Genomic DNA, 72089 nt, shown 5'->3' on the forward strand with positions numbered 1-72089 from the left:
CTGAAATAGTATCTCTATTAGCAAGTTTAATTGTGACATCAATATCTTCTAACTCAGCAGGTGCAATTTCATGCTTGATTTCTTTATACAAGTCATAAGGTATAACACTAGCACTAGCACCCATATCACATAAGCCATGATAACAATGTTCTCCTATTTTAACAGAAATAACAGGCACGCCTACCACAGGTCTATGTTTATATTTAGCACAAGGTTTAGCAATTCTAGTAGTTTCACCGCAGAACTGAATAACATGCCCATCAACATTATCAGACAAGAGATCTTTAACAATAGCAACATTAGGTTCAACTTTAACTTGTTCAGGAGGTATATAAGTTCTAATATTGCTTTTACGTACCATAGTTGAAACTTTAGCATGATCCTTTATTCTAACAGGGAAAGGTGGTTTCTCAACATAAGAAGTAGGAATAATAGGATCATTATAAGTGACAGTCTTTTATTCAACTTTAATAGGTGCAGCTACTTTTACTTCTATGGGAGGATGATATTTAAACCACTTCTCCTTAGGGAGATCAACATAAGTAGCAAAAGATTCACAGAAAGAAGCTACTATCTCAGAATCAAGTCCATATTTAGTGCTAAACTTACGGAAAATATCGGTATCCATAAAAGATTTAACACAATCAAACTTAGGTGTCATACCTGACTCCTTACCTTTGTCGAGATGCCAATATTCAGATTTGCGTTTAATTCTATCCAATAAATCCCATCTAAATCCAATAGCCTAAAAGAGCCAGCACAAGAAGTATCGAGCATGGTGCGATTGTTTTCAGAAAGCCGAGCATAATTTTTTTAAAGAATTGTTTCTCTTGGGAGCTCATGATTGGGGCATGAATATAACATTTATTTAAGCCTCCCCCAAGCTTAAGCGATGCTTTCTCCTTCGCGAGGCAAAAATTATATATATAATTGCGATCACGATGAACAAGATGCATAGGGTAATACTTTTGATGAAATTCCAATTTCAATCTTCTGTAGTTCCATGATCTCGTAGCATCGCATAGCCTATACCATATCAATGCGTCTCCCTTCAAAGATAAAGGGAATACCTTCTTCTTAGCAACATCATCGGGTATACCTGCAAGCTTAAATAATCCACAAACTTCATCCACATATATTAGGTGTTCATCAGGATGCTTTGTTCCATCTCCTGTAAAAGGATTAGCTAGCAGTTTTTCTATCATACCCGAAGGATACTCATAAGGAATTTCATTTTCAATAGGTTCAGTAGGTTGAGGAGCAAGTCTTTGCTCTACTGGTCGGGGTGAAGATACCCCAAACAAGCCCCTCAGAGGATTACTTTCCATAGTAACAAGTGACAGTAAATTTCAGCACACTGTATAAATTTTTCCTTACCAAATTCCACCTACCAAAGGCGCTTCACTCCCCGGCAACGGCGCCAGAAAAGAGTCTTGATGACCCACAAGTATAGGGGATCTATCGTAGTCCTTTCGATAAGTAAGAGTGGCAAACCCAACGAGGAGCAGAAGGAAATGACAAGCGGTTTTCAGCAAGGTATTCTCTGCAAGTACTGAAATAAGTGGTAACAGATAGTTTTGTGATAAGATAATTTGTAACGAGCAACAAGTAATAAAAGTAAATAAAGTGCAGCAAGGTGGCCCAATCCTTTTTGTAGCAAAGGACAAGCCTGGACAAACTCTTATATAAGGAAAAGCGCTCCCAAGGACACATGGGAATATCGTCAAGCTAGTTTTCATCACGTTCATATGATTCGCGTTCGGTACTTTGATAATTTGACATGTGGGTGGACCGGTGCTTGGGTGTTGTTCTTACTTGAACAAGCATCCCACTTATGATTAACCTCTATTGCAAGCATCCGCAACTACAACAAAAGTATTAAGGTAAACCTAACCATAGCATGAAACATATGGATCCAAATCAGCCCCTTACGAAGCAATGCATAAACTAGGGTTTAAGCTTCTGTCACTCTAGCAACCCATCATCTACTTTTTTTGACATAAAGACTGTAAGGGACCCCCCTAAAGTATAATTGGTGCAACAAACCCAAATTGCAAGTACCATGCCTTGAACCTGGGTGGGTGGGAAGGCATCAGCCCCTTCCCACCACTAGGCTATGCCTTAGTCTGCAACCCATCATCTACTTATTACTTCCCAATGCCTTCCTCTAGGCCCAAATAATGGTGAAGTGTTATGTAGTCGACGTTCACATAACACCACTAGAGGCTAGACAACATACATCTCATCAAAATATCAAACGAATACCAAATTCACATGACTACTAATGGCAAGACTTCTCCCTTGTCCTCAGGAACAAACGTAACTACTCACAAAGCATATTCATGTTCATAATCAGAGGGGTAATAATATGCATAAAGGATCTGCACATATGATCTTCCACCAATTAAACCAACTAGCATTAACTACAAGGAGTAATTAACACTACTAGCAACCTACTAGCACCAATCCCGGACTTGGAGACAAGAATTGGATACAAGAGATGAACTAGGGTTTTGAGATGAGATGGTGCTGATGAAGATGTTGATGGAGATTGCCCTCTCCCGATGAGAGGAGCGTTGGTGATGACGATGGCGATGATTTCCCCCTCCGGGAGGGAAGTTTCCCTGGCAGAACAGCTCTGCCGGAGCCCTAGATTGGTTCCGCCAAGGTTCCGCCTCGTGGCGGCGGAGTTTCATCCCGAAAGGTTGCTTCTGGTTTTTTTTCTCGGCGAAAGACTTCATATAGCAGAAGATGGTCATCGGAGAGCCACCAGGGGGCCCACGAGGTAGGGGGCGCGCCCCCCACCCTCTTGGACAGGGTGTGGGCCCCCTGGTCTTCATCTTTGGCGAGGATTTTTCATTATTTATTATAAGGTATTCTGTGGAGTTTCAGGACTTTTGAAGTTGTGCAGAATAGGTCTCTAATATTTGCTGCTTTTCCAGCCCAGAATTCCAGCTGCCGGTATTCTCCCTCCTTATGTAAACCTTGTAAAATAAGAGAGAATAGCCATAATTATTGTGACATAATGTGAAATAACAGCCCATAGTGCAATAAATATCGATACAAAAGTATGATGCAAAATGGACGTATCATATGTCAAATTGGAAAAGCATATCTACATCTAATTATCTATATGCCTAATTAATTATTGCATTAATGACTCGGTGTACAAATTGATTCTTTGCGAAAAAATCCTTACTGAAGTGGACCAAATTATATACGAGTTGGTACAGACCTAACCTTTCGCTCCTGCCCACGTGCCAACTCCTATCTAGGGTTTCCTTGTCTCTCACCGGTGCCGCCAGTCCGCCTCATCTCCTATGGTCCTTGGACCATGGAGGCACGGTGGATCTCGGCTCTTGCGGCGGGAAGGCTTCGCTTTTAGATGGTTTTCTGAGTTTAGTTAGGGTTTGTGCCATGCTCAAGAAGATGAGGCGGCGACGACTTTTTGAAGATGGAATAAGGTCCTCCCCGCCTAGCTCCCATCCCGGTGATGTTTCAAGCATCATCGGAAGGCGTGTGGAGGTTTGTCTCCGGCGGATCTCGTGGGATCCGGTTGGCGTTTGTCTTCGGTGGATCCAACTGGATCCGGTCTTCGTTCGTCTACGTCTGTGTGTCTGCAGGTTGGATCCTTCCGGTCTATACTTCTCTTCATCGGCGGCGGTTGTTGTTTTGGTGCGCTGGTCCTATGGGGCCTTAACACGACGACCTCCCGACTGTCTACTACAACAATATTTGCCCGGCTCCGATGAGGAAGGGGCGATGACGGCGGCGCGTCTTAGGCTCGCTCCAGTGCTTGTAGTCGTCGCTAGGTGGTCTATGGACCTGGATGTAAATTTTACTTCTAGTGTTCTTTGTACTACCTTGACAGTTGATGAATAGATCGAAAGTTTTCTCGCAAAAAAAAAAGAAATGGACCAAATTAATTGCACAGATAATTAGCAAGTACTATCTAAGTAATAATGAAATTAATGACTTGATATCAAAATTAATTCGGCGCTCGGTTTTGAAATTGTTTTCCAGTAATGACTACGTGCAAACGGCGACGACCTACGGATTCTTCTTTTAGAGATTTGCTTGCCCTCTTGAGCCTGTACAGTAATGATTTACTTGATTACTTACTTACAATCAAGCAAACACTAATTTACTTGATATACTTGTTACATAGAATCATACTATTTTCTCTTGATTTTCTCCTGTTGCCTAATTTGCAAGCATTGGAAGTTGATTTTCTTCTGAAATCACAGAACCATACTACTTCTTTCGTCTCATAATGTAAGACGTTTTTTAACACTAGTATTTACTTGATTACCCTAATTAAGTGACATAATGTAACATTTATGTGCAAATTACCCTAATTAAGCACATAGCATTATTTTGGCAAGTCATCGTCCGGTTGCCTAATTCGCAGATACTGTCCTCTGAGGCTCTCACTGACACACCGCTCGTGGGTACATGATTAACGGGTCGAGCCGAATCGGGCAAGAAATGATTCTCGACCCGCAATCGCAGCGATCGCCAACGAAGCAAGCACCCAGCGCAATCAACCGCGTTATATCCGTCCATGTCTGGAGAGCGCAGGCGACTTTTATAAAAGCCGCCTCCCCTCGCCGTTGCCGGACACTGCCAAAAAGCAGGGGCCGCCAAGCTCCGCTCCGCTCGCCATTGTCGTCCGGTGAAGCTGCCAAGGAGGAAGAAGCAATGGCCCGTTGTGGGGTCGCCGTTCTCGTGCTGATCCTGCTCGTCTGTGTCGCTGCGGCGGCCGCTGGCGGTAGGGATCACCACCACCGGCGGGGCAGCAGGGCGTCGGCGCGGCTGCAGCTGGTGCCCGCCGCCCCGGGCGCGTCGCTGGCCGAGCGCGCGCGGGACGACCGGCACCGGCACGCCTACATCTCCCGGAGGCTGGCGTCGTCGGCGTCGTCTAGCCGGCGGCGCGCGGCCGAGACGTCGACGGCCCCGGGGCCGGAGGCGTCGGCGTTCGCGATGCCGCTGACGTCGGGCGCGTACACGGGCACGGGGCAGTACTTCGTGAAGTTCCGCGTGGGCACCCCCGCGCAGCCCTTCGTGCTCGTCGCCGACACCGGCAGCGACCTCACCTGGGTCAAGTGCCGCGGCGCGTCCTCGCCGTCGGCCGCGTCCCCGTCGGGCTCGCCGCGCGTGTTCCGGCCCGCCGACTCCAAGTCTTGGGCGCCCTTCCCGTGCTCCTCCGACACGTGCAAGTCCTACGTCCCCTTCTCCCTCGCCAACTGCTCCGCCGGCACCGCCCCCTGCGCCTACGACTACAGGTCAGTACCACCACCATTGCCAAGTTGTCGCTTCTCCATTCTAGCTCGCTCTGGATCGTGCGACACGGTGGTTCGGTTCGGGGTGGCGCGGCAGCAGGTGCGCAGTAAGTGCGCGCCGTGGCCGGCCTAGTGGCCTGGGTGCGTGCTGGGTGGGTGTGGCGCGCGGGCAGGGGCCATAAAGTTGCCGCGGCCGTGGTGACTGTGGCCGCCTCGCCGTAGCAGAGCAGGGCGTGGCATTCATTCACTCACGAAGCCCCGAGCTTCGCCTGCCTGCTTCGGCTTTTGCGGCGTTCGTTACGGCCATTGATTGCGCGCGCCCGCGTAGGTGGATGAGCGATCATGAGCATGTCCGAACGAGGTACGAATCAGAGCCCGTCGCGCCGATCGGCCCCCGTCCGACCCGCTCGCTCTTCACTCCGCATTCACTGGGTTTCCACCAACTCCACTGTGGAGTCCAGCAGTATCTATGTATAGAGTATACATTTTTCCTGCCAATTTTTCTACTATCTGGTTTCGATCGTGATGATGCAGTCTCCAAGCTCGGACAGGGGGATTGAGGCGGTCTCCCTATTTAATCGTTGGCGTCAGACGGCCGCGTCACCTTGTCGCGCGCGCCAGATTTGGACGCACGCCGCGTGGGTGTGCGCGCGCCCGGGCGCGCTCTGGGCTTGCTCCGCTGGTGGCACGCCGCGCGCACGTTGCCGTCTAGGCTAGGCGGCGGCGCGCGCATGCGGCCAGCGACGATGCGCTGTCGTCGTTGCTATAAAAAACGGAGCAGCTTGGCAATGGTAGATGGCGCCCAACGGTGGGTCGGGCTGGCCGGGGCGACCGAGGAACGCGCCATGTGCGGCTGCGCGTACGTACGTACGTACGCGTATGATTAAAATTCAGAGAAACGCACGCAGTGTTTGCTTGCTCTGTCCTCAACTACTCCTGTTGCTGGCAACTCTGTCTTTTGCCAAGACTGTTGATTTGTTCTCCCTGTCGTTCATACTTAGCACAGCTTGCTCCTTCGTAGTACAGTGCTAACCGCAGTCGTGAAACTCGTGACACTATTACCACAAGCGGTAGCACCCTCAGACTGCGTCTGAACCTTTGCCACGTTCGGCCGCAAGCTTTTGGCCAACATGTCGATCCATCTGTCACCGATCGCTTTAGCACCTGCTTTACAGTTAACGGCTAGGTTTTCAGAAAAGGCGATTAGGAAATGTACCATTCCGCAGCTCGTTTATTGGGCATGTACGTGCGATGCAAGTTGGGATCGACGCGCGCGCAGTATCTGAATCTTGCCATGTTCGCCCTTATCCAGCCCAGCATATGATCTGTCACCGATCTCGATCTTCAGCACCTGCTTTGCAGGCAATTAACTCAAGTAGGTCCGATGCGCTGCTGTACTAATCCTACTAAAAAATGATTAGCTAGACAAATGTACTCTGTTCTTTTTCTTTTCGAGACCGGAGGGGAAGAATCCCTCGGTTTACTTTTATAGAAGAATTAGGTGAGTACGCGCTGGTATTGCGAGCACGGAGGCTCGAATCCAGGCGGGCAGGCATGCATCAGCCCATGCCTACCATCCCGGCTATGCCGTGGTTCTCAATCAAGGGGCAATGGGGGTGCCACTGCGTAGCTCCTTCGGTCTGCCAGCTAGCTTGATGAGGCTGATTGACATTCATATTGGTGCGTCACTGTTCTTTGCCGAAAACAGACTGGGTCACCTGGCTACAAAACTGTGTTGAGCTACGCTGGATTATTATGCCCTCCCTCCACTGTACTTAGGTCCACCTCTAGGAACAATGCTCCCTCCTTTTGCTTTACAGTTCATGAACAAGACGTGTGATCTTTTCAAATGATGATTCCGTTATGGAGCATATGGAAGATGAGTAGTAGTAGTATCTTGCAAGCTGGCTCTGTCTGTTGTTTACCTTGTGCATGCTGCCTTACGAAAAGACACGGTCCCCATGGCACACCACCATCACTTTGTAGTAGTAACTTGCAAGTACGATTTCATCAGATGAACACATTAGGCCCAGGATCACCAACAGACACCGTGCGCGCTCTAGCTGGAGTGGGTCAACTCGGCTCCATCATAATGCGTTGCAAATTTTCTTCCCGGCTGCGCTGTGTTCTGCTACCCTGTCAGAATCTCTGGCTGCATGTGCCATCCAACCGCTAGCCCACCCAACTGATGATCCTAACGACCTGATCGTGCGTGTGGCTGGCAGGTACAAGGACAACTCGTCGGCCCGCGGCGTGGTGGGCACGGACGCGGCCACCGTCGCGCTGTCCGGCTCCAGCGGCGGCGGCGCGGACAGGAAGGCCAAGCTGCAGCAGGTGGTGCTGGGCTGCACCACCTCCTACGACGGCCAGAGCTTCCAGGCCTCCGACGGCGTCCTCAGCCTCGGCAACAGCAACATCTCCTTCGCCGCCCGCGCCGCCGCGCGCTTCGGCGGCCGCTTCTCCTACTGCCTCGTCGACCACCTCGCCCCGCGCAACACCTCCAGCTACCTCACCTTCGGCCCCGACGCCAACGGCGCCGCTTCATCGTCGAGGACGCCGCTGCTGCTCGACGCCCAGGTGGCCCCGTTCTACGCCGTCACGGTCGACGCCGTCTCCGTCGCCGGGGAGGCCCTCGACATCCCCGCCGAGGTGTGGGACGTCAAAAAGAGCGGCGGCGCCATCCTCGACTCCGGCACCAGCCTGACCATCCTCGCCACCCCGGCGTACAAGGCCGTCGTGGCCGCGCTGAGCAAGCAGCTCGCGGGAGTGCCGCGGGTGACCATGGACCCGTTCGAGTACTGCTACAACTGGACGGCCACGAGCACGCCGCCGGCCGTCCCGAAGCTGGAGGTGCGGTTCGCCGGGTCGGCGCGGCTCCAGCCGCCGACCAAGAGCTACGTCATCGACGCGGCGCCCGGCGTCAAGTGCATCGGGCTGCAGGAGGGCGTGTGGCCCGGGGTGTCCGTCATCGGCAACATCCTGCAGCAGGAGCACCTCTGGGAGTTCGACCTCGCCAACCGCTGGCTTAGGTTTAAGGAGAGCCGTTGTGCACAGTAATTAATTGTTAGGCAGCAAAGTAGTCATTTCTTCTGATTCCGTTCTCGTTCTTTCCCGTAAGGGTCTCGCTGATTCTGTAAGGCTCTTTCATAAGCAAGTGTTAATGAAAATGGGATGAAGATATCTGAAGTTGAAACAGGATAATGCAAGTTTCTGACACGGATCTTTTACAAAGATTCACTAAAATACGTAAAAGGCTATCTAAGAGCATCTTCAACGGCCGCACAAAAGTCTTGCGCCCAATAAAAATTATAGCGCGTCACTGTAACACTTTTAATGCGTCTGGACCAACATTACTTTAGTAGACGCTTCAAAACACGTGTCCAAAAAGCACACAGTGTAAATTGTGAAGCACGCGTAACTCGGAATCCAAAATATGTTGCGCGTGATAGTGTTTTTCAGCGCACGCCCAAAAACTTTTAGCGCTACAGCATCTACTGGAGCTGCTCGGCGCCAAAAAAATAAAATTTTAGTGCGTGAAGCTCTTTGTGGGCGCCTATTGAAGATGCTCTAATGGTCATTCTACCCTTGTTTGATTCTGAAGGTTGAGTATTACTATATTATGCTACCGTATCATAATAAATAATATGACACTACAATGTCTTATACATGAGATTTTCTAAGATATTCCTTCGGTCCCATAATATAAAAGACCTTTTGACACTTTTCATAATATAAGAGCGCTTTCCACACTATTATATTATAGTGTCAAAAAAACTCTCATATTATGGGAAGAAGGGAGTACTAATTTATGTATACTATGGATATAGTAATACTAGCATATGATACTTCCACTACGACCAGCCTTAGCTATACAAATCCCATAAAGAATAAACATTAAAGAACCATTGATTCATGTGATGGGTTAAGATATTTAAATTGATCAATGTAATTTACTCGCATAGAGTTGCTAGCTAGCTATAACCTGAAGTCCCTTGGTGATTAGTGATTACACACTCTGGATCTTAGTTGGCACTTGGTAGGTGCCTAGTACAGACTACAGACAGAGCAAAAAGTAGAGACCAGAGACAATATTACCTTTGTGGAATATATGTGACCTAAGATCCAAGAGAAAGCAGACAAAGACAACTCCATACGTATATGAATATCTTATCATGATACATTATGGTACTCAAGTACAGTATGTACAATCAGCCGGCGAGATTGTTCGCTTGGCTGTATTCTTTCAGAGTCCCACACCAAATGCAGCATGTGCAAGCTCGGGAGTGGAAATGACGACTCCTCCACCTGCAATGTGGGCTTCGACATTGAAGCACGCATAAAAGTTGGCCATCCGTCAAGAATGGACAACTACATGCTCATTAGTTAGTTAGGGCATATCTAACGCCGACCCTTAAACTGTCTGCATCCGTTCGGACCGTCGAGAAATTCAACCCCGGACTGTATCGATCCGCATAGCGGTCTGGACGTGTTTTCTTTCGCAAATCGGAATCAAACATGGAGAGGGTTTTGCAGGAGTCCGGACACATGAAACGTCACACTCTGACCCCCACCCCCCTCCCGCCCCACGCGAAAGGAAGACGGAGCCCGCGCTTTTATAGCAACTCATAGTTTCTGCGCCAAAATCCTCCACTCCCCTTTTTCTTCCTCCGCCGCTCTTCGTCCAATTCCCGCTTTTTTCTCCCACCCTCTCTTTCCTTCCGCCGACGACGCATGGAATCGCGGAGAACCTGTCGAAGATGGAGGTGGCGAAGGTGCCGAAGGATTCGAGCATCACACTCGCACGGAAGATTGGCTCGGCTACGCGGCAAACTCGGTGTGTCAAAGCGAAGGCCGCAAAGGAGGAGAAGCTCAAGAACAGGGTGCTCGCAGGCTGTTCGCTATAATGCCTAGAGCGGGGAGCCGACGTACGACGACAACGACAGGCAGATGCTCGACATCATCCATGACGAAGACGAAAGAGGAGGAGGTGGCTATGAGGACGGGTAGGTGAAAGACTCGGATCCCATCCAATCCGGCAATTACCACCAGCAGCAGTCCAACACCCAGACGGCCACGCAGCAGTCTCATCGTCGTCTGCATAAGGTCGTCACCGACATCATCAACAACAACATCGCACCAGCAACAGCTACGACTACCAATGAACATGTGTTCGTGTCTTCTATTTGTAGTTGATGTTACATGTACGATGCTACTGTGCATTGCATGCGGTTGTTGCATAGTACTAATTACTGTTAAGGCCAAGGTCGCGCGCTCGAGGACGACCAAGCGATAACGGTCGAGGGCTCCGACCATGCCTTCGAGAACAACAGTATAGGACAAACAGTCATACATCATCACTCTTTAAATATTGTTTCACCTCGTAGCAACGCATGGATATTTTAGCTAGTTCGTCTTCAAGATGCAAGATTTGATTGATTGAGTTGGTACGGGCACCATATATGCCCGCGGCGCCGATTTCAGCAGAGATACGCGAGTATAGAGCGACGCACCTTTGGCCGATGATTCCAAACCCAATCAGGGCGAACAGCTCCGATTCTGGCCGGTAAACACATACGCCGGTGCATCTACACCGAAGCAGCACATTTCCACGTGCGCCCCTGATTACGCGCCAGTGATTGATTTTTGTTGCCATATGCGCGCGAACATTGATCTGTTGAACCTGCTAATCATACGGTCACACGTACCATAACAAAATCGCCCAACTATCGCCTATGATAGCAATGCGCGCATTGCACACGAACTGGCCCTGCTGCTCGCCACGTACGTGGCAGCTCGATGGCACACCCGTTTCCCTTGTGCTGATGCATGCATTGCAGAGACTAGCTACGTAGGAGCTTGTAGAACAGGTGGCCGGCGCGTCACACCACCGGATGACACGTCTGCGTACCGATCATGTAACGTTATTTTCACTGCCTCAGGCAAAGGCCGGCTCGCATGCCGGCCTGGCATGGCCCACACAAACCATGTCGGCCGTAACTTGGCCGTACACGTAACAGTTGCTTCTCCACATACGTGAGAAAAGAGAGATTGAGATTTGGTAACTCGTTGCTGGTCGTCGCTTTCACCTGCCCCCCATTGACAAACACATGCAATCAACCATGCGCACGTCAACTGGACGGCGAGCGTGCACCAATCTGCCAAATCGCGCGCTAACCACAACACGGCCACGTTGTCACACAGGTGTTAGATTACGTGGGGCATGCACGCATGGTATTCCCCCGTTCCTAAATACTTGTCTTTCTAGGCATTTCAACAAATGACTACATACGGAGCAAAATAAGTGAATCTATACTTTAAAATATGTCTACATACATCCATATATAGTAGTCATTTGAAATGTCTAGAAAAACAAATATTTAGGAACGGAGGGAGTACAAGTTAGTACCAAGATGATGCAACCATACTTTTTAACTTGTTACGGCAGCTGGTAGCTATGTGTTCTAAAATATCAGTAGGTGTGTGTGCAGTACGTGATCGGTGGACAAAACTCACAAAAGGGTAGGCGAATACGGCCAGCTAGACGGCGAGCAACTTATTGTTACCGCACGCTAGATTAGGTGGTGTTTGGTTATTTAGTCCTAAAATTTTTTCTAGTTTCAACTAAAAAGTTTCTAGTCCCTAAAAAGTTTCTCATTGTTTGTTTTTAGAGACTAAAAAGTCACTAGTCCCTTTCTAGAGATTATTAAATGACCATGTTGTTTCTAGTATATAGAAAAATAACAATCAAACAACACAATAAGATGGCGGGTCAATGGATGCATGGAGAGGCATTGTTGAAAAAGTCTCAAAAAGACTCTTCTTAAGATTCTTCTTCATTTAGTACAAATGCCTAGTTTAATCACTAAAAAATCCCTTCCGTTTGATAAAAAAGTTTTAAGAGAGACTTTTTCTAGTCCTTATAAAAAAAGTCCATAAAAACAAACACACTTAGCTGTGTTGAGTTGAGCCCGCCGAGTCCGGGTCGAATCGATCCGTCACGCTGTGTGATCGGGTGGTTGAACTGCACCCGCTTCGTTTTGAGAGGTTTTTTTCGGGTAAAGAGGGCTTTGGAGTGGGAGACGACGGTCACACACATACATGGCGGGCGGTCCGAAACTCCGAATGCCCGCAAACATTCTTTAATTTATATATCCAGTCTGCAGGATTTTAAAAAAGAGAAGACGGTGTGAATCGATGAGGTACCTTGTTGGGATTGTTGGGATGACCTCGGTTTGAACATTTTTTTAATAAAGTACAGACGCAATACATATGCGCATATACTCACCTTTATGAATATATACAAGTATACCTTATCCTATGAGCATCTTTGAGAGACTGAGCCGGCACATTATCTTGAGATTTACGAAGTCATCATAAGAGCATCTACAACCGGATCCCTCATGTCCATCTCAAATGTCCGAGTAGGCCGTCTGGTCAGTGACCTGTCACAAAAATGCGACCCAATCAGACCCTTCATATCCGCCTCAAATGCCCGGACTGATCGATACCCCTCATATCCATCTCAAATATGAGGACGATATGAGGGCTCGCGGACACGCCCGGAGGCACCCGGTCGGTCCACCACATATGACGCGACCCCATCCAGACCACATTTTCTCTTTCTTTATTCATTTTTTCTTTCTCTTTTTTCCATCAATCACACGCAAGTGACCAGATATATGAGAAGTGTGGTTGCGCGGACGAAAAAGTAGGGGCTCAAAATGGGCGCGTCCCGGTCACTGACCGGACGCGTCCGCGGGCATTTGAGGGATCGAATTAGGGGTGCGTGGCTGAAGTTGCTCTAAGCGCCTCGTCGTCGACGGGAATCTCCTCCTACTGAAAACGTATCGCCGAAAATTCCGAAATAAATACAGAAATAATCCGAGCACCAAAACTTAAATCATGGTGGGCTGAGTATATCATTGTCCCTCTAACTATCCAACCACATGATTCACCTCGGTTCGAATATTTAGAGTCCGTGCATTGGAGATGAGCTGGCAGCGTCCCGTCGAATCGATCCATCCCGCCGTGTGATCGGGTGGTCGAACTGCACATAGTGTCCCAGGTGCATTTGTCATTACTACCGATCGGGGCCGGGTTCTTGTTACTCGTGGCCATGGACACAATCATATATGGTCCGGTCAAAATATCTACACTTTCTTTCCACGAACCTGAATGCAGGGAGACGCCCAGACCGCCGTGCACCGGTGCGCACTGGTGCAGTGGGCGCGCTCGTGCACTTGCAGACCCACGATCACACTCTTGCTGCTCGATCGGTCGTGGTGGCCGGCAGCACCGAGGCCACAGCTGTGCCGATTTCTGATGGCATACGGCCAGGCTTGATAGACTCGGTTTATTTCACCGCAGATGACAGAGCCGCCAACGACGAGCATCCACGGACATGAGGAAATTATTGTAAGACAGAGCTCTGCTTACCTGTTAGTACTGCACAATATATATAGATTTTCCCCAACAGATTGCATGCCTGTCTGGCCGGGGGCCCGTGTATGCATTTTGCCCCATGCTTTTTGGTACGTCCCTCGCTGCATCTGCATGCGCTCATCATCTGTGTGGCTAATATGATGATGATGATCACTCTTTCATCATTGACTCAGTCCCCTGCATCGACAGCCATAATTCGTCGTAGGTGTTCCACCCACTAAGCTTTGGTTCCATGCGGCGCAGGTCATGAGCGTAGCATCGATGCGCGTCATGCTGGAATGAATTCCAACTGTTAAATCTGCTTTGTTCTACCCCGTGGACTGTACTGTACGTGTTCTCCGTGTGAGAGTTAAACACGATCGTGCAGAGTCCGACTAGTACTTGTACTTAGCGTCCGAATAGTACTCCAGGTAGTAGGCGACTAGGTTTGCTCGTTGGCTACGCTCAGTATATATATATATATATATATATATATATATATATATATATATGCATGTACCCCAGGCCGTGTAATCTGTATCAAGAAAAGAAGAAAAGCAATAAAGAAAAGCCAGGTGCGACAGGCACCTGTGGCTATCACCAAAATCTTCCAATCAGTTTCTTCGTCTACGTTCGCAAGTTCTGCCGAGACGATCGATCGGTCAAGCTAGCTAGCTCAGGTCCAGTTCACGTATACGTCTACGTGTACGTGCTTGTGTGTTCAGCTTGAGAATCAATCAAGCCACATCTAGCTAGCTTTACACTTTGTGTGCATACTTCCTGGATGGATTTGATCTAGCAAGATCAAAAGCCAACACTCCGTGTGACTGAACCAATCGAGTAGGGAACACTGTACTTAGCTAGCAGTCGTATCTCTTAGCCTCTTAACTAGAGCATCTAACAGCCGGGTTCCCTGAACCCCTGTACGCCGGGCAGACGGTACCGTCACTAACCGGCCATATAATCTCGACCAAGATAGACTCCTCAAATCAGCTCTATACGTCTGGGCTCATCCACATTTCTTATATTCAGTTCAAATTTAGGGCGAATATATGAAGGCCCGAACGTGTCCGGCATGTCAGATCTGGCTCACACTGGTCCAACCCAATCCCACATATATTCGTCCTCATCTGTATCATGGCCCGAACTATAACCACTCCACCCAATCTTTCTTCTGATGATCTTTAGCATGGCGGACAGCGGATCCGACTCCGACCACTTCCGGGTCCATCTAGGGCATCGTCCCATGCAAGGAAGAGGATGCTATGGCCGTCTGCATGGCCCTCTATCGCTCCCAGGAGGAGTGCGCCTAAACGTCCTTCGGCTCAGACTGGTCTACCCCAACCACACATATATTCGGCCCCATCTGTATCATGGCTAAAACTATAACCATTTCACCCAATTTTCCTTCTGATGATATTCGGCATGGCGGGCAGCGGATCCGACTACGACCACTCCCGGGTCCGTCTAGGGCATTGTCCCATGCACGGACGAGCAGGCTATGGCCGCCCGCATGGCCCTCCGCCGCTCCCAGGAGGAGTGCGCCTGACCGAGTTCGGATTCAATCTGACGGGAATCCATTGCGTCAGTGCCATTGACGCTTGGTTCCGCTAGAGCTGGGGGCTCAAGATCTGTCTTCGGCCCCATCATCCATGCGGAGGTGTATGAGTGTTACAGGGACCGGTGTGGCCATGAGAAGCAAAATGAGCAGGAGGGCAAGGCCCGTTTCGTTGCCGACACGGTGGATGCAGCGTCGCCCGCTGTCTTGGAAGAGGAAGCCGTCTGTGCCCACATCCTCCAGACACGGCATAGGGGAACACGTGTGCCCTCGTCCGAGAGCAAAGCCATGTTGTCCCTTCCATGGCCATGGACTACCCTCCAAAGAGGAGATGGATGACCCGCTAAAAAAAGAGAGAAGAAGGAGGACAGTGACCGGTCGGACAACTCCGATGATGAACATATCCGACTTGATTCATTTTGCGTCTCCGAGCGCTACTTACTTAGCAAAGACGACAAGGGTTTCGCCAACCGTGGATTATATTTGTACACAGCTTACTATGTATGTAGAATATGCCATTTTTAATAGTCCGATGTCATGTATTAATGTAGTAGCCGGACGCTTAGGGCATCTACAATGGGGGCCGCTAGGGGTAGGCGCTAGGATTAATATCCTTTCCGATCAGCAGTTAAGCTAATAAATCCTGGCGCTTACCACGGCATCGACGCAAACTCAGGAGGCGGCCCCTTAGCTTTTTTTTCTTCCCGTATGAGTAGGAACGGTGAGTCCAGCGATCGACTTCTGGCCGGTTTCACGATAAATTAGCGCCTACCACTAGCGCCCAGCGTTGGGTTAGAAAGCGCGTGGCTGATTTTTTATTTCAGAAAATTACTTTTTCTCTTCTTAAGCGTCTACGGAAGCGTCTTGCAATGGAGATGCCCTTAGTGTCACATCGTAGAGGTAGTTTAAGATACATGTGATTATCTGGATTTAGGGTTTGCTAAATGAGATACCGGTTGCGGAAATGAAAAATTCAGGACTGTCCGCGGACGCAGTTGGGAGGCGGGATTAGCCATAGGCGTGTCAGCGGACGTTTAATGGGCGGGATTACCTATAGACACGTCCACGGACGTTGGAGGGATGAGATTAGTGGATACTTTTACTGTTAGTAGTTATGCCTACCTATGTTAGACACGTTCTCCTACATATTGTCTTGTCTCCGTAGGCCTGCATGCTGATCGAACGAAGCTGTACCGCAATTTGCGAAATTAGTCAGGTAGCAGGTCTTATCCCTAGCTGCACTTTCATGCATATATATATATACATACATATATATATGCACTTCGCTACAAGTTCCGGAAAGGGCAACGCCACGTACGTACGGTTGGCAAGCTGGAGATGACTCAAATGAGATAGTGGATTGGAACTTGGAAGGGACGCACGTGGCGCATGATGAACAGAGGAGGAGAAGTAGTAGGAGCGGGCCACTAGCTGGATGGATCATTTGTCTTCATCTTTTCCAGCGAATCATCCATTGACTGCAGCGCAGACCGGCCACACCGCCACATGTTTGGTACCTACAGTGTCGACCCTAGAATAAAAGGGATATGGTCGCGACTTACAAAGGTCACGAGACCTCGAGTCACAAACTTATTAGCTGGCGAATCCCATGAAGAATATCTATTTATTATGATTTACGTACGGAGTTAAGTTAATGATTCCTTGGTTAGAGTCAGAAGTATCTTTGCCTGAAGGATGTACACGCTCTGGGTGGTTGTTTTTTTCTTTTCATTTTTGACATTACACACTATGGAATCTGGTTCTTAGTTGTCACTTATAATTGGTAGGTGAATAGTACAGAAGTACATGCTGAGTAAAGCAGAGACACAATCTTATCTTTGTGGAATATATCACCTAATTAAGAGCATCTACACCCGGGTCTCTTATACCCGTCTCAAACACCCGGTTAGTGATCGGTCACAAAAATTCGACTCAACCGGACCTCTCAAACGGGCCTCAAACGTCCGGGTTGACCGGCACCCTTCATATCCTAGCCCAAATATAGGGCGGATATGGGGCGGCCCGGGTACAACCAAGCGCAACCGCCTGACAGGTCCGGCCCATCATAGACCCCATCAAAAAACCCAATACAGGTGGCGAGCTCAAACCCTAGCTCACTCTCTCCCTCTCTCGCTCTGTCCGTCCACTCCTCTCCCATTCCGGTTCTGATCCCATCCACCACCATGAGCAGCTTCGGCAGTGACTCTGGCTCGGAGCTCGACTACGAGGAGGAGATGGCCCTCTGCGTTGCAATGGAGCGGTCCAAAGTAGAGACCGCCGACAGCTCCGGATCTGGAGCGTCGTCGCACCCTCCCGCCCACGCGCAGCGACTCCCGATCAGCACAGTCAGCGCCGACCCCGCGTCGTCTCCTTCCCCTGTCGGCCTCTCCTCCACGCGGGCAACGCTGGGTGCTTGTGCCCGCGCCTCCGTCCCGCACGCGCACTCCGGAGTCGGAGGCGCGCATCGTGCGCCGTGAGAGGCAGCGGGCACGGGAGAGGAAGGCGGCGGTGCAGTCCGCACGCCGCCGCCATGGGACAGAGCCGGACGCCGACGAGGACGCGCGTCTCCTCGCCTGGGTGTACTGCCGCTCCCTCACGACGGCGGGGACGGACGGCAGGACAGGGCAGTCCATTGGATGAAGGGGCTGATTGTCCTCACCGACTCTGACTCTGACGGCGGCGACAGCTGCACCTCATCGTCCGACGACCAAAACCCTCCACCAGCCGCGGACGCCTACAGCTGCACCGACGACCGGAAGGGCAAAGGCCCGGCGAGGAAGTGGTTATTCCGGCCTCCCTCCTCCTCAATGTTTATATCGTTTTAGTTGTAGAAGTTTATGAACTTGTCCGTGGACGAACTGTGATTTTTTTGGATGTGGTGAAGTATGTTTGTGTCAGCCGATCTTGTGTTCCGTTACAGCTTAATTTTGTTGTCCGCCGTCTAATTACGTAGGATAGATCAACATGTACATGGGTAGTATGGATATAAGACGCCGGATATGAGATACGCAGATGTAGAACGACAAATACGAGAGGTGCCCGGTCAGTGTCCGCGGACGTTTGCGATGCCCGATTTTGTCAAGTCCAACTATAGATGCTCTAAGATTCAATAGAAATCACGCAACGAGTTCATATATCCATGTACACAGAAGTACCGAGGATTATTCTAACTCTGAGACACTATGAACATGACAGTAGTCGATAGATATTAGAAGTACGACGGCCGGTGAGACTGTTGGCTTGGTTGTGTTCTTTCAGAGCTCCAAACCAGGTGCAGCACATGCAGACCCTGAAGTGGAAACGGCCACTGCTCCACCTGCGATGGGGGCTTCGACATTGAATCTATAGTTCATCCCCACTATCATATTTCTCTACACATGCAGCCTATCCACATCAGCATCCATTCCCATGCTGCCTCGTCAGCACTAATCTTGCTCCCGCACGGTTTTCCATAGCTCTCTTTTTTCATGGCAGCGCCGCCTCTGCTTCCCAATCGCTAGCCCTCCCGGCCTCCTCCCTTCATCTTCTCTAGAGTCCATTAAATCGGGTAGTGTTGAAATCACGGAAGTGGAAAGGATCCAGCTCTATATTTACATGGGGGCATCGATCGATAACATCAGAGCCAACAAGATGAGACGTCAAGGTCGAGATTCAAGTCAAGAATCAGACAGACGGTGGAGGCGGAGCGACGGCTCCCCGGCGCGGCGGCCTCCTTCCTCGGCGGTCGTGGTTCAGGTAAAGGTTCATACATGCGGCAGAGGTGGAGCGACGGCTCTCCGGCATGGCGGCCTCCTCGGCGGTCGTGGTTCAGGTAAAGGGTCGGACCGGCGGTAGACACAGAGCGATGGCTCGCCGACGAGGCGGCTTTCTTGGTGGTCGTGCTCCAGCCGTTGGCGTTGCTGCTCGCAGCCGTGGCCTCTTAATCCCACCGGCCGGTCAACCACGTCAGTTCACAACCGGCTGCTGCCTGCTTCTGATGGATGCTTACCATTTCCTGCACATTTGACGCGCGCTTAACTCAAGCATGCATCCATCCTCTTATTCTCCTTTGATGCAGGGCTCCGCGGCGCTCTGTCCCATGTACTACCATCACCATCCACAGATTCACCTAATCGACTAGAGTGCACTGCAACAAGCAGTAGCATCAGCCGATGGAATTCTTGGCTTGGTCAAAAGGAGGAGAGCTGCTGCCTTTAGATACTTTTTTGGGACAACTGCATCATGATACGTTGCGATGTGAAGAGACACTAGCAGTCAAGAGCCAAGGGCATATGTACAGTTGTACACCCAAGATACCAGTTAACACTTCCAAGTTTCAGATTTGTTATTGACCTGATATTTGCTCTAACAGGATGCATCACTCATGTTAACTAAATTTCTTTGTGATATAGTACGATGCTACCACCCACTAGAGGTAACTCTTGCTGCACCATTTTGTTGGTATGGTTGCCTTAATTTGCAGACTGTATTGGCCATCGCTAAATGAGAGATCTGAAGAAATTACCCTACAAAAAAGGCACAATTCTCTTTTGATTGCCATCGCTAGATAAGAGATCTGAAGAAATTACCCTACAAAAAATGCACAATTCTCTTTTGATCGTATGACGTCCATGATCTGTTTTGTGTTTTCAACACATCTTCTATTTTTGTAATTACTGATGTGTTCTGAACTTATTTCTAAATAATCAAAATATCTTGGTGTTTGCAGGTTACTTTTGTCTGGGTTACAGGGGGGAAAAGTTTTTGTCCGGATTAGTACTCTTCCGATCTTGCTCTCGGCGTCATCAACTCTTCTTGCACACCATTCCTTTTCCACTTTTCAAGTGTCACCGTTCTATTCCTATTAATATAGAAGATTGTTTGTTGTCTTTGCCAGATGAAATAATCAGTGAGCTATGATGCGAGCAACTAAGAATCATTACCACCTTCCAAGAAAATCATTAATGCCTATTTGATTTGTGGTCTATTTATTTGTTCTTTGTGGGCGAGAAGTTTCTAATGCACGAATGGGAACTGAAACCACTAATGTTCATATGTTTTCGAAAGGAAATGTTATGTATATTGTTCAATCTCATGAAATAGTTATATTTTAGATGAGAGATGACAAGGTTATCAAGAATATTTCATTTGCGGATTTGCCTAATATACCTATTTTTCTTGCTACAGTTCCCGCAACAACGTGCGGGGTATCATCTAGTTGTGCATAAGAGTTGGTTGTCCAGTCCACCATCAATGCAACTGTTAAAAATCTCTAGCAGATTCCTGTCTAAAAGTTCAAAATCTCCTCCATGTCTTAAAAAGTGAAATTTCTCACATATCAGAGTCCCTAAAATTTGATCTCTTTAAAATTCATTCGAAATACATATTTAGACTACTTTATTTCATAATTAAACAATTGTACTACGTTAACATGATGTAGCACACTAGAACGGCCCATTCCCATCCTGATTAACATCAAATCTAGCATACTAGAACGGCTCATTGCCTAGTACCCCCTTTGTAAAGAAATACAAGACATTTTATATCGGAAATTCAGAAAAAGCGAGTGAGTAGCGCTTCTATTAAACTCCTAGTCAATGCTCTTAGCGCCAGGTAACAAAAACAGCGCCCGCGCTTCCCCTCGGGTGGCCTGTCCCAGCTGCGCGAGCGAGTAGCTTGCTCACTCGTTCTTAAAAAAAACATGTCACTCGCTCGTCCAAAAAAAAAACCCTATCACTCGCTCATGAAAAGCACCAACAATCGCTCGTCAGAAAAGTTCGTGAAATCAAAAAAGTTCATATATTAAAAAATCATGAATTCAAAAAACTTCATGGATTAAAAAAATGTTCACCGGTTTCAAAAGAATTCATTGGTTTTGATATTTTTTTTGCCAAATTTAAAAAAAAACATGAATTTTCAAAAAAAATCACCGATTTGGAAACAAATCATGAATTTGAAAAAAGCTCACGAATTAGGAAAAAGTTTTCGAATTTAAAGAAAACTTCTTCAATTTTTTTTAAGAAATTCATGGATTGAAAAATATTTGACGGTTAAAAAAAGGAATTTGGGAAAAGTTCACCAGTTTTGAAACAAAGTTCATGGAATTGGAAAAAAGTTCACGGATTTAAAAAAAGTTCACCGGTATGAAAAAATGTTCACAAATTTGGAAAAAGGTTCATCGATTTTGTAAGAAAAACGTTTACGAAATTGGAAATGGTTAATGGATTTGAAAATAAAAGTTCATGGATTAGAAAATAGGTCACGGGTTTTGGTAAAATATCATTAATTTGGAAAATGTTCATAGTTTCTAAAGAATCTCAAATTTGAAAAAAGATTTGCGGATTCGCAAAAAGTACACTAATTTGAAAAAATATGTGTTTTTAAAAAGGTTCATGAATATGAAAAAAGTTTATGTGTTCTGAAAAGAAGTTCACGAACATGAAGAAAGTTTTCAAAATTTTAAAAAGTTTGCTCACATAAAAAACGAAAAAAAGAAAAAAATGAAATATAACAAAGGAGAAGTAGTAGCAGCAGCAGCAGCAGATGAAATACCAATTCTAAAGAGAACTGAATAAATTAATAGTACTAAAGAAATATTCCGAATCCCCCCCCCCCCCCCCCCCGCGCTCAAAAAATAAAAATAAAAAATACTCCAATCTGATGATCTACCAAAAAGCATCATCCATCTAGTATTTCTTGAACGAAATCGTCAATTACATCTTCATAATATGTTCACCAAACAATTCGACTGCATCACAAAAGACGAAAGAACAAAATTAATAAACATGCGCACATGCACACAAACGATGGAAATGATAAAATTACATAATGATTTGATATAATATCTACCAAGATGAGTTGATAAGAAAAACATAATTATTCAATATTGTGTATACGTCATAACATAATTATCCATCAGAAAAAATAGTCTAAATTATTAAAAAAGCTGGGATTTCTAAATTAGTAAATTAAGCAGGCCGTGCACCCAAAGAAAGACGGAGCGCGCTAGAGGGGCGTGCAATTGCCTGCAAGCCTAGTGTGTTGTTGTCACAATGAGGAAATAGCTTACCCGCATTAAGGCAAAAAAAAAATGAGGAAATAGTTTTTTAAAAAAGAAGGAAATAGCTGCGGCCTGTCGTACTTACGAGAGGCCCGTATACGTGCAGCAAGCCCATGAGGCCCATTGGGGAGGGAGCGCGCGGTCGAAACCTGACCGTTGGGGAGGGAACGGGACGCTTCTCACGCCCACGCTTCAACTAGGAAAGTGTGATATCCAAAATAAAAATAAAAATAAAAATAGGAAAGTGTGCAGCCTCTCTCTCGCCCGACCCGGACCACCTCGTCTCCGGTCCGGATCTCCGCCTCACCGCCGCCACCCGTCTCCCTCCCCTTCAGATCGCCGCCGGCCCCTGCCCCTCCCCTCCCCTAACAAATCAAGCCGCCGCCGCCACCCCATTGCCACCTCCCCCACCCACGCGGCCGCCACCGTCAATCCCGACACGCGCCGCTGCCACCCCTCCTGTCGACGCGCGCTGCATCTCTCCTCTCTTCGCGGCGGGAGATTGGATCATATGCCCCAGTTTACTTGGGCATTTGATAATTTGCCCCACTTTACATATGATTAGATGATTTGCCCTGCTTTTCTTTTCTCTTTAGATAATATGCCCTTTTTATTTACTGTAATCATTTTTGACTTTTTATCCCTATTTTCACGACATGAAATGACTCTACTGCCCCTGTGGCAAATTTGCAATTCTTTCCTTTCTTCTCTCCCTACGTTGCTATACCCAACCAAAAAAACAAATCAAGAAATCATAGATTGATTCTGTTATTAATTTTTATCTCCATGTCCGCGCCCAGCAGAGAGGCGGATGCACCGCCAGCCACCAAGCCATCAACTCCAGCGCCTCCCGGACAGGGAGGGCTCACACAGGCCGGCGGCGAGGTGATTCCTCAAACTACCGGTCGGGCAGACGACTCCTGCATCCATGGATCATCACGAGATGCTGCAGATTGGTTAGTATCTGATCAACCCACACCCTCCTCTCCCATGGCTGTTGCGGCGAGCACTAACACCTTGAGGATCATGATCCTAGATCCCACTTCCCAGTACAACACAAGCAGACCACGCATTTCACAACATCATAAGTCACGTACATCTAATCCTATTGAACTCGCTTCATGGTGTACATGTGTGCGCCTGTACATGGATCCTGGCTTTGATTAACCTAGGATCCCATTTCCCATGGTTATTGCAGCTAGCACAACACTTCTCTGGCGTTAATGAACCTTCACAGAAAGTAGAGTAAACTAAGATGAAGCATGAAAAAACAAACCTTCAGATCTAGCATAGTTTTGTTATTTGATAAAATGTTCTCTAACTAATTGGATGATGCCCTTATGTTAAAATGTTTATTTATTCTCCAAGTAGGCCAACGGTGATTGCAAGAAATGATATACATGTATCAACAATGGAAGGAGGCATTGATTGGTCCCAGATTGAGATAACACCAATGAATGATGACGAAATTGATGTTCCTATAACAGAGGAGAACATGTGCACGGTTCTTGGCATCAATGACGAACCTGAGCATTGGAAAATTGTATCTGAAGCAGCTATGAAAGCCTCCATTGCACATGTTGATGCATGTGTGGCTGATATTGATGAGGATTTACTTGCTGATGCGGCTCTTCCTGTGCCTGACCATATGCCTGAAGAGAATCACTTCTGGTATGATAAGGAACATCCTGTGATAGAGGAAGGATCTTTGTTTCGTTCAATGAAAGAGTTTAGGATGCTCATGAGAACATTTGCTATTAGAGGTAAGTTTGACATCAAGATCAAGGATAGTGACACTACTAGATTTTTGGGTCACTGTAAAGGGAATGGATGTCCTTGGAGAATAACTGCTAGGACAATAGAAGATGGAAAAACAGTCAGGGTACAAACTTATTCAACATGAATCATTTTTTATGTTGAAACCATTTTACTTGTAACTGATGGTTGGTGTTATGTTTTGTGCAGGTTAACAAGATAGTAAAGCCTCATAAGTGTTCATCAACCGCTGCAGTGATTACAAGCATGGCAGACCAAGCATGGGTGGCAGAAAAGGCAATGGGGTATCTTCAAACTGAACCAAATATTGGTGCCCGGGAGCTCCAAAAAAAGCTACAAGCCGAGTACAAATGTACTATTGGGTATCATACTGTTAACAAGGGAAAAGAAAGGGCCAAGAATAGTTTATATGGACCTGGGGAAAAAGCTTTCAGTCTTTATTGAACTTCAAAGCTGAGATTGATAAAAGATCTCCTGGTAGCATTGTCGAGGTTGATGTCAAGAGGGAAGGAGGTGAACTGCATTTCCGCAGATTTTTTATGGCACTTAAGCCGTGCATTGATGGCTTCTTGGCTGATTGTAGACCATATGTCAGTATAGACTCCACATTTTTGACTGGAAAGTGGAATGGTCAATTAGCAGCATGTACAGCACTAGATGGGCAAAATTGGATGTTTCCTTTAGCATTTGGTTTCTTTGGTACAGAGACCGAGGATAACTGGATTTGGTTTATGCAACAACTGCATAGGGCAATAGGACATCTTCAAACTCTAGCTGTTTGTACTGATGCATGCAAAGGGTTAGAGAATGCAGTTAAAATTGTGTTTCCCTAAGCTGAGCAAAGAGAATGCTTGAGGCATCTGATGGCAAACTTAAAAAAAAATTCCATGGAGATGTTCTTGGTCACATGTGACCAGCAGCCAAGGCTTACCGTCTGGAAACATTTAACTATCATATGGGCAAGATATTTGAAGCTGAACCTGCAGTGAGTGCCTACTTGTGTACCTATCATTACTTAAAGTGGATGAGATGTGACTTCAACACAGAAATCAAATGTGATTACATTCACAATAATCTGGCCGAGTGCTTCAATAGTTGGATCAAAGGAACAAAGGAGCTGCCCATGGATGAGCTAGCCGATACAATAAGAGAGAAAATTATGATACTTGTTTATAGAAGGAGAAGAATTGGGGAAATGCTCCAGGGAAAGATGTTGCCTGCCATCATTCAACAAATAAATAATAGAACTAGGCAACTTGACCATTTGGTTGTTGGAAGATCAACCGGAGAAAGTTGTGAGGTCAAGGACACTAGCAAGAATAATCTTAGGCATGTTGTGAAGATAGGCAGCCGTGAGTGCACTTTCCTAGAATGGCAACACACTGGAAAACCCTGTGAGCATGCACTTGCATTCCTTATAGAGACAGCAGATGTAAACTTTGAACCATATGTACATGAGTACTACTGCGTGAGTAGGTTCCGGGCTCCCTATGCTGGAGAGATTGAACCAATCACAGACAAGTCTCAATGGCCTCATGTTAATCTAGATATTGAGATGGTGCCACCGGTTTTAACGAGCTCTGTTGGGAGACGGAGGAAGCAGAGAATCAGAAGTTGCCTTGAAGACGGTGGTCGTGGTGGCAGCAAACGGAAGAAGAAAGATGATAATGGCAAAAAAACAAATGACCAACAAGGAGGTGACAAAGAGAAGGAAAAAGAAAAGAAGAGATTTGGCAGCAAAAATAGGTGCAAAGAATGTGGGATATTGGGGCACAGGAAAGCAACTTGCAAACAAAATGAAGCTAAAGAGAGGTAACCCATGCACTAGTATCTCATCTATATTAGTATCAAATTAGTACTATTATACCATCTGTAATATCTGGTGTGATTGAACTTTCTAGTGACGTATCTACTCACGAGCTCGCTCCAGCTGTTGTTGCGACACCTACACACACAACAACAATCACACTACCTCCCAGCCTTCATAACAGCCCTGGGCCTATCACAAGGAGGTAACAATTATATTTCTCATATGCACATTTGATTCCTACTTTTATAACATTGGTGTGTAAACATGTAGGAGGCTTGCTATGGCCATAGCTGGAGACGATGCATCACAACCATCTGGGACAACTATTAATTCTGTAGCATCACCTACCTCTCACTTCCCTTCAAGCTCTACAACGCGCAAGAAAAAATTGACCCCAAAAAGGAAGAAGCTCCAATTTTAGTGCATTAAATTTCTATTTTAAATTCTGAGAGATGTTCACATCTGTCAGTTTCAAAGATATGGAGTCGGAAGAATTATTATTTTGCTTGATGTAAACTCGGATTAATTTGTCATGTCATTTGAACCGAGCAACCTTTTTGTGACATTACTTTGTGATTTCGGTGTGATATATTCTGCCAATTCCATGTGCTAAGTGAACATATGTTGTCACTTTATTTTTAAAATCTATGAAATTGTTATATGCTGCCAAATTCCAACGAAGTGCATATGCGAGGATGCACAACATATATACAGACCCCCGACCTGTGACTAGAGGAGATCCAGCAAGAAATGAACTCAAAACCATTTGTGATTTAGTTAGAAAGTACTCTTCAGCATCTACGCATTTTTTAGTGTGTGATACAATTTAAGTCTCAAGCATCTGGAGGAGATCACTCAGCGAAGTATTTTAAACAACCTACCCAGCTTGATGACTGAAGCAGGACCAGCAACTGCTAGGGTATTTATTAGTACTATATATAAACACTGTAGTCCAGCCATGGCTATTACCGGCGAAGAAACGAACTCACACACAAAAAATCTGTAAATCCATCAATCACTTAAAAAGTTAGCTTTTATCAGCAACGAGGGCGCCATCCGCAGCTCCGAGTTGCAGCCGGTGCCCCGGGACCCGCCGGTCCGCCGAGCTGCAGCTGGAGTCGCCGAGCTGCCTACATGCAGCGGGAATCGCCGTGGCGGGCCGCCGACCTGCAGCCGGAGCAAGACGCCGCGGGCCGTCGACCTGCAGCGGCAGCCACCGCGCTGGGCCGAGGAGCTGCAGTGGGAGCCTCCGCCGCGGGGCGCCGAGCTGCAGCGGGAGCCACCGCGCCGGGCCGAGGAGCTGCACCGGGAGCCGCCACGCTGAGCTGCTGCTGCCGGGGGCCAAGGTGCCGTTGTCGGCATCCTCCAGTAGGTTGGGGGAAGAAGAACAGAGTAGAGGCGTTGAACTGGGGAAAAGGTGAGCTGGTCGATGGAACTCACACACAGCAGAGAAGATAAGAAGAAGAAATTGCAAATTTGCCACAGGGGCAGTAGAGTCATTTTGCATCGTGAAAATAGGGATAAAAAGTCAAAAATGATTACAGTAAATAAAAAGGGCATATTATCTAAAGAGAAAAGAAAAGCAGGACAAATCATCTAATTCTATGTAAAGTGGGGCAAATTATCAAATGCCCAAATAAACTGGGGCATATGATCCAATCTCCCTCCTTCGCGGCCCGCAATCCATCCTTTCCCTCTTGCAGAGGGAGTTGAAAGGCGGAGGGCGGAATGGACCAGGAGCAGGCGTCTGTCGGTTCTTTCCCCTCCGGCGCCTCCCTCCGGTGGCCCCGATGCTCCTTCAACTCCGGCAGCAATAGGTGATGGTTCCTCTCCTCTCCTTTGCTCTCTCAACACCTCTTTCTCTCCCATGCTCTGCTTCTTCGTGCCCACGGCCATCGAGCCATCGGCCTGTGTTGGGGATCTGATGGGCGTCCTCCTGTCAGATGTGTCAGTTTGCTAACCTACTTGGGAAGATCATGCTAGTTCCTCAACCAGCCTGCTTGCTGTTTGCTAGCGATAATGCATTGTTTTGTTTTGCCTGGTGAAATTTCGTGCAGGAATTTGTGTCAACATTGAATGAACAATGCAAGATGTATACAACTCCTGTCAGATGTGTCAATTTGCTATTTGTTGTGTTCTGAGTCTATAGTGTTAGATGACACCCTGGACATGTACATTTGCATGATCACCAGTACATATTTTGGGTCCTGTCTTATGACCAACTTCAAATAGGCCAATCTTCTGATTTTTTTAGCTTGACACTGCCTGTAGCATTCTGATTGTTGGTAACTTAGATACCAAAGGAACACCTCACCTGATCGGTCAGCTAATTCTCTTCTACTAAGACATGAAATTAATTCATCGACCCTTTCTTAGGCCCTTTACGATGTAAGTAGCATGAAGTTTCCTGTAAAACAATGATGCCATATCTGCGCCAATGCATATAAAACAATGATGCCATATCTGCGCCAATGCATATTAGTTAGATGTTAGAATAGTTGAGAATCAAAACTGTCAAGGAACGTTGAATAGCCTGATAAGCAGTATTTTTAGGCAGGAAGTCAGCCACTTCATTATTATCATTTTCTTGTGTGGTTTTCCCAATTAAATAGAACTCAACTTAAGATAATAGCACTCCGATACGCATGCTAACCGATCAGAACTCTGAAATTAATTACTGGTTGCAAGAGCTAGACTTACTGGGTGGCTATGTAAAGTCGCATACCGTAGGCACGTTTTCTTCCAAATGTCTTAATCTATAACCCAACCCAAATGTCAATGTAGCCAGAAAAGTCGTACATAAGGGCAAGATGTCCACTTATGTTTTTCTTACTGATGGCCATATCATGTAAATGTATCAGAAAGAAATTTTAGGAAGAAATGCCGTGCTGGTAGCTAGCTTTTTCTAATCGGCATCGTTTCAAGGTTAAACTTCCATGCTTTTCGCTTAATCCCATCCTTTTCGGACCACCCACTCTAAATTGGTACATATTCATAGAACAGCAATCTGATGTTCGATGTAAGCTCAGCAACTTGCTTCTAGAGCAAAACACAAATATGGAGGAGGTCTGTTCAGTGCAACCTGCTTCGCGACCCTGCCTCTAGATCAGCTCACCACTCGACCAATTACACTCAGTTATGTGACAGTTTTGATTCATTCTACAGAATTATTGGAACTCTGGAATAACCAAATCCCAATTCTGCTTCAAAGGTATGATTCTGTTTTATCAACCACCCTAAATTTCTCCACAAGTGTTTACGACATGGTTATCTATTTCACACATTCTTATTCTATGTATATTGTGATTATATTTTCATTTCCTTAGTTGTGTTGCTGTTCAGTTGACTGTTAAGGTTATGGTTATTTATTCTAAAAGAGAAAAGCATGTTTCTTTGTAGGAGACTAGCTGGTAATAGAGTTGCATATGTTTGTAATGTTTCTTGTTGCTACCTTGTCAAAGTGCAAATTTCCAATCAAGCACCATCTTGAGGATTCTGCTGTTGACTGTTAAGGTTATTTATTCCAAAAGGCAAAAGCATGTTTCTTTGTAGGAGACTAGCTTCTATAGACTTGCATATGTTTGTAATGTTTCCTTTTGCTACCTTGTCAAAGTGCAAATTTCTAGTCTTTGTGTGTGCCAATCCATTTATAAGCTGTTATATGCTACAGTTCCGAACAAACTGTCACTTGAAATGTTGTGGTAATGAATCCTTGTTGTTGGGTTTCGTAGTAATTTCAAAAAAATTTCTACGCACACGCAAGATCATGGTGATGCATAGCAACGAGGGGAGAGTGTGATATACGTACCTTGTAGATCGACAACGGAAGCGTTTGGTTGATGTAGTCGTATGTCTTCACGGCCCGACCGATCAAGCACCGAAACTACGGCACCTTCGAGTTTTAGCACACGTTCAGCTCGATGACGATCCCCGGACTCCGATCCAGCAAAGTGTCGGGGAAGAGTTCCGTCAGCACGACGGCGTGGTGACGATCTTGATGTACTACTGTCGCAGGGCTTCGCCTAAGCACCGTTACAATATTATCAAGGACTATGGTGGCAGGGGGCGCCGCACACGGCTAAGAATAAGATCACGTGGATCAACTTGTCTTTGGGGTGCCCCTTGCCTCAGTATATAAAGGATGGAGGAGGAGGAGGCCGGCCAAGGCAATTGGTGCGGCCAGGATGTGGAGTCCTACTAGGACTCCAAGTCCTAGTAGGAGTCCACCAAGAGGGGAGGAAGGGAGAAGGAAGTGGAGGAGAAGGAGAGGTGGCCCGCCCCCTTTTCCCTAGTCCAATTCGAACTAGAGGGGAGGGGGGCGCAGCAGCCCCTTGGCCCTTTCTCCTCTTCCCACTAAAGCCCATCAAGGCCCATTGCTTCTCCCGTAACTACCCGGTACTCCGAAAAATACCCGAATCACTCGGAACCTTTCCGATGTACGAATATAGTCGTCCAATATATCAATCTTTACGTCTCGACCATTTCGAGACTCCTCGTCATGTCCCCGATCTCATCCGGGACTCCGAACTCCTTCGGTACATCAAAACTCATAAACTCATAATATAACTGTCATCGAAACCTTAAGCGTGCGGACCCTATGGGTTCGAGAACAATGTAGACATGACCGAGACACGTCTCCGGTCAATAACCAATAGCGGAACCTGGATGCTCATATTGGCTCCTACATATTCTACGAAGATCTTTATCGGTCAAACCGCATAACAACATACGTTGTTCCCTTTGTCATCGGTATGTTACTTGCCCGAGATTCGATCGTCGGTATTCCAATACCTAGTTCAATCTCGTTACCGGCAAGTCTCTTTACTCGTTCTGAAATACATCATTTCGCAACTAACTCATTAGTTGCAATGCTTGCAAGGCTTAAGTGATGTGCATTACCGAGAGGGCCCAGAGATACCTCTCCGACAATCGGAATGACAAATCCTAATCTCGAAATACGCCAACCCAACACGTACCTTTGGAGACACATGTAGAGCACCTTTATAATCACCCAGTTACGTTGTGACGTTTGGTAGCACACAAAGTGTTCCTCCGGCAAACGGGAGTTGCATAATCTCATAGTCATAGGAACATGTATAAGTCATGAAGAAAGCAATAGCAACATACTAAACGATCGGGTGCTAAGCTAATGGAATGGGTCATGTCAATCAGATCATTCACTTAATGATGTGATCCCGTTAATCAAATAACAACTCATTGTTCATGGTTAGGAAACATAACCATCTTTGATTAACGAGCTAGTCAAGTAGAGGCATACTAGTGACACTCTGTTTGTCTATGTACTCACACATGTATTATGTTTCCGGTTAATACAATTCTAGCATGAATAATAAACATTTATCATGATATAAGGAAATAAATAATAACTTTATTATTGCCTCTAGGGCATATTTCCTTCACTTGTTACTCCCTCCGTTCATAAATATAAGATGTTTTGGATATTTCAATACGGACTGCATATAGACTGAAATGAGTAAATAAACACACTAAAACCATGTCTATATATTCGACATAGAAAAAAGTTAGAACAAATTATATTTGTGAACGGAGGGAGCATTATTTACTTTTTTTGCTCTTTCCTTCATCACTCAATTCAAAGGTTGGAAGATGCTTACTATTCTGCTTTGCTCTATATGTAGGCTGTTTCTCGAGTATTTCTTATTGCAGACCATGCCGGAGAGACTCACAGACCGCTACTGCTGCTTTGGCTTTGTGTCATTTTCAGATCAACAGGTAGTTTAAGTCTAACATGATCCTGTGGTTAGGTCATATACGGATATACCTAATTGAAGGAAATATGCCCTAGAGGCAATAATAATGTTATTATTTTATTTCCTTATATCATGATAAATGTTTATTATTCATGCTAGAATTGTATTATCCGGAAACATAATACTTGTGTGAATACATAGACAAACTAAACGTCACTAGTATGCCTCTACTTGACTAGCTCGTTGATCAAAGATGGTTATGTTTCCTAGCCATAGACATGTGTTGTCATTTGATTAATGGGATCACATCATTAGGAGAATGATGTGATTGACATGACCCATTCCATTAGCTTAGCACCCGATCGTTTAGTATGTTGCTATTGCTTTCTTCATGACTTATACATGTTCCTATGACTATGAGATTATGCAACTCCCGTTTACCGGAGGAACACTTTGTGTGCTACCAAACGTCACAACGTAACTGGGTGATTATAAAGGAGCTCTACAGGTGTCTCCAAAGGTAAATGTTGGGTTGGCGTATTTCGAGATTAGGATTTGTCACTCCGATTGTCGGAGAGGTATCTCTGGGCCCTCTCGGTAATGCACATCACATAAGCCTTGCAAGCATTGCAACTAATGAGTTAGTTGCGAGATGATGTATTACGAAACGAGTAAAGAGACTTGCCGGTAACGAATCCTATTCCAACTAGGAAAGGGGGGGAATCCTACTCCCGGTGGGAGTAGGACTCCTCCTGGCGCGCCCTCCTCCTGGCCGGCCGCACACCCCCTTGATCCTTTATATACGGGGGCAGGGGGCACCCCTAGACAGACAAGTTGATCCACGTGATCATATTCTTAGCCGTGTGCGGTGCCCCCTTCCACCATAATCCTCGATAATATTGTAGCGGTGCTTAGGCGAAGCCCTGCGACGGTAGTACATCAAGATCGTCACCACGCCGTCATGCTGACGGAACTCTTCCCCGACACTTTGCTGGATCGGAGTCCGGGGATCGTCATCGAGCTGAACATGTGCTAGAACTCGGAGGTGCCGTAGTTTCAGTGCTTGATCGGTCGGGCCGTGAAGACGTATGACTACATCAACCGCGTTGTGCTAACGCTTCCGCTGTCGATCTACAAGGGTACGTAGATCACACTCTCCCCTCTCGTTTCTATGCATCACCATGATCTTGCGTGTGCGTAGGAATTTTTTTGAAATTACTACGTTCCCCAACAGTGGCATCCGAGCCTAGGATTTATGTGTTGATGTTATATGCACGAGTAGAACACAAGTGAGTTGTGGGCGATATAAGTCATACTGCTTACCAGCATGTCATACTTTGGTTCAGCGGTATTGTTGGACGAAGCGGCCCGGACCGACATTACGCGTACGCTTACGCAAGACCGGTTCTCCCGACGTGCTTTGCACATAGGTGGCTTGCGGGTGACAGTTTCTCCAACTTTAGTTGAACCGAATGTGGCTACGCCCGGTCTTTGCGAAGGTTAAAACAGCACCAACTTGACAAACTATTGTTGTGGTTTTGATGCGTAGGTAAGTTTGGTCCTTGCTTAAGCCCGTAGCAGCCACGTAAAACTTGCAACAACAAAGTAGAGGACGTCTAACTTGTTTTTGCAGGGCATGTTGTGATGTGATATGGTCAAGACATGATACTAAATTTTATTGTATGAGATGATCATGTTTTGTAACCGAGTTATCGGCAACTGGCAGGAGCCATATGGTTGTCGCTTTATTGTATGCAATGCAATCGCGCTGTAATGCTTTACTTTATCACTAAGCGGTAGCGATAGTCGTGGAAGCATAAGATTGGCGAGACGACAACGATGCTACGATGGAGATCAAGGTGTCGCGCCGGTGACGATGGTGATCACGACGGTGCTTCGAAGATGGAGATCACAAGCACAAGATGATGATGGCCATATCATATCACTTATATTGATTGCATGTGATGTTTATCTTTTATGCATCTTATCTTGCTTTGATTGACGGTAGCATTATAAGATGATCTCTCACTAATTATCAAGAAGTGTTCTCCCTGAGTATGCACCGTTGCGAAAGTTCTTCGTGCTGAGACACCACGTGATGATCGGGTGTGATAGGCTCTACGTTCAAATACAACGGGTGCAAAACAGTTGCACACGCGGAATACTCAGGTTATACTTGACGAGCCAAGCATATACAGATATGGCCTCGGAACACGGAGACCGAAAGGTCGAGCGTGAATCATATAGTAGATATGATCAACATAGTGATGTTCACCAATGAAACTACTCCATCTCACGTGATGATCGGACATGGTTTAGTTGATTTGGATCACGTAATCACTTAGAGGATTAGAGGGATGTCTATCTAAGTGGGAGTTCTTTAAGTAATATGATTAATTGAACCTAAATTTATCATGAAACTTAGTACCTGATAGTATCTTGCTTGTTTATGCTTGATTGTAGAGAGATGGTTCGTGCTGTTGTTCCGTTGAATTTTAATGCGTTCCTATAGAAAGCAAAGTTGAAAGATGATGGTAGCAATTACACGGACTGGGTCCGTAATTTGAGAATTATCCTCATTGTTGCACAGAAGAATTATGTCCTGGAAGCACCGCTGGGTGCCAGGCCTACTGCTGGAGCAACACCAGATGTTATGAACGTCTGGCAGAGCAAAGCTGATGACTACTCGATAGTTCAGTGTGCCATGCTTTACGGCTTAGAATCGGGACTTCAGTGACATTTTGAACGTCATGGAGCATATGAGATGTTCCAGGAGTTGAAGTTAATATTTCAAGCAAATGCCCGGATTGAGAGATATGAAGTCTCCAATAAGTTCTATAGCTGCAAGATGGAGGAGAACAGTTCTGTCAGTGAGCATATACTCAAAATGTCTGGGTATAATAATCACTTGATTCAATTGGGAGTTAATCTTCCAGATGATTGCGTCATTGACAGAATTCTCCAATCACTGCCACCAAGCTACAAGAGCTTTGTGATGAACTATAATATGCAAGGGATGAATAAGACTATTCCCGAGCTCTTCGCAATGCTGAAAGCTGCGGAGGTAGAAATCAAGAAGGAGCATCAAGTGTTGATGGTCAACAAGACCACTAGTTTCAACAAAAAGGGCAAAGGGAAGAAGAAGGGGAACTTCAAAAAGAACAGCAAGCAAGTTGCTACTCAAGAGAAGAAACCCAAACCTGGACCTAAGCCTGAAACTGAGTGCTTCTACTGCAAGCAGACTGGTCACTGGAAGCGGAACTGCCCCAAGTATTTGGCGGATAAGAAGGATGGCAAGGTGAACAAAGGTATATGCGATATACATGTTATTGATGTGTAACTTACTAATGCTCGCAGTAGCACCTGAGTATTTGATACTGGTTCTGTTGCTAACATTTGCAACTCGAAACAGGGACTACAGATTAAGCGAAGATTGGCTAAGGACGAGGTGACGATGCGCGTGGGAAATGGTTCCAAAGTCGATGTGATCGCGGTCGGCACGCTACCTCTACATCTACCTTCGGGATTAGTATTAGACCTAAATAATTGTTATTTGGTGCCAGCGTTGAGCATGAACATTATATCTGGATCTTGTTTGATGCGAGACGGTTATTCATTTAAATCAGAGAATAATGGTTGTTCTATTTATATGAGTAACATCTTTTATGGTCATGCACCCATGAAGAATGGTCTATTCTTATTAAATCTCGATAGTAGTGACACACATATTCATAGTGTTGAAGCCAAAAGATGCAGAGTTGATAATGATAGTGCAACTTATTTGTGGCACTACCGTTTAGGTCATATCGGTATAAAGCGCATGAAGAAACTCCATACTGATGGGCTTTTGGAACCACTTGATTATGAATCACTTGGTACTTGCGAACCGTGCCTTATGGGTAAGATGACAAAAACACCGTTCTCCGGTACTATGGAGAGAGCAACAGATTTATTGGAAATCATACATACAGATGTATGTGGTCCGATGAATGTTGAGGCTCGTGGCGGATATCGTTATTTTCTCACCTTCACAGATGACTTAAGCAGATATGGGTATATCTACTTAATGAAACATAAGTCTGAAACGTTTGAAAAGTTCAAAGAATTTCAGAGTGAAGTTGAAAATCATCGTAATAAGAAAATAAAATTCCTACGATCTGATCGTGGAGGAGAATATTTGAGTTACGAGTTTGGTGTACATTTGAAACAATGTGGAATAGTTTCGCAACTCACGCCACCCGGAACACCACAGCGTAATGGTGTGTCCGAACGTCGTAATCGTACTTTACTAGATATGGTGCGATCTATGATGCTCTTACTGACTTACCACTATCGTTTTGGGGATATGCTCTAGAGACGGCCACATTCACGTTAAATAGGGCACCATCAAAATCCGTTGAGACGACGCCTTATGAACTGTGGTTTGGCAAGAAACCAAAGTTGTCGTTTCTGAAAGTTTGGGGCTGCGATGCTTATGTGAAAAAGCTTCAACCTGATAAGCTCGAACCCAAATCGGAGAAATGTGTCTTCATAGGATATCCAAAGGAAACCATTGGATACACCTTCTATCACAGATCCGAAGGCAAGACTTTTGTTGCTAAATTCGGAAACTTTCTGGAGAAGGAGTTTCTCTCGAAAGAAGCGAGTGGGAGGAAAGTAGAACTTGACGAGGTAACTGTACCTGCTCCCTTATTGGAAAGTAGTACATCACAGAAACCTGTTTCTGTGACACCTACACCAATTAGTGAGGAAGCTAATGATAATGATCATGAAACTTCAGAACAAGATACTACTGAACCTCGTAGATCAACCAGAGTAAGATCGGCGCCAGAGTGGTACGGTAATCCTGTTCTGGAAGTCATGCTACTAGATCATGATGAACCTACGAACTATGAAGAAGCGATGGTGAGCCCAGATTCCGCAAAATGGCTTGAAGCCATGAAATCTGAGATGGGATCCATGTATGAGAACAAAGTATGGACTTTGGTTGACTTGCCCAATGATCGGCAAGCAATTGAGAATAAATGGATCTTCAAGAAGAAGACTGACGCTGACGGTAATGTTACTGTCTACAAAGCTCGACTTGTCGCAAAAGGTTTTCGGCAAGTTCAAGGGATTGACTACGATGAGACCTTCTCACCCGTAGCGATGCTTAAGTCTGTCCGAATCATGTTAGCAATTGCCGCATTTTATGATTATGAAATTTGGCAAATGGATGTCAAAACTGCATTCCTGAATGGATTTCTGCAAGAAGAGTTGTATATGATGCAGCCGGAAGGTTTTGTCGATCCAAAGGGAGCTAACAAAGTGTGCAAGCTCCAGCGATCCATTTATGGATTGGTGCAAGCCTCTCGGAGTTGGAATAAACGCTTTGATAGTGTGATCAAAGCATTTAGTTTTTTACAGACTTTTGGAGAAGCCTGTATTTACAAGAAAGTGAGTGGGAGCTCTGTAGCATTTCTGATATTATATGTAGATGACATATTGCTAATCGGAAATGATATAGAATTTCTGGATAGCATAAAAGGATACTTTAATAAGAGTTTTTCAATGAAAGACCTCGGTGAAGCTGCTTACATATTGGGCATTAAGATCTATAGAGATAGATCAAGACGCTTAATTGGACTTTCACAAAGCACATACCTTGACAAAGTTTTGAAGAAGTTCAAAATGGATCAAGCAAAGAAAGGATTCTTGCCTGTGTTACAAGGTGTGAAATTGAGTAAGACTCAATCCCCGACCAATGCAGAAGATAGAGAGAAAATGAAAGATGTTCCCTATGCTTCAGCCATAGGCTCTATCATGTATGCAATGCTGTGTACCAGACCTGATGTGTGTCTGGCTATAAGTCTAGCAGGGAGGTACCAAAGTAATCCAGGAGTGGATCACTGGACAGCGGTCAAGAACATCCTGAAATACCTGAAAAGGACTAAGGATATGTTTCTCATATATGGAGGTGACAAAGAGCTCATCGTAAAAGGTTACATTGATGCAAGCTTTGACACTGATCCGGACGATTCTAAATCGCAAACCGGATACGTGTTTACATTAAACGGTGGAGCTGTCAGTTGGTGCAGTTCTAAACAAAGCGTTGTGGCGGGATCTACATGTGAAGCGGAGTACATAGCTGCTTCGGAAGCAGCAAACGAAGGAGTCTGGATGAAGGAGTTCATATCCGATCTAGGTGTCATACCTAGTGCATCGGGTCCAATGAAAATCTTTTGTGACAATACTGGTGCAATTGCCTTGGCAAAGGAATCCAGATTTCACAAGAGAACCAAACACATCAAGAGAAGCTTCAATTCCATCCGGGATCTAGTCCAGGTGGGAGACATAGAGATTTGCAAGATACATACGGATCTGAGTATAGCAGACCCGTTGACTAAGCCTCTTCCACAAGCAAAACATGATCAACACCAAAGCTCCATGGGTGTTAGAATCATTACTATGTAATCTAGATTATTGACTCTAGTGCAAGTGGGAGACTGAAGGAAATATGCCCTAGAGGCAATAATAATGTTATTATTTTATTTCCTTATATCATGATAAATGTTTATTATTCATGCTAGAATTGTATTATCCAGAAACATAATACTTGTGTGAATACATATACAAACCAAACGTCACTAGTATGCCTCTACTTGACTAGCTCGTTGATCAAAGATGGTTATGTTTCCTAGCCATAGACATGTGTTGTCATTTGATTAATGGGATCACATCATTAGGAGAATGATGTGATTGACATGACCCATTCCATTAGCTTAGCACCCGATCGTTTAGTATGTTGCTATTGCTTTCTTCATGACTTATACATGTTCCTATGACTATGAGATTATGCAACTCCCGTTTACCGGAGGAACACTTTGTGTGCTACCAAACGTCACAACGTAACTGGGTGATTATAAAGGAGATCTACAGGTGTTTCCAAAGGTAAATGTTGGGTTGGCGTATTTCGAGATTAGGATTTGTCACTCCGATTGTCGGAGAGGTATCTCTGGGCCCTCTCGGTAATGCACATCACATAAGCCTTGCAAGCATTGCAACTAATGAGTTAGTTGCGAGATGATGTATTACGAAACGAGTAAAGAGACTTGCCGGTAACGAGATTGAACTAGGTATTTAGATACCGACGATCGAATCTCGGGCAAGTAACATAGCGATGACAAAGGGAACAAAGTATGTTGTTATGCGGTCTGACCGATAAAGATCTTCGTAGAATATGTAGGAGCCAATATGAGCATCCAGGTTCCGCTATTGGTTATTGACCGGAGACGTGTCTCGGTCATGTCTACATTGTTCTCGAACCCGTAGGGTCCGCACGCTTAAGGTTTCGATACAGTTATATTATGAGTTTATGCTTTTTGATGTACCGAAGTTTGTTCGGAGTCCCGGATGTGATCACATACATGACTAGGAGTCTCGAAATGGTTGAGACATAAATATTGATATATTGGAAGCCTATATTTGGATATCGGAAGTTTTCCGGGTGAAATCGGGATTTTACCGGAGTACCGGGAGGTTACCGGAACCCCCCGGGAGGTATATGGGCCTTAGTGGGCTTTAGTGGAAGAGAGGAGAGGTGGCCAGGGCTGGGCCACGCGCCCCTCCCCCCCTAGTCCGAATAGGACAAGGAGAGGGGGGCGGCGCCCCCCTTCCTTCTCTCTCTCCTCTTTCCCCCTTCCCGAATCCTATTCCAACTAGGAAAGGGGGGGAATCCTACTCCCGGTGGGAGTAGGACTCCACCTGGCGCGCCCTCCTCCTGGCCGTCCGCACCCCCCCTTGATCCTTTATATACGGGGGCAGGGGGCACCCCTAGACAGACAAGTTGATCCACGTGATCATATTCTTAGCCGTGTGCGGTGCCCCCTTCCACCATAATCCTCGATAATATTGTAGCGGTGCTTAGGCGAAGCCCTGCGACGGTAGTACATCAAGATCGTCACCACACCGTCGTGCTGACGGAACTCTTCCCCGACACTTTGCTGGATCGGAGTCCGGGGATCGTCATCGAGCTGAACGTGTGCTAGAACTCGGAGGTGCCGTAGTTTCGGTGCTTGATCGGTCGGGCCGTGAAGACGTACGACTACATCAACCGCGTTGTGCTAACGCTTCCGCTGTCGGTCTACAAGGGTACGTAGATCACACTCTCCCCTCTCGTTGCTATGCATCACCATGATCTTGCGTGTGCGTAGGAATTTTTTTGAAATTACTACGTTCCCCAACACTAATCGATATGCAGGTTGTGTTGGATGGTAAATGCACTGTCAAGCACCATCTTGTGGTTGCACATTGTCTAGTTACAACTGTAAGATCATTAGTAAAACACGTTAGTGTAACTCCCTTTTTTTGTCATTTCCTACAGATAGATTCGCTGATGGATTTAAGTTTTCATGCACCAACTTCGAAGTCTCAATCTCTCGAGATGAGGATGGTTATTCAGCTTATGTAAGTTACACTCGATAAGCATGATAAAACATGCATGCATATTTGTTCAACACCTTATCATTATATCTTCCTTTTGAATAAATATTTATTTGAGTTAGAATTACATTCGTAAGTTTTTGGCAAGATTACCCTCTGGATGATGTTGATAAGGTACACGCCCTTGTGTTTACAAACGTTTGATGTTATAGAGTATAGACACGGGCCTGGACATCTAGCCAAACCTACCTACATAGCGTTTCTAAAACAATATAAATTACGTGTGTATATCCTCTTTTTTTCATAAGCCTTACTTGTTAGTAGATTCTAAAAATATGGTGTGATGTATAAAAATTTATGGTCAATGCTAGTTTAGTGTTTGGATCAAATTATTATTTGAAAGTAGGGGTTAAAGTTTGCCAAGACAGAGTACGACTATATTCCACCCAGTCTTGTTTCCACCAAAAGTGTGGCCCACTTTGTTGAAGAATACATCGTCCATTTTGGTAGTGGGCCTAACTCATCTTAGCGGTTTTGGTTGGGCCTCACTCCCCTAATACGCTAGTCATCGTCTCATTTCCCATATTTGCCTTAGTCTCACTCCCAATCACTTCACGATCTGAGAAAGGGAATGACAGCAGCCATGGCGGCAGTGTCTCCTTCGGCAAACTGACTTAAAATGTGGATGGGATATGTAATGAATGGACGAGTGACATCTAAATAGACAAGACTCCCAATAAGATGATGACAGTGCGTTAGATCAAACAAAGGCTCACCGTGAGAAGCACAAAGATGGACGTTGAGTTCCATAGGAGTGTCACCAGTGACCTTATCATTAAGAGCAGCACGTACTTCTCTCGTGAACTAAAGAAGCCATCAGAGTTAGCAAAAACCTCAATTCCAAGGAAGTAGCAAGGAAGACCAAGATCAAACATAAAAAACTATTCACAAAGACAAGCCTTCAAAAAGGCAATGCACTCAGAGTTGTTGGCAATGATGATCATGTCATTGAAACTATAGATGCGGAGTTTGACTACGAGCTGAAAGATGGATATAAATTGTAGGATAATGAACACTTGGCAAAAACTAGTCATTGTCATCACTAAGGCAAAACGCTCAAACCGGACATGAGGCGCTAAAGGCATAGAGAGAGAGCGGTGAAGACATCAAATCATGCCATCAGGAAAAAAATATATAGGTGGTAGCTAGATGTAGACCTTCTCATGCAACTCACCATTAAGAAAGGCATTCTGGACATGAGGCTGAGAGAGAAACAAGTGGCGAACAGATACCAAAGCAAGAAGTGTGTGAAGAGTTGTCATGTGGGCCATAGGAACAAATGTCTCATCGTCATGGCCATGTTCCTTCTCAAAGCCACTAGTCACAAGACGAGCTTTGGAACACTCAAGAGAATCATCAAAGTCTAAATCTTGTAGACCCACTTACAAAATACATGTGATGGGATGGCCATTGGGAGGAAGGTAAATGAGATCCCATGTGCCGGTGCGCTCAAGAGCAGCAATCTCTGACACCATTGCATGCTGCCGTTCGGTAAGAACACGCCATCAGTTGTCTCAAGAAGAATGGCGGAGGAATACCCATAGTGGTCAAAAGGTGGAAGCGGGTGAGTGAGCAAGCCACAAGTAAGTTGAGTTGGAGGCACCGCATTGCCAACAAAAGGAGCCGATAATAGTCGAGGGAGACGGCTCGTCAAAAGATGGCACATCAGAAGAATCCACAACACACGAAGGACCAGTGTAATAAAGAAGAGGATGAGGGGGGAATCACCGGGGAAGCCTTAAGGGACAGGCGAGGTGGGGAAGTAGCAGGTGACGATGGCGTGAGGTCTACAATACTAGCATGGGAAGACATAGTGAGATGGGTGGATGAGGGCAATACATGAGTCATAGTTCTATTTGAAAATGTCAGGAAAGAAATATCATCGATGGGGGAGGCTGAGAGAGAGGATGGACGTGGATATAAAGGACTAGACTCATCAAAAGTCACATCCCCAGAAATGCACATCCGACGACTGGCACGATCCCAACATCGATAGCCCTTGTGCTTACCACTGTAACCTAAGAAGACACATTCAGTAGACCTAATAGTGAATTTGGTGCATTCATGGGGTTGGGGGGGGCAAGAAGAGTGTATCAAATGCTACCAAAATAATGGAGCGCCGAGTAGTCACAAGAACGACCCAAAAAATGCTCGAGCTGAATGTCACCCTGTAGTGCGAGGAATGGTGAATGTTATGAGGTAGGTGGAAGGAGAAACAAAGAAGAGTGTACCAAATGTAATCAAACCATCGGAGCACTGAGTAGTCACAAGAATGACCAAAAAGATGCTCAAGATGAATGTCAACCTGCAATGTGAGGAAGGGTGAATGTTATGAGATAGTTGGAAGTAGAAACAACCTCAACCCAAAAGTAAGGTGGAATAGAGGCGACGATTTTCAACACACAAGTCGCCTCATGCTTACGCTCAACAACACTATTTTAAGCAACATGAAGTCAGGAACATGACAAGAGAACTGCAAACTGTGCCTTGCTCAGCAAGGAATCAACGCGGCAAATTATAAATAAACTCACAAGCAAAATCTACATGGAACACACATATAAGCGTGGAAAACTGGGTATGAAGCATGGCGGCAAACTTCTTACTGTTTAATAAGACCTCACTACAAGAAAAGCATAAATTATATCGATGTGTGTCGAGAGAAGTCATTTATAAAGATAACATAGTAGCGATGGCCTCCTTTCGACGCGAAGGGAGCTAGACCCCAAACATCAAAATAAGCAAGATAGAAAGGAAGCTGAGGATAAACTACCTGAACCTGTTTGCCAAGACGACAAACCTGACAGTGTAAAGACACATTGCTAGAGACAGATCCAAACAGACCATGTCAAAATAAGAACGAGAGATAAGAGTCACATAAGTGACCAAGACGATGATGCTACAAAGAGCCGGTAGACGAAGTAATCGAGGCAGAGAGACTCGCGGCGGTGGCAGTCAAGGGAAGATTAAGCCAGTCAAGCTCCCAAAGGACCTAGAGTTACAACATCGAGGGCCAACACCAAGTAGAGCATCCTTGTGAGGATCCTAATCAAAACAAGAGTTAAATTAAAGAATGACCCTACAACCAGAGTCAACACTGTAATAACATACCTCAAAATGAGCGAGATAGAAAGGAAGTTAAGGATAAACTAACTGAACCTGTTTGCCTAGCCGACAAACCTGACAATGTAAAGACACACCGCTAGAGATAGATCCAAAAAGACCAGGTCGAAATAAGGATGAGAGATAAGAGCCACATAAGTGACCAAGACAATGATGCTACAAAGAGCCGACAGACGAAGTAATTGAGGAAGAGAGACTCGCGGCGGTGGCAGCCGAGGGAAGATTAAGCCAGTCAAGCTCCCAGAGGACCTGAGAGTCACAACGTCGAGGGCCAACACCAAGTAAAGCATCCCCGTGAGGATCCTAATAATAACAAGAATTAAAGTAAAGAATGACCCTACAACCAGAGTCAACAATGTAACCACGTGAAATGAGTTCCATGGGTCAAGGAACATGAGTAAAAGAAGAGACATGAATAGATGAAGTACTAAGACTGCGTCGACTATTGACTGGGAGGGAAGTTCCATCACCAGTAAGAACATGAACATGAGAATCTTGTGGTCGAAATGGCTTACAAACTGGAAGAATCAAAAGTTATATTAAAATACGTCCAGTACCAAGGATCCATGGAGATGTACCTAATTGTATAAAATGTGGTCACTCCGTACCAGCAAAAATCACTAGCAAAACCCGTTGATGGAGAACCAAAAGAATCAGCTAGCAGAAGCTGGAGTCGCCTAATGTAGTTAGGGCCTTAACTGAAGTGGTTGACGAAGAAGTACTAGGCAATGAAACTAGAAGTGGCAAGTAGGTATTCGGTTAATGAGCAAAACCCAAAAGTATTTCTTGTTCTTCTTTGCTTGATTTCATTTGGTTTTTGATTGCTTTCTTTTGTGTCATTTTTTTTATTTTTTTGCACCATATTGTTTTTGTTGTTGTTTGCTTTTAAAAGAAACCCCAAAAGATTTCTTCGTCCTTTCATTCTTTTGAAGTTCTTTAAGAAAACAACAAAAGTATTTCTTTGTTCTTTTTGCAAGTTTATTTGATTGCCTCTTTGTTGAAACTTTGAAATTCTTTTAGCTTTGTTTCTCTTTGTGTTCTTGTTTGCCTTCTTTGAGGAAAAAAAATTTCAACAAAAAAACATTTCTGCTGTGTTTCTCTGAGTTCTTTGCCTTTTATGTTTCATAAAATCAAAAATATTTCTCTTTCGTTCTTTTTTCGTTTTCCTTTGTTTTTGGGTGTCTTTTTGTGCTTTTCTGTGTTGTTTTCTTTTTGTCGTTTCTTTCGTCTTTGTGTTTAAATTGCAAAACCCAAAAAATTCAAAATGATTTCTTGTTTGCATCTTATTGAGTCTTAACTGTTCATTTTTTTTGTTTCATATTGTTTTTTTGTCAGTTGTTTGCTTCTATAGGAAACCAAAAGATTCCTCTGTTATTTGTTCTTTTGAAGTTCTTTGAGAAAACAACAAAAATATTTCTTCGTTCTTTTTGGAAGTTTATTTGATTGCCTCTTTGTTAAAACTTTGGAAATCTTTTATCTTTGCTTTTCTTTGTGTTCTTGTTTGCTTTTTTGAGGAAAACCAAAAATTTGAAACATATTCTGTTGTGCTTCTCTGAGTTATTCTTTGCCTTTAATGTTTTAGAAAATTAAAAAAATTGAAACATATTTCTTTTGTTTTTTTTGTTTTCCTTTGTTTTCTTTTGGTGCTTCTTTTTGGCTTTTCTTTCTCTTTGTCGTTCATTCGTCTTTGTGTTTGAGGTGCGAAATCAAAAAATTCTAAAAAAATAAATCTCGTTTGCATCTTATTGTGTCTTAAGTGTTTGAAGTGTTCTTTTTGTATTTTTTGCTTCCTATTGTTTATTTTGTTAGTTTGTTGTTTGTTTTTAAAAGAAACCTAAAAAATATCTTTGTCCTTTTGTTCTTTTGAAGTTCTTTGAGAAAACAACTAAAACATTTATTTGTTCTTTTGCATTTTCTATGGAAGTTTATTTGATTGCCCTTTGTTGAAACTTCGGAAATCTTTTCTCTTTGATTCTCTTTGCGTTCTTGTTTGCCTTATTTTAGAAAGAACAAAACTTCCAAAAATATTTCAGTTGTGTTTCTTCGAGTTCTTTGCCTATCATGTTTTAAATATTTCTCTTTCGTTGTTCTTTTGTTTTCCTTCATTTTCTTTTGGTTGTTCTTTTTGACTTTTCTTTGCTTTTTCTTTTTGTCGTTTCTTCATTCCTTTTGTGTTTAAGTCGCCAAAGCAAAAATTTCCAAAAAGATTTATCGTTTGCGCTTTACTGAGTCTAAAGTGTTTGAAGTGAATGGATTTCTGATTGGCTCTCATTTACAAATTGTCTAGTAGTAAAACCTACAAAACCTGTTGATGAACAACCAAAAGAAGCAACTAGCTAACACTGAAGTCGCGTAATCTCCGGTGTTGTGGGGGCTCAACTAAATAGGTTGACGAAGAAGCACCAGGCTATGAAACTAAAACCTAAAAGGTGTCGAAGCCATGCAATCTCTGTTCCTCATCGATCCGGTTTGGTGTCCTTCCACTGTTTGTAGGTTATGTGCTACAGACTTGATGTCGCATCCCATGTTCCCTTGTTGGTGGCCCTTGGCCCCGGCGACAGGTAGCGTCGTGCACACATCATGTGGATTAGACATTGCGGTGCCGACTGCCCCTGCTCCTGCTCCGTCGATAGGTGGTGCTCGAGCGTTCGGCTATGGCGGCGCCCATCAGGAGAACACGGTTTGTGGGATCGAGATAGCAGCAGATGAACCCGTAGCCAGGAAAAGGATCCCCAACCGGACTGGCAGGGAACAGAGAGTGCATGAGGGGTGTGGTGGAAGGGGTGAAAACACCGTCGAAAGCGGACCGCTGCCGCCGTTTAGCTTTTGGACCTGGAGTTGAGCGGTGAGGGATGGTGACATGGGAAGCACGGAAGGACAAGGGGGCACTGGTAGGGAACGGAGAGTGCATGAGGGGTGTGGTGTAAGGGGTGAAAACGCCGCCGGGAGCGGATCACTGCCGCCATTTAGCTTTTGGACCTGGAGTTGAGCGGTAAGGGGATGGCGACATGGGAAGCAAGGAAGGACAAGGGGCACTGGTAGGGAACGGAGGGTGCATGAGGGGTGTGGTGGAAGCGGTGAAAATGTCGTCGGGAGCGTACCGCTGCTGCCATTTAGCTTTTGGACCTGGAGTTGAGCGGTGAGGGGATGGTGACATGGGAAGCAAGGAAGGACAAGGTGGCACTGGGAGGAGAAAGGCATCATCCACCCTACGCTTGTGTGTTAGCCGCGACGTCCGACGGTTATGGGCGGATTGGGTGTCGGCACGTGGATCTACTACTCGGGATGGCACAACATGCTTGAGGTGCCACAACTATTGTGCTGTGTGAGTGAGTTTGGAGAGATAAAAGTTGTGGTGTACTCCAGTCTATGCCTTCATGAAGAAACCAACCAAGTGTAAATCGAAAGGGACATACTAAAGAGTAATAATCTGATCCTGCACACTGTAAATCAAAAGGGACATACTGAAGAGTCATAATCTGATCCTGCACATTTGAGTGCACGAAGGAGGCATCAACATCAATATGCTTGGTGAGCTCATGCTTCACATGGTTGGGCGCATTCCTGATAGCACATATAATGTATGGTATGACAAGAGAGTAGTGTAGTGATAGAAACACCAAAATTCTCAAGCTCAAGGTGGATGAGCAACACCGAGTTTGGGGAGAGAGAGAAGTCGTATTGTGGAAAGGGACATATTGAAGAGTAATAATCTGATCCTGCACACTTGAGTGCACGAAGGAGGCATCAACGTCAATATGCGTGGTGAGCTCATGCTTCACATGGTTGGGCGCATTCCTAATAGCACTTATACTATATGGTATGAGAAGAACCCACAACTCACAGACCACCGCTGCAATAAATAAGAGGATGGGAGGGAATCAGCGGGGAAGCCTTAGGGGACAAGCAAGGTGGGGAAGCCGCGGGTGACGACCGTGGGGTCACAATAGTAGTATGGGAAGACACATTGGTATGGTTGGACGAGGGCAATACATGAGTCATAAGTCTATTTGGAAATGTAAAGAAAGAAATATCATCGTTGGGGGAGGTTGAAGGAGAGGATGGATGTGGATATAAAGGATGAGACTCATCAAAAGTCACATCCTGAGAAATGTGCATCCGATGACCAACACGAGCACAACACTGATAGCCCTTGTGCTTATCACTGTGACCTAAGGAGACACATTCAGCAGACTTGGCAGTCCGTTTAGTGCATTCGGGTTGGGGGGGCAAGAAGAGCATACCAAATGCAACCAAACGAACAGAGTGCTGAGTAGTCACAAGAGCGACCAAAAATATGCTCGAGACGTCTCCCTGCAATGCGAGGAAGGGTGAATATTATGAGGTAGTTGGAAGTAGAAACAACCTCTACGCAAAAGCGAGGTGGAATAGAGGCCACAATTGTCAACACACAATCTGCCTCATGCTTACGCTCATCAACACTGTTCTGAGCACCAGGACCACCACAAGATAATTGAGCAAGTGTGCTCTGGACAACAAGGATTCTGTGCAAAAAATGATAGATAAACTCACAAGCAAAATCTTCATGGAAGACACATATTGGAGTGGAAAACTGGGTATGAAGCATGGCAACAAACTTCTTACTGTTAGATAAGACCTCACTAGAAGAAAAGTATAAGATATGTCCATGTATGTCGAGAGAAATCATCTATAAAGATAATATAGTAGCGATGGCCTCCTTCCGAGGCAAAGGGAGCTGGAACCCAAACATCAAAATGAACAAGATAGAAATGACATGTGGATAAAGTAACTGAACCTGTTTGCCAAGCCGATAAACCTGACAGTCTAAAGACACACGGCTAGAGACAGATCTAAGAAGACCATGTGGAACTAAGGATGAGAGACAAGAGCCACACAAGCGACCAAGACGATGATGGTACACAGAGCCGGTACATGAAGTAACCGAGGCAGAGAGACTGGCAGCGGTGGCAGCAGATGGAAGATTAAGCCATTCAAGCTCCCAAAGGACCTGAGAGTTACAACGTCGAGGGTCAACACCAAGTGAAGCATCCGTGTGAGGATCCTAATCAGAACAAGAGTTAAAGTAAAGAATGACCCTACAGCCAGAGTCAACAATCTAACCACCTGAAATCAGCTGCATGAGTTGAGGAACATGAGCAAAAGAAGGAACATGAATATACGAAGTGCTAAGAGTGCCTCGACTATCGACTGGGAGGGAAGTTTCATCAGTAGTAAGAACCTGAACATGAGAATCTGAAGGCCGAATGGCTGACAAACTGGAAGAATCAAAAGTTAGGAAGATACGTCCAGTACCAAGGATCCATGGGATGTACCTGGTTGTGTAAAAACTGGTCACTCGGTACCAGAAAAATCAGTAGCTAAAACCTGTTGATGGAGAACCAAAAGAATGAGCTAGCAGAAATTGAAGTCGCCTAATCTTCAATGTACTGAGGGTCTCAACTGACGAGGTTGATGAAGAAGTACCGGACGATGAAACCAGAAGTAGCAAGTAGGTGTTCTATTGAAGATCAAAAACCTAAAAGTATTTATCGTTCTTTGTTTGATTTCATTTGGTTTTGATCGCTTTCTTTTTGTTCTTTTTTGTTTTTTGATTCCAATTGTTTCTTTTCTTTTCTTTGTTGTTTCTTTAAAAATAAAAAAGATTTCTTTGTCTTTTCGTTCTTTTGAAGTTCTTTGACAAAACAATAAAAAAATCTTCATTCTTTTGCAAGTTTATTTGTTAGCCTCTATTTAATCTTTGAAAACCTTTTAGCTTTGTTTCTCTTTGCGTTCTTGTTTGCCTTCTTTTGGAATAACCAAAAATTCTAAAAATATTTATGTCGTGTTTCTGTGAGTTCTTTGCCTTTTATGTTTAAGAAAATTGAAAAATATTTCTCATTGTTCTTTTGTTTTCCTTTGTTTTCTTTTCGTGGTTCTTTTTTGGCTTTCTTTGTTGTTTTCTTTTTGTCGTTTCTTTTGTCTTTGTGTTTAAATTGCAAATCCCGAAAAATTCAAAAACATTTCTTGTTTGCGTCTTATCATGTCTTTAAGTGTTTGAAGTGTTCCTTTTTTTTGCTTCCTATTTTTTTTGTTTGTTTGTTGTTTGCTAATGAAAGCCAAAAATATTTCTTTGTTATTTTGTTCTTTTGAAGTTTTTTGAGAAAACAACAAAAAAAATTCTTCGTTCTTTTTGCTTATTACTTTGATGTTTATCTGATTGTCTCTTTATTAAAACTTTGGAAATCTTTTATCTTTGCTTCTCTTTGCGTTTTCTTTGCCTTCTATGTTTCAGAAAATCCAAAAACATTTCTCTTTCATAGTTTTTGTTTTCTTTTGGTGGTTCCTTTTGGGTTTTCTGTGCTATTTCTTTTTGTCGTTGCTTCATCTTTGTGTTTGAGGTGCAAAACCAAAAATACCCCCCCCAAAAATCTCGTTTGGGTCTTATTGTGTCGTAAGTGTTTGAAGTGTTCTTTTTGTATTTTAATTCCTCTTGTTTCTTTTGTTTGTTTGTTGTTTGCTTTTAAAATAAACCCTAAAAAGATTTCTTTGTCCTTGGTTGTTTTGTTCTTTTGAAGTTCTTTGAGAAAACAACAAAAATATTTCTTTGTTCTTTTTTGCTTTTTCTTTGGAAGTTTATTTGATTGCCTCTTTGTTGAAACTTTGGAAATCTTTTATCTTTCCTTCTCTTTGCGTACTTATTTGCCTTCTTTCAGAAAAATCAAAAATTCCAAAAATATTTCTGTTGTGTTCTTCGAGTTCTTCTTTGCCCATCATGTTTTAGAAAATCCAAAAATATTTCTCTTTCGTTGTTCTTTTGTTTTCTTTTGGTTGTTCCTTTTGGCTTTTATTTGCTGTTTTCATTTTGTTGCTTTTGTCTTCTTTTTGTGTTTAAGCCGCCAAACCCAAAAATTCCAAAAAGATTTATCATTTGTGCTTTATTGAGTCTTAAGTGTTTGAAGTGGATGGATTTTTGATTGGCTCTCATGTACAAATTGTCCAGTGGTAAAACTTACAAAACATGTCGATGAAGAACCAAAAGAAGCAGCTAGTTGACACTGAAGTCATGTAATCTCCAGTGTTGTGAGGGGCTGAACTGAAGAGGTTGACGAAGAAGCACTAGGCTATGAAACTAAAAACTAAAAGTAGGTGTCGAAGCCGTGCAATCTCTGTTCCTTGTCGATCCAGTTTGGTGTCCTTGCCCTGTTTGCAGGTTATGTGCCACAGACTTGATGTCGCATCCCATGTTCCCTTGTTGGTGGCCCTTGGCCCCGGCGACAGGTAGCGTCGTGCACACATCCTGTGGGTTAGACATTGCGGTGCCGACTGCCCTTGCTCCTACTCCGCCGATAGGTGGTGCTTGAGTGTTCGGCTATGGCGGCGCCCATCAGGAGAACACAGGTTGTGGGATTGAGATAGCACCAGATGAACCCGTAGCCAGGCAAAGGATGCCCAACCGGGCTGGTAGGGAAACGGAGAGTGCACGAGGGCTGTGGTGGAAGGGGTGAAAACGCCGCTGGGAGTGGACCGGTGTCGCGATTTAGCTTTTGGACCTGGAGTTGAGTGGTGAAGGGATGGCGACAGGGGAAGCAAGGAAGGACAAGGGGGCACTGGGAGGAGAAAGGCATCATCCACCCTACGCTTGTGCGTTAGCTGCGATGACGGACGATTGTGGGCAGATCCGGTGTTGGCATGTGGATCTACTACTTGGGATGGCACGACATGCTTGAGGTGCCACATTTATTGCGTCGTGTGAGTGAGTTTGGAGAGATAAAAGTTGTGTTGTGCTCTAGTCTAAGCCTTCATGACGAAACCGACCTAGTGTAAATTGAAAGGGACATACTAAAGAGTAATAATCTGTCCTGCACACTAGAGGGCACGGTGTAAATCGAAAGGGACATACTGAAGAGTAATAGTCTGATCTTGCGCACACGTGAGTGCATGAAGGAGGCATAAACATCAATATGCTTGGTGAGCTCATGCTTCACATGGTTGGGCGCATTCCTGATAGCACATATACTGTCTGGTATGACAAGAGTGGAGTAGTGTAGTGATAGAAACACCAAAATCTTCAAGCTCAAGGCGGATGAACAACACGGTGTTTGGGGAGAGAGAAGCCGTGCTGTGCTCTGTCTGAGTCTTCATGAAGAAATCAACCAACTGTAAATCGGAAGACACATACTTAAGAGCAATTATCACACTGGAGCACACAAAAGAAGCATCAATACCAGTATGCTTGTGAGCTCATGCTTTAGAGGGTCGCACGCAATACTGATAGCACTTGTATTGTCTGACAAGGGAGGAGTAGGTCTACTGACAATACACCAAAATCCTCAAGCAACAATCGTAACCAAGTCACCTCTATTGTCAATAGAGGCATAGCTTGCAACTCAGCCTCTACACTAACAGGGAAGTGTAGTTTATTTCTTCGTCTTTCAGGCAATGAGAAAACCACAAACAAAAACACCATAAGCAGAAGGGTTTGCCAAACTTCAGCATGGGAAGAAGATAGATGGTGAGAGATAGTGCAACAAAGATATCGTTGAACACGGGGAGCTATGGCAAACTGACTTAGAATGTGGATGGGATATGTAATGAATGGACGAGTGACATCTAAATAGACTAGACTCTAAGATGACGTAAGTGCGTTAGATCAAACAAAAAGCTCACCGTTAGAAGCACAAAGATGGACGTCGAGTTCCATAGGAGTGTCAATAGTGACCTCATCAGTAAGAGAAACACGAGCAAGAAGATCCTGAATGTACTCTCTTGGGAACTAAAGAAGCCATTAGAATTAGCAGAAACTTCAATTCTAAGATGGATATAAGAAACTATTCACAAAGACGAGCCTTCAAAAAGATAATGCACTCAGAGTTGTTAGCAGTGATGATCATGTCATCGAACTATGGATGCAGAGTTCGACCATGAGCTAAAAGATGGATATAAACTGCAGGATAATGAACACTTGGCCAAAACTAGTCAATGTCATCACAGAGACAAAATGCTCAAATCAAACACGAGGGACTAAAGGCATAGTGGGAGCGACAAAAATGACAGATCATGCCATCAGGAAAAAAAATATAGGTAGTGGCTACATGTAGACCTTATGCAGCTCGCCATTAAGAGCATTCCTGACATCAAGCCGAGAGACAAACCAGTGGTGAACAGATACCACAGCGAGAAGTGTGTGAAGAGTTGTCATGTAGGCCATAGGAGCAGATGTCTCATCATGGTCATCGCCATGTTCCTGCTCAAAGCCACGAGTCACAAGACGAGCTTTGTAATTCTCAAGAGAATCCTCAAAGTTTAAATCTTGTAGACCCACTTACAAAATACAAGTGATGGGACGGGCATGGGGAGGAAGGGAAATGGGATGCCACATGCCTGTGCGCTCCAGATCACCAATCTCATATGCCATTTCATGTTGTCGTTCGGGAAGAACACCCTGTCAGAGTAAGTTGTCTCGAGAAGAATGGCGCAAGAATACCCATAGCGGCCAAAAGGCGGAAGCGGGTGAGCGAGGAAGCCATAAGTAGGTTGAGCATTGAGCTGGAGGCGGTGCATTGCCAACAGAAGGAGCCAATAATAGTCATTGGAGATGGCTCATCAAAAGATGGTGCATCAGAAGATTCCACAACACGCGGACGACCACTGTAATAAAGAAGAGGATGAGGAGGAATCACCGGGGAAGCCTTAGGGGACAAGTGAGGTGGGGAAGCCGCATGTGACCACGAGGTGGGATCTACAATAGTAGTATGGGAAGACACAGTGGGATGGGTGGACGAGGACAATACATGAGTCATAGGTCTATTTGGAAATGTTAGGAAAGGAATATCATCAATGGGGGAGGCTGAAGGAGAGGATGGACATGGATATGAAGGATGAGACTCATCAAAAGTTACATTCTGAGAAATGCACATCCGACGATGGACATGATCCCAACATTGATAGACCTTGTGCTTATCATTGTAACCTAAGAAGACACATTCAGTACACCTAATAGTCAGTTTGGTGCATTCACGGGGGGTGGAGGTGGGGGTGGGGGGGCAAGAAGAGCGTACCAAATGCAACCAAACGAGCGGAGCGCTGAGTAGTCATAAGAACGACCAAAAAGATGCTCGAGATGAATGTCAACCTGCAGTGTGAGGAAGGGTGAATGTTATGAGGTAGGTGGAAGTAGAAACAACCTCAACCCAAAAGCAAGGTGGAATAGAGGCAACGATCTTCAACACACAAGCCGCCTCAAGAAGGTGACGATGCTTACGGTCAGCAACACCATTTTGAGCATCATGACCATGACAAGAGAACTGAGCAAGTGCGCCCTACTCAGCAAGGAATCCACATAGCAAATCTAACTAGTAAAAGAAGCTGGTATACCCAGCCATACAAGCATTCTACGTCGAGGTAGTGATTTTGGGCCGCTAGATGATTTTACTGTTATCCTTTTTACCCTGCTTTTGGCTGGACAGCCGTCCATCCCTTTTGTACGCGCAAGCTCGGGCTAAGGCTGGGTGACAGGTGGGCACTAGGCATGTGGGGTTGTGGAAGCGATGTTAGGTTTATCTTGTTTTCGATACGCGAACAAGGTGAAGGACGGTGTGGGCGACGAAGGATTTCATGGGTAGATGAAAACCCTAGCCCCATCCAGGACGCGGTGAAAAAATCCCCTCTCAGCTCCCGCCGCCACCTCTCCACGTCTCTCCCTCCACCGTTTGGGTTCCTGATCTAGAGCGGGTCTGGGTTCCTGATCTAGAGCGGGCAGTTCCGGCATGCACCAAGCGGCTCCGTGGGATGGTAGAGAGTGGGAGTTCGAGGGCATGGCCAGATGTGGGAGATGGGTGGTGGGGTGGATCTGGTGGTGATGTTGGAGCTCGAGGTGGGGGTCTATATGGCCCCTGCTGCATCGTCCTCGTGCCTCCTCGTGGCCTGGACACGGCCAGATCCTCCTCCGTGCCTCCTCTGTGCGCACCCCCACTGCAACCTGCTCATCCTCCGGGTGCTGCCAGCGGCCTTGTTGAGAGCTTTAAAAAGGTGATCCTCTTTTTCTCTCTTCCCCAGTGCTCTCCTCTTCCTCACTGCTCCTCCTCCTCCTCCTCCACTTAGGGTTTAGCTACGTTGTTGATCAAATATCGGTGCTCCTATCTGATTAAGTTGTTAAAATAGGAATCAATAATTAATTTTACAGCAATGAGAACTCCGGAGATGTACTCTCTTTGATGATTTGGCTTATCCAATATATCTGATATCTCTTATTTGTTATGTATATTTTTATCCTTTCTACCTTATTGATGTTATTTCTCTAGGATTGTTGCTTCCACTATAGTTTTTCTCATTTGAAGCTCACTTAAGTAGCAAGGTAAACCAACTGGTTTCCAATATTTTTTCTTTGTTTCCCGAGAAGTGCCAAAATCCTAGGTGATCTTTAGATGTTATTGAGAATCATCAATTGATAATTATGTTCTCGGCTGTTGGTTGGCGACCAGTAAATTTATCAAAATATGCTTTTAGAATTTCCATATGTTGGATAAAATTGGCCATGGGATCGAGAGGTGGTGGCAAGGAATTATGTGGTTTGATGGCACTAGGGGCAGGAGGTATTGATTTAATCTTGGTCTGAATAGTTTAATACTTTGCTCCTTGCATGTCATTTTTGGTTAGTACATGAAACAACGGTCATTGTTCCATGAGTATTTGGATCACAACAATTGCTAACTACTTCATGAATCAGATTTCTTGCTTGGTTTCATATAATCCCCTAATTCTCTGCTTTGGATTTCTTTGGGAGGGAGGGCATGATGGATGCGTGCTGTTTTGCAGGTAGGCTAAGGTTGGGATATCCTTACTGATATTGCTATATTTCTTATTCTTAGTCCTTGGTTTTAAGCTACGTGCTTCCCGTGTGTGTACTGCATGGGATTTGGATTTTCTGGACCAGATTGACTGCTGTTCTAGAATTCGTAATTGGGGTCAGCCAATCTGCTGCATATGAATTTATTGGGCTCTTATCTTCTCTTGGCTGCTTCTCCTTCAGGGTCTACACAGATCGATTATTTTCTCATCTTTCTTATATATTACTTACAACAATAACAATAACAACAACAACAACAACAACAACAACAACAAAGCCTTTAGTCCCAAACAAATTGGGACATGGATAACAAGCTTTCACGCACCCCTGTCCATAGCTAGCTCTTTGGTTACACTCCAATCCTTCAGGTCTCTCTTAACGGACTCCTCCCATGTCAAATTCGGTCTACCCCGCCCTCTCTTGACATTCTCCGCACGCTTTAGCCGTCTGCTATACACTGGAGCTTCTGGAAGCTTGCGCTGAATATGCCCAAACCATCTCAGACGATGTTGGACAAGTTTCTCTTCAATTGGTGCTACCCCAACTCTATCTCGTATATCATCATTCCGGACTCGATCCTTCCTCATGTGGCCACACATCCATCTTAACATATGCATCTCCGCCACACCTAACTGTTGAACATGTCGCCTTTTAGTTGGCCAACACTCAGCGCCATACAACATTGCAGGTCGAACCGCCGTCCTGTAGAACTTGCCTTTTAGCTTTTGTGGCACTCTCTTGTCACAGAGAATGCCAGAAGCTTGGCGCCACTTCATCCGTCCGGCTTTGATTCGATGGTTCACATCTTCATCAATACCCCCATCCTCCTGCAGCATTGACCCCAAATACCGAAAGGTGTACTTCTGGGGTACCACCTGGCCATCAAGGCTAACCTCCTCCTCACACCTAGTAGTACTGAAACCGCACATCATGTACTCGGTTTTAGTTCTACTAAGCCTAAACCCTTTCGATTCCAAGGTTTGTCTCCATAACTCTAACTTCCTATTTACCCCTATCCGACTATCGTCAACTAGCACCACATCATCCGCAAAGAGCATACACCATGGTATATCTTCTTGTATATCCCTTGTGACCTCATCCATCACCAATGCAAAAAGATAAGGGCTCAAAGCTGACCCCTGATGCAGTCCTATCTTAATCGGGAAGTCATCAGTGTCGACATCACTTGTTCGAACACTTGTCACAACATTATCGTACATGTCCTTGATGAGGGTAATGGGGTAATGTACTTTGCTGGGACTTTGTGTTTCTCCAAGGCCCACCACATGACATTCCACGATATCTTATCATAGGCCTTCTCAAAGTCAATGAACACCATACGCAAGTCCTTCTTTTGCTCCCTATATCTCTCCATAAGTTGTCGTACCAAGAAAATGGCTTCCATGGTCGACCTCCCAGGCATGAAACCAAACTGATTTTTGGTCACGCTTGTCATTCTTCTTAAGCGGTGCTCAATGACTCTCTCCCATAGCTTCATTGTATGGCTCATCAATTTAATTCCACGGTAATTAGTACAACTCTGAACACCCCCTTTGTTCTTGAAGATTGGTACTAATATACTCCGTCTCCATTGTTCTGGCATCTTGTTTGCCCGAAAAATGAGGTTGAAAAGCTTGGTTAGCCATACTATCGCTATGTCCCCGAGACCTTTCCACACGTCAATGGGGATACAATCAGGGCCCATCGCCTTGCCTCCTTTCATCCTTTTTAAAGCCTCCTTGACCTCAGACTCCTGGATTCGCCGCACAAAACGCATGCTGGTCTCATCAAAGGAGTCGTCCAGTTCAATGGTAGAACTCTCATTCTCCCCATTGAATAGCTTGTCGAAGTACTCCCGCCATCTATGCTTAATCTCCTCGTCCTTCACCAAGAGTTGGCCTGCTCCGTCCTTGATGCATTTGACTTGGCCAATATCCCTCGTCTTCCTCTCTCGGATCTTGGCCATCTTATAGATGTCCCTTTCGCCTTCCTTCGTGCCTAACCGTTGGTAGAGGTCCTCATATGCCCGACCCCTTGCTTCACCAACAGCTCGCTTTGCGGCCTTCTTCGCCATCTTGTACTTCTCTATGTTGTCTGCACTCCTATCCAAGTATAGGCGTTTGAAGCAATCTTTCTTCGCTTTAATCGCCTTCTGGACATTATCATTCCACCACCAGGTATCCTTATCTTCGCTTCTCCTTCCCCTGGACACTCCAAACTCCTCCGAGGCCACCTTACGAATGCAAGTCGCCATCTTCATCCACACATTGTCCGCATCCCCTCCTTTCCCCCCAAGGGCCCTCCTTAATGACCCTCTCCTTGAACACCTGAGCTACCTCCCCCTTGAGCTTCCACCACTTCGTTCTACTGACTTTGGCACGCTTATCCCGCTGACACGAATCCGAAAGCGGAAGTCAGCAACCACCAGCTTATGCTGGGGTACAACACTCTCTCCAGGTATCACCTTACAGTCAAGGCACGCACGCCTATCTTCCCTTCTCGAGAGGATGAAATCAATCTGGCTAGAGTGTTGGCCACTACTAAAAGTCACCATATGTGATTCTCTCTTTCTAAAGAGGGTGTTAGATACAATCATGTTGTAGGCTAGGGCAAAGCTTAAGACATCTTCTCCTTCTTGATTCCTGATGCCATAGCCAAAGCCCCCATGCCCCTTCAAAACCTGTGTTACATGTACCCACATGGCCATTGAGGTCTCCTCCTATGAAGAGCTTCTCACCAATCGGTACACTCCTAACCATGTCTTCCAGGCCTTCCCAAAACTCTCTCTTGGTGTTCTCATTGTGGCCTACTTGCGGGGCATACGCGCTGATAACATTGAGAACCAAGTCCTCAACTACCAGCTTGACCAGAATAATCCGGTCCCCACGTCTCTTGACGTCTACCACTCCATACTTGAGGCTCTTGTTGATCAAGATGCCTACGCCATTTCTGTTTGCAGCCGTCCCCGTGTACCACAGCTTAAAGCCGGTATCCTCCACCTCCTTTGCCTTCTGTCCTCTCCATTTGGTTTCTTGGACGCAAAGGATATCAACACCTCTCCTCACCGCTGCATCAACTAGCTCCCGAAGCTTCCCTGTCAGAGACCCTACGTTCCAGCTACCTAAGCGAATCCTCCTATTCTCGGCTAGCTTCCTTACCCTTCACACTCGTCGAGTCAAATGCGAAGACCCTTGCTCATTTTCCACTACATCCGGGCGCCGATGTAGCGCACCACTAAGGATGCGACGACCCGATCCTCACTCACTTGCCACCGTATCCGGATCAAGATACGGCGTGCCACCTGGGGGGTGACAGCCCGGCCCTTGCCCATTTTCCACCACACCCGGTTCCAATGTGGCGCGTCGCTGAGAGGGTTACGCCCCAACGAAAATCTTTTGGGTTTCATCTCCATAAGAGTGGCTGAGTTTTTACGTTGGCTCACCAAGCCTATCACAACCCTCCTCCTTTACCCGGGCTTGGGACCGGCTATGTTGAGACAACATAGGCGGAGTTTTCTTATATATTACTTGTGTTCACTTTTTTCCACTGTATTCGTTCAGAGGGAGTGTCATACATAAAAATAATGCCAGCTTATTTTCTTCTTTGGTTTCAGTTATGAAGTAATGGGCAAATGTGTGTTGTGCCATGCCTGCAGGAAAGAGTTTCAGTTACTTGCTCCGGATATTGCCTTTGCCTTTATGGCAAGTAGGCTAAACTCTTTCAAATTATAAGCTCTTCGCTGCTACTAGCAGAGTTTATAGTTAACTGGAACAAGAGAACGGAGTCGTAGTTTCAGTTTTTTCTTACAGTGGTTGATCTGCTATGTTTGATGCAGTGCATTCTTATCATGCTATGGGTATGGGCAACAAATATCAGAGAACTGGGATCTAAGTGATTCTATAGTTATATGACGTTTCTTATGTAAACCTATTTTCCATATGTATTTTGTTGAGAGAAAGTATCCTCTAGAAAACAGAGAAGAAGAAAAAAATCTAGAAACTTTTATCAAATAAAGATATGACCACTTTTAGTGAGCTTTAGCTGAAGAGAGAAAGTATGATGCAATAGTGTAGCCTCCACAGATGTAGAACCAAGATCCATTAGTCTGCCTTCATCTGTCTAACACAGTTTAATCAGGATACTGACGAGAGGCCTCCAAAAGTTAAATTTATTTCTTCACCAGCTGATCTACATTGAAGACGTGTCCTACTTTGTGCAGGCAAATTATGTGCATAGCCATGCAATGGCACATTCTGACCTCATCTTTACCGGTAGTATTAAAGATAACATTCCCCTTTCATAATGATCTTGCATCAGAGTGTGGTAAAGATTGCAATTTAATGGTGTATTTATATCTTGATCTGTTGAGATAACCAAGATTGTACTCATTCCAATTTTGTGGTGTAGTTACCCTTTCTTATTGTTTGATGACAATATTATGTCATCCTACGCTGTACTTTTCTGGATCATGCATATGTAAGAATTCCTAAAATACTATTACACAGACTTCTCTTTACCCCCCTTATGTAGTTTTAAATATAAATGAACTACTTTCTAGAGAAGGTGAATTTCTCTGCAGGATAAGGATGTTTCTTCTCAAGAATATGCTATTTGGCAAATCCAACATTTAACTAGATAAAATAAACAATGTACAGGATTATTGGAATGGACCAAGTTATCAGTGTTCCTGAAATGCGATACTAGGATCTTTGTACCCCAACACTCTTTAATGCTTATCTTGATGATTTTTCGTCTGTTTTACATACATTTGTGTTGTTAACTCACTTTCATGTTCTCGATCGGCATATAATCAACTTAGAAAAAGTTATTTGAGCTGAGTACGACATTTGAGCTGCATTCTTTAAGCATATTGGTGTACAGAAGTGAACTTGTATCTCTTGCCAGATGAGATTATTCAGTTACCTGATCACCTATTATGCTACCCCATTGATATGCAGGGCAACTCTTTCTGATTCTTGGAGATTTAAATATACCTTTGAGGCTTTCATGAAGGGCATGCCTCACGCAAGGATTTACTTGAATACCCTCCAGGAGATCAGGAAAAATTATGGCTGTTACCTAATCAACAATATGTTTTTCCATAGGCTGTCCATTTGCTTTCTGCTTAAGCAGAGTTAACTGCAGCTCCTGTCTGTCAATCGGTGCCATCTCAAGTAAATTCCTGCCCCTGTCGATTATAATCCTCTTCCTTCTACATCTGCATTTGCCTGCTATTACTTGTTTATTTAGCTCCAGGCCTGTGCTGGTGTAAAATACAAATCACTTAGAAAAGATGTGAAGTGGAAGAACGATACAACGCAGGGGAGAAAAATACCTAGATAACGAGCGTACAGTATGTACATAATTACACTCAGTTGTTCCTTCCCTTTTTAATCTCTTTTCTATACTTGCAAGAACATCCATTAAAATTAATCCTATTAGGAAAGCCTTCTAGAACTAATTATTCCATAACATCTAGCTCTCTTTCTAGATGGAGGTAATTATCTGAATGTACTGTATGCAAGTTCTTGTTTGTCCCTTCTCAGATAGTTTTAGGGAAGAATAAACTATTACTCCCTCCGTCCGGAAATACTTGTCATCAAAATGGATAAAAGAGGATGTATCTAGACGTATTTTAGTTCTAGATACATCCCTTTTTGTTTATTTTGATGACAAGTATTTGCGGGCAGAGGGAGTGATATTTATGACTTATAGGCTCTAGAGGTTAGCTGCTTTTTATGTGTGAGAATAACAGAAATGTGTCTATATCTGCCCAGATTTATTTGGTGTGCCTGCTGTGTTTCACTTTCACTGCTCTTTGCTGAAGGTTGAGTAAACTGAGAAATTCTTGATTCTTTTTATGTTATTTCTTTACATGAAGTATGCAAATTAAAAGCTAATGTGTTATTCTCGCCGACTTAGTCTAAACAAATGCATTTTAGATCACCTACTTCTCAGTTCATGATTTTTGATTCGGTGTATAGCAGTTGATTACCACACTGATCTGCCATGCCGCTCTCTTGTTATTACACGCACTCCTATTTTAACTCTTAAGGTTTCTATTCTATACATGCCAGTTTGTTTGACTTATCTTCCCATCGTATTTGCTTGCTTACAAAAATTAGAGCCGCTGCAATCCTAATTGATAACTGCTTGCTAACACGGTGGTTAAAAACTACACAGAGATCCATTAGTTTTCAATGACTGGCTGCCATTATCTTTGTTTGTCCTAACCCTTTGTGCTTTCCTTTTCATACTCATGGAAAATATAGTGGTCAGGTGATTCTACCCCTAAACAAATTCTGTCTCTCCATGCAGATCGCTATGGAGATGATTGATCTTTCCGGCAAGTTCCTGCTGCAGGCTATGTTTGAGAAGCTCGACCTGCCTCAGCCACGCTATTACACCTGCGCTCTTGAGCAAGGCAGGTATCTGTCAGAGATTGAGTTCTACCCCTCGACAGAAGTCCAGAACTGCAGCACCATATATGTAAATCAGTGTCCATGACAGGTTCCTTGTGCAAGGACGGAGCAAGTTCACGATTAAACCCATTATAAGCTACGCGTGAAGGGCGGCCAACCAGCTATGCCATGTGGCGCAAGCTGGTTGCCCGCGGTAAGAATTTTTTTGAAATTCTTTTTAGATGAAGGTGTGGATTATTTTTTTAATCTATTTTTTTCTTTTTAGATGGAGGTGAGGGCCTTTGGTACTCTTTAAATGGAGGATTATGCAAAGTGGCACTCGCGGGTAGGCTGCGGTGGCATTTTTTTTTACTTCGTTTTTAGATGAAGGTGAGGATTTTTGTTTCTGAAATGTTTTTTTAGACAGAGGTAGGACTGTATGTATTTTTTTAGTGAAAACATGCACATAACTTTATCTCAAGCGGCGTCACAGGGTGACGCCCCAATCATTAGTGACCTATTTACCAGCACATGAATCCAAACACAGAAAAAATGATGCGCAGGACACGCAGGCAGCAAAAGGGGTTAATTAAACACAAAGAATAAGAACGACAATGCGGAAACCATTAGTTCAACGAAATCAGAACAATATTGATTCCTCGTCGGTGTCCCAAAGACATGTGCAAAAGTTGTTGCACTTTTAACTCATTTTCCATCTACTACAACTACTAGACTGGAACTAGGCTTGGGACGTATGGGATGGCACCAAAGACATTTGAATGCGTGTATTCAACAAGTACTGTAGTGTCATCGTTGTCGGGATTAACATACATCAGCTCATTCATCCTAATCATATCGACACGTTTTCCAGTCCGGTAATTGTAGCGAAACAAAATGCGGCATCCGAACTGAAAAACTATCTGGTCGTCAAATATGGCTACCGGTCGAAGATCTTGGCTTGACATAGCATCATCAAGGTCGATGACATAAAGCTGATCCCATTGTGGCAGATTCTCATCCAAGTTATCACACATCCATATCGCGAGCGACATGTTGTCGGTTCCTGAATGGACAAGGCATAGCTCCCCGCGCAGCTCGGCTAAGTGGGGCGCATAGTTGAGTGTCGAGCTGCAGCAAGGAGGTGGCGGCACGACGCTGAATGACTCGTCCTCCAAGTTGAGGCGGACAAAACCCGGCATGGAAGGGTTATCCCCCAAAAGCGACTTCTCAATGGTCCAAAACAAGGAGGCTTTGCAGAAGGTCGCCGTTCGACGTGGCATGATAGGGTATGGCGGTGGCGTCGCCGTCTCATGCCAGCGCCTGTCCTCCCCGAGAGTGAAGATCTCCATGCCAGGGATGAGGTTGTGATAGACGGCACGCGGACTCGTGTCTAGCCTGTTTATGGAACGGTAAAAGAAACGAACAATTTTGTAGGTATTGGACAGGGGATCATGGCCGAGGCCAAACGCCTGATGACCCTGTAAGAGTCGGTGTCCACCCATTGGCACGGTGATGCGGTGGCTCCACGGAAGCTGGAAGACACGCCGTGTGGCTGGGTTGAGCACGCGCAGCGTGACCTCTGTGGGGAGCAGCACCAGGCCATCGCAGTGCGCCAAGCCGTGCGGCGCCTCCGTCGGCCGGAAGGAGTGGCAGTCCTGCATGGCATGTACGAGGGTGGCGACGCCTTGCTGGCTCTTATCCCACCGGTACAGGCCGGCTGCGGTGACGATGTCCTTTCTTGCCCAGGAAGAGCCCTCGTTTTCGTCGATTACGGTCTGCGGCGCGATGAGCATGCACTGGCTCTGGAGGCGGAGGTGCTCGCGGGGGAAAGAATCGTCGTCGTCGATGGTGTCGCGCCATGCCTGACAGACGCACCGGAACCGCAGCAGCGACCTGACGGGAAGCCGGGGCAGGATCAGCGACACGATGATCTCGGGCAGCAGGTACGACGTCTCCATCTTGATCTAGCGGGCCCGTCCGCCAACCCAATGTGCGGCAGGGTACGGCGTACTTATAACTTTGGGTTGGATGGGTCGTGTTGGATTACAAATCTTGTTACGTACGTATGCATGCTGGGAGTTACCGGTGCGTATACAAGAAAGGATAGTTTAACGTAGCCCTAGCTAACACGACAGATCCATCGATGGCGTCGATGGACACCCTCCCGGTGGACCTTGCAGCCGTCGTGCTCCTCCGCCTCCCTCCGCGCCACCTCGACCGCATCCTCTTCGGCGCCGTCTGCCGTTAATGGCGTGCCGCCGCGCGGGAGAACCCCGCCCTGCCGCCACACTGCCCGTGGATCGCGTTGTCGGACCTGAGTTTCTGCTGGAATTTTGCTAGTAGGCCTTTGGCCCAAAGCCCAACTAAAATTCTGAAATTTTTCTTGACCCATTCATGCACACATGTGAGTGGAGTGAGTGAGGCTAAAGTTTAGTCCCACCTCATAAGTTGAGAGAGAGCTGCATCTCTTTATAAGGTGAGCTCTTCTACCACTTGTATGAGCATGAGAAGAGGAGACCTACACGCGCGCTCCGCTCGTCACGACGCACCGCGCCGCGCCGCGGGTTGCGGGATTTAGCTGAGCCAAGGACAGAGCTATGCACGTTGTCTATATTTTTGCTGCACGGGAAAATTAATGAGTCATTAATTAATAATTAACGGACGCGTTAATTACTGAACCGTTTTCCGATTCTTTTGGATCGTGACGACTCGGACGTGGGTTTACTCCCACGACCTACCCGGCCTGCACTATATAGTCAGGCAGACGTCTACCCTAGCGGTAGCCGCTTCGTATGGTTTCTCATCACCGTTCCAGATCACTGCGCCGCCAAGCAAGTCTTCTCCATCCCTCCTTCGGCATGCACCGGGAGAAGGGACAGCATGCCTCCGGAACCCCGCCTCTCGTGATCCTGTACGGGAGAGGGGCGATCAGGTTTTTGGGGAGCGCACTCGCGCGACTGCTGGCAGCGACGACTTCGCGAACGACGACTTCTTCCCCGACCTCGGCAACCTCATCCTTGACGACATGGGCGACAACGTCAACGCCGGCGGTGCTGCATCCGCTGCACCGTATGTGATTCTATCCTTCCTGTTCGAGATCGTGGTAGAATCCATGTTTCTAGTATGTGCCCTAGATGTGATATGTTCATCTGCTATGCTAGTTCGCATGATTAGTTTAATCTCTGCTATTGCTATCATGATCTATTTCCTATTTATTCGGATTAAATCTCATAGTAATTTGCTCATATTTCCAACAATCCAAAAACCTGATTATAGGCAATTTGCTTCGAGTGGTTTTGCTGCGCATCTGAAGCCGCCTGCCTTTAAGGGGACGCAATATAAGAGGTGGCGCACGACAGCAGTCTAGTGGTTTCAGACCATGGGCTGCTATGACGCCACCAAGGGCACGCCTGATGGCGATCTTAATCCAGCACAGCTGGAAGCTTTTAAGAAGATTGATACCCTCTTTAAAGGCGCTCTTCTGAGTGTTCTTGATGACTCCATTGTGGATTCGTATATGTCGTTTGACAATGGCAAGGACATGTGGGCTGCGCTCGAGGCCAAGTTTGGTGCCTCGGACACCGGCAGTGAGTTGTACGTCATGGAGCAATTCTATGACTACAAGATGACTGATGAGCGACCTCTTGTACAGCAGGCTCATGAGATACAGTCGCTCGCAAAAGAACTTTAGTACTTCAAGTGTGTGTTGCCGGACAAATTTGTTGTAGGAGGCATCATTGCCAAGCTTCCACCTTCATGGAACAATTTTGCTACTTCCCTGAAACACAAGAGACAGGAGTTTTTCGTTGCGGATCTCATTGGTATTCTTGATGTTGAAGAGAAGGCGAGAGCAAAAGACACACGTGCTCGAGTTGTTAAGGGAGGTTCTAGTGCCCACATGGTATAGAAGAAGAACTTCCAGCCCAACAAGTCCAAAAATAACAAGAACAAAACTCAGGGCAAAGGCAAGTTTGATACAAAGAACAAGCCATCACATTCTACCAACTTCAAGAAGAATTATCATAAGAAGGGGAAGGGACTTTGCCATGTCTGCGGTGATCCTAATCACTGGGCTCTGAAGTGTCCTAACCGCTTTGAGGAGCGCGAACATGAGAAGAGCGGCAAGTTCGCTAATGTTGTCATCGGTGATACTGATATGAAGGAATCGGGGTACGGTATTTTCCCTACCATCCTTTCAGTATTCCAATCTCCTGATTGGTTAATTGATCCCGGTGCCAATGTACATGTTTGTGCTGATGCCTCCATGTTTTCTTCTTATCAGGCAACAGGGACTTCACCTATGCTGATGGGGAACGGGTCACATGCCATCGTTCGAGGTGTTGGTACGGTCGATCTGAAGTTTACTTCGGGGAAGACTGTGCGTCTGAAGAACGTTCATCATGTGCCGTCCATCAATAAAAATCTCGTTAGCGGTTCCCGTTTATGTCGAGATAGTTTTAAGTTGGTTTTCGAATCCAATAAAGTTGTAATTTCTAAGTGTGGACAATTTGTTGGAAAAGGTTATGAGTGCGGAGGCTTGTTTCGCCTGTCTTTATCGGATATTTGCACTAAAGTTATTAATAATGTTTGTCACAGCAATGAGTCTGATATTTGGCATTCACGACTTTGTCACATTAACTTTGGTTGCATGACGCGGCTAGCCAATATGAATTTAATTCTGAAAATATCTATTGTCAAAGGCTCTAAGTGCCAAGTATGTGTGCAAGCTAAGCAACCTCGCAAGTCCCATAAGACTGCAGAGGCAAGAGACTTGGCGCCACTAGAGCTTATACATTCTGATCTTTGTGAGATGAATGGCGTGTTGACAATAGGTGGAAAGAGATACTTCATGACATTGATTGATGACTCCACTAGATATTGTTATGTGTATCTTCTGAAATCAAAAGAAGAGGCTTTAACTTTCTTCAAAAACTATAAAGCCGAGGAAGAGAACCAACTTGATCGAAAAATTAAACGGCTTAGGTCCGATCGTGGTGGAGAGTATTTTTCCAATGAATTTGATCTTTTTTGTGCGGAACATGGTATAATCCATGAGAGGACGCCTCTCTACTCACCCCAGTCAAATGGGGTAGCCGAAAGAAAGAACCGAACTCTAACTGATATGGTTAACACCATGTTAGACACTTCGGGTCTATCCAAAGAATGGTGGGGGGAGGCGCTAATGACTGGGTGTCATGTCCTAAACCGAGTTCCCACAAAGCATAAGACCATGACTCCATTTGAGGAATGGGAAAGGAAAAGGTTGAAACTTTCTTACCTACGTACTTGGGGTTGTTTGGCGAAAGTCAATATACCAATTTCCAAGAAGCGCAAGCTTGGACCAAAAACCGTGGATTGTGTTCTTCTGGGCTATGCTTTTCATAGTATCGGCTATAGATTTTTGATAATAAAATCTGAGGTATCCGACATGCATGTTGCTACAATTATGGAGTCGAATGATGCAACTTTCTTTGAGGACATATTTCCTATGAAGGATATGTCAAGTTCATCAAATCAGGAGATACCTACTCCATCTAGTGAGGAATTCGTTGTAATTTCTGAACCCACCATTGCGATAGAACACGTTGAGAATCCTGTTGAGGGTGACAATGGAACTCCTGTGAGGAGTAAGAGACAGAGGACTGCAAAGTCCTTTGGTGATGATTTCATTGTGTACCTTGTGGATGACACACCCAGGACCATTTTAGAAGCCTATGCATCTCCTGATGCTGACTACTGGAAGGAAGCTGTACGTAGCGAGATGGATTCCATCTTAGCTAACGGTACCTGAGATCACTGACCGTCCTTATGGGTGCAAACCTGTAGGATGTAAGTGGGTGTTCAAGAAGAAGCTTAGACCTGATGGTATGATTGAAAAGTACAAGGCACGGCTTGTGGCTAAGGGTTATACCCAGAAAGAAGGTGAAGACTTCTTTGATACTTACTCACCCGTGGCTAGACTGACCACAATTCGGGTGCTACTATCACTGGCTACCTCACATGGTCTTCTCGTTCATCAAATGGACGTGAAGACGGCTTTCCTCAATGGAGAGTTGAAGGAGGAAATTTACATGGATCAGCCAGATGATTTTGTAGTACCTAGTCAGGAAGGAAAGGTGTGCAAGTTATTAAAGTCTTTATATGGCCTTAAACAAGCTCCTAAAGAGTGGCATGAGAAGTTCGAAAGAACATTAACTGCTGCCGGCTTTGTAGTAAACGATGGCGACAAGGAGGTTAAGGATTTCTTATCTCGCTGTTTTGAGATGAAGGATCTAGGAGTAGCTGATGTTATCTTAAACATCAAGCTGTTGAGAGATGAGAATCGTGGGATCACACTGCTTCAGTCTCACTATGTGGAAAAGGTCTTGAGTCATTTTGGGTATAGCGACTGCACACCTTCTCCAACTCCATATGATGCTAGTGTGTTGCTTCGAAAGAATCAACGAATTGCTAGAGATCAACTGAGGTATTCTCAGATTATTGGCTCGCTTATGTATTTGGCGAGTGCCACGAGGCCTGACATCTCTTTTGTTGTGAGCAAGCTGAGTCGGTTTGTGTCAAAACCGAGAGATGATCATTGGCATGCGCTTGAGAGAGTTATGCGCTATTTGAAAGGCACCGCGAGCTATGGGATTCACTACACCGGATATCCAAGGGTACTGGAGGGTTATAGTGACTCAAACTGGATATCTGATGCTGATGAGATTAATGCCACAAGTGGTTATGTTTTTACACTTGGTGGTGGCGCTGTTTCCTGGAAGTCTTGCAAGCAGACCATCTTAACGAGGTCAACTATGGAAGCAGAACTCACAGCATTAGACACTTCCATTGTTGAAGCAGAGTGGCTTCGTGAACTCTTGATGGACTTACCTATGGTTGAGAAACCAATACCCCCTATCCTGATGAACTGTGATAATCAAACTATGATCGTCAAGATAAATAGTTCTAAGGACAATATGAAGTCCTCAAGGCATGTGAAGAGGAGACTAAAATCTATCAGAAAATTGAGGAACTCCGGAGTTATTACGTTGGATTATATCCAAACATCAAAAAACTTGGCAGATCCCTTCACAAAGGGTCTATCATGTAATGTGATAGATAATGCATCGATGGAGATGGGTTTGAGACCCACCACATGAGTTGTCCATAGTGGTAACCCACTCTATGTGATCGGAGATCCCGTGAAGTAGAAGTGGGAGATAAGCTGTTGGTCAGCTAGGAAGAGAGTATCCCTATATTAATTATCCCACTCCATGAAGATGCAATACTCTCCTGGTCTGCATGGCAGGTTGATACTTATCTTAATGTATTCCGAGTGGCTTATTCGGGTAAGCAGAGATGTTGTCCTGCAGAACATCTTCTGAGGAACACACCTATGTGAATTTGACTGTTAACGTCGCAGTCTGTGAGAATTGGGTGTTCTCTAGTAAATTCATGAAAGGTCCTAGAGTATGACGTATACGCTCCACCTGCGGGGAAGCCTTGCGGCAGCCCAGTATCGGTCAAGAATTTGTGTGAAACTAGTTTCACAGAAAACTTGTAGTTCAAGGCATAGTCCACTATTCAAGTTGTGATCTAGTGTAGTATAAATCTCTAAGTGGAAGTTCAACTTCACAGTCTCCACTAAGCACCGGTATATAAACAATGTTTTGGAATTAAATGATGAGATGTGTCAATGAGACTTTGTGGGGGATTGTTGGAATTTTGCTAGTAGGTCTTTGGCCCAAAGCCCAACTAAAATTCTGAAATTCTCTTGGCCCATTCATGCACACATGTGAGTGGAGTGAGTGAGGCTAAAGTTTAGTCCCACCTCATAAGTTGAGAGAGAGCTGCACCTCTTTATAAGGTGAGCTCTTCTACCACTTGTATGAGCATGAGAAGAGGAGACCTACACGCGCGCTCCTCTTCCTCACTCGCCTCGCCACGCCACGCCTCGTCACGACGCGCCGCGGGTTGCGGGATTGAGCCGAGCTGAGGACAGAGCTATGCACGTTGTCTATATTTTTGCTGCACGGGAAAATTAATGAGTCATTAATTAATAATTAACGGACGCGTTAATTACTGAACCGTTTTCCGATTCTTTTGGATCGTGACGACTCAGACGTGGGTTTACTCCCACGACCTACCCGGCCTGCACTATATAGTCAGGCAGACGTCTACCCTAGCGGTAGCTGCTTCGTATGGTTTCTCACCACCGTTCCAGATCATTGCGCCGCCAAGTAAGTCTTCTCCATCCCTCCTTTCGGCGTGCACCGGGAGAAGGGACAACAGGCCTCCGGAACCCCGCCTCTCGTGATCCTGTACGGGAGAGGGGCGATCAGGTTTTTGAGGAGCGCACTCGCGCGACTGCTGGCAGCGACGACTTCGCGAATGACGACTTCGCGAACGACGACTTCTTCCCCGACCTCGGCAACCTCATCCTCGACGACATGGGCGACAACGTCAACGCCGGCGGTGCTGCACCCGCTGCACCGTATGTGATTCTATCCTTCCTGTTCAAGATCGTGGTAGAATCTATGTTTCTAGTATGTGCCCTAGATGTGATCTGTTCATCTGCTATGCTAGTTCGCATGATTAGTTTAATCTCTGCTATTGCTGTCATGATCTATTTCCTATTTATTCGGATTAAATCTCGTAGTAATTTGCTCATATTTCCAACAGTTTCTACAGCCTGCCCGGTTCCGTGTTCCGGTCGTTGCTGGTCCACCTCGACGGCCACCGGCAACGCCCGATAGGGCAGAGCTCTTGCGGCGGGTGGGTGGTCTTCGAGCATGTAACGCCCCAAGACCGGAGCTTCAGTTGCCTTCCAGGGTTTCCGGGTTTCGTCGTGTGTTTTGTTCGGCCCGCTGCATTTCATCTTTGCATCATGTGCATTGCATCATGTCATTTCTTTTCTTAACTCAACTAAATAAACCGTATGGATCGTCGATCCATTTAAACCGAGGGAATTCACATGGTGATTCTCTTTACAACTTATCCTCTCGATATTTAGAGAGCTATAGTAATTATTCCAATTATGTGGAATTACCTTAACACACTTGCAAAAATCCCAATGCCTTTTATTATTTCAACTCTTGGCCTCTAACTTTGCCACATGTCCTTTCATCATTTTCCGGAGCTCCACCTAATTTCTCAACATTTTTGGGCACTTCGAAAAACCTATCCTAGTTCAAACCTTTTGAATTAAATTCAAAGGAATTTGAATTTAATCTTTCAAACTTGACCTTTTTCTATTTTCCCGGACTGTGCTCATTTTTCTGAGTCCGTGAAAATTATCCCCGTGCCCAAATTCTTCCTCTAACCTTCTCTTCTCTCTTTTCCTTTCTCCTATTTTATTGTCTCTGTTTTTGTTAAGAGTAGAATCAAGAGAGGGAGAGAAGGGAGCCCAGCAGGCCATTTGGGCCCAGCTGCATCTAACCTAGCCCAGGCCGGCCCATCCTTCCCCGCAGCCCACCTAAACCTACTTCCTAACCCTAGGCCCAACGAACCAACCTCCCTCTCCTCACGATCTCCTCTTCCCTCGCGCCGCCAGAGAGACCCGCAGCCCGATCCCCATCTCCCTCGCGCGTGCTCCTCTTCTCGCTCGCTGGCCGCAGCCACTCCTCCCTCGATCCCTCTCCTCCTCTCGCTAGTCTTCTGCCGCCGCCACACCCTCTCGCTCGCGCCCAATCCCCCCCCCCCGGCAGCCACGTCCAGCACCGGCCCTGCCGCCGAGCGACGCCGCTCTTCGGTCCGGCGTCCCACGCTGTCCTCGTCGCCATCGTCCATCCTATCACCGGACCCCGGCGCCTCTACCTCGCCTCTTCTCCCGCATGCTTCGCCTCCCCGTGCTCCAGTTGCACCGACGTCCGGGGCTCCAAGTCCTCCACCTCCGTTGTTCGCCCCAAGGTCCGGCGAGGTCACGGCCGGACCCAACTCCGGTGCCCCGTCCCCATTGGTGCTGACCTCCACCGCAGGGGCAGCGTGGTCGCTGCCCTGCTTCTGTGTTGTTTGCCAGGTCCCGCAGGAGGCCGCGCGAGCCCGCGTTGACCACGTCGGTGTGGGTCCTTTTCGCCTGCAGCTGCTGCCATGGAACTGAGCTTAGAGCTCCGCTGCTGCCTTGGTGCTGCTATGCCCAACTCCTCCTTGACAGTTGCCTCGTCTCCGGCCCTGCCCGTTGGAGCCATGCCTCCCGGTGCCCGCAGCCGCGTCGCCGGTCTTCTGTCTCGACCCGGCATCTTTCCCTTGTGGCATCTATTTAGGTGCAGCGCCACAAGTTTTGCCTCTGTGCACCCGGGTGATGTTGGCAGTGGAGTACCTCGACGCCCGACGCCTAAAACGATCACTGAAACGGAAATAACGCCAAGTACTAGGTCAACGAGGACTGCCAAGTTCGTCTTCCGCCGTCTCCAAAATCGCCAAGTACCACGACGATATGTGAACGACCACCGCCGACCCCAAGTTACTCGGATTCGTCAAGTACCTCTACGAAAACATTGTACGACTACTTCCGTGGCTGAAAACCCGTGTACAACTACCGTCGCCGTGTACGACTACCTCCACGACGAACGTCCCGAGAACGTATACTTCCTCTACTTGGCACCGAACGAGAACCATCCCTTTTGCACGCTTCGAAGGTATAACCCCGAGTCAACGCCCGTGA

General features: G+C 45.5%; 3 protein-coding genes and 1 pseudogene across 3 annotated transcripts; 3 read left to right on the top strand and 1 right to left on the bottom strand.

Moving 5' to 3' along the window:
* The first annotated feature begins 4440 nt into the window (after positions 1-4440).
* Positions 4441-8475, top strand: LOC125528567 (aspartic proteinase NANA, chloroplast). The gene is made up of 2 exons (XM_048693020.2): positions 4441-5285; positions 7508-8475. Exons 1-2 carry the CDS (start codon positions 4456-4458, stop codon positions 8337-8339), a joined length of 1662 nt encoding a protein of 553 aa, XP_048548977.2. The 5' UTR covers positions 4441-4455; the 3' UTR covers positions 8340-8475.
* Positions 8476-23676: 15201 nt separating this feature from the next.
* LOC147992567 (uncharacterized) lies at positions 23677-24520 on the top strand. Its single transcript, XM_087539069.1, has 2 exons — positions 23677-24182; positions 24266-24520. Exons 1-2 carry the CDS (start codon positions 23712-23714, stop codon positions 24518-24520), a joined length of 726 nt encoding a protein of 241 aa, XP_087395195.1. The 5' UTR covers positions 23677-23711.
* Positions 24521-24615: 95 nt separating this feature from the next.
* LOC147992568 (uncharacterized) lies at positions 24616-26420 on the top strand (annotated as a pseudogene).
* Positions 26421-62175: 35755 nt separating this feature from the next.
* On the bottom strand, positions 62176-63405 carry LOC147992569 (F-box/LRR-repeat protein At2g43260-like). The gene is made up of 2 exons (XM_087539070.1): positions 63025-63405; positions 62176-62925 (listed from the first exon to the last, which is right to left on the bottom strand). The coding sequence occupies exons 1-2, from the start codon at positions 63403-63405 to the stop codon at positions 62176-62178; spliced, it is 1131 nt and encodes a 376-aa protein (XP_087395196.1).
* Positions 63406-72089: the final 8684 nt, after the last annotated feature.

Source organism: Triticum urartu, chromosome 1A, assembly GCF_056163025.1.
Source record: "Triticum urartu cultivar PI428250 chromosome 1A, HENAU_Tu73, whole genome shotgun sequence".
NCBI classification, from domain to species: Eukaryota; Viridiplantae; Streptophyta; class Magnoliopsida; order Poales; family Poaceae; genus Triticum; species Triticum urartu.

Excerpts from the sequence above, each read along its gene's own strand:
- LOC125528567 (XM_048693020.2), top strand. The coding sequence starts at position 4,456 with ATGATTAACGGGTCGAGCCGAATCGGGCAAGAAATGATTCTCGACCCG. Across the intron at positions 5,286-7,507 it reads CCCTGCGCCTACGACTACAG|GTACAAGGACAACTCGTCGG; the intron begins GTCAGTACCACC and ends TGTGGCTGGCAG.
- LOC147992567 (XM_087539069.1), top strand. The coding sequence starts at position 23,712 with ATGGAAGGAGGCATTGATTGGTCCCAGATTGAGATAACACCAATGAAT. Across the intron at positions 24,183-24,265 it reads AAGATGGAAAAACAGTCAGG|GTTAACAAGATAGTAAAGCC; the intron begins GTACAAACTTAT and ends TGTTTTGTGCAG.
- LOC147992569 (XM_087539070.1), bottom strand. The coding sequence starts at position 63,405 with ATGGAGACGTCGTACCTGCTGCCCGAGATCATCGTGTCGCTGATCCTG. Across the intron at positions 62,926-63,024 it reads TGGTGCTGCTCCCCACAGAG|GGTCATCAGGCGTTTGGCCT; the intron begins GTCACGCTGCGC and ends CGACTCTTACAG.